The 72,089-nt window shown below is 33.6% G+C and overlaps 2 protein-coding genes across 2 annotated transcripts; both read right to left on the reverse strand.

The window, feature by feature from the left end:
- Nucleotides 1–16,639: 16,639 nt before the first annotated feature.
- Nucleotides 16,640–20,927, reverse strand: LOC129807958 (uncharacterized). The gene is made up of 3 exons (XM_055857578.1): nucleotides 20,788–20,927; nucleotides 17,857–18,012; nucleotides 16,640–17,789 (listed from the first exon to the last, which is right to left on the reverse strand). Exons 1-3 carry the CDS (start codon nucleotides 20,843–20,845, stop codon nucleotides 17,464–17,466), a joined length of 540 nt encoding a protein of 179 aa, XP_055713553.1. The 5' UTR covers nucleotides 20,846–20,927; the 3' UTR covers nucleotides 16,640–17,463.
- Nucleotides 20,928–21,811: 884 nt separating this feature from the next.
- On the reverse strand, nucleotides 21,812–56,425 carry LOC129806701 (uncharacterized). The gene is made up of 3 exons (XM_055855472.1): nucleotides 56,422–56,425; nucleotides 48,018–50,609; nucleotides 21,812–21,993 (listed from the first exon to the last, which is right to left on the reverse strand). Exons 1-3 carry the CDS (start codon nucleotides 56,423–56,425, stop codon nucleotides 21,812–21,814), a joined length of 2,778 nt encoding a protein of 925 aa, XP_055711447.1.
- Between the last annotated feature and the right edge of the window lie 15,664 nt (nucleotides 56,426–72,089).

The raw sequence follows: 72,089 nt of genomic DNA on the forward strand, positions 1-72,089 counted from the left end.
GCATCATTCAATGTCGGATTAACATTTTGAAAGTCCTGCGGTTTTATAGTTGTTTCCTCATAAGTTTATAACGAATTAGTGAATGAAGTAGGAAAAGCAGAAATTAAATACTTTTCCTGAAAATAATAATGTTTATTTTTCTTAGTGTAATGGCTTTCCAATATTTAGCTGGAATATATTCTAGCATTAAAAAAGTTTTCTTTCAATATGAAGTACATTACCATTAGGGCCTTGACAGATCTGAGGATTAGCCGAGAGACGGCTTAGTGTAATTATACTCGACATAATTGTTAAACTTCATTTTCATCATTTTCCACTAAGTCGTATCTCGGCTTAAGTCGTAAGTGTGTCTAGGGCATTATAAAGTGAATGAATATCGCAAAAATTTGCATTCGACACTTTGTGATTGAAGTGATGAAACTTAATAAACTCTATGCAGTCATAGTGCTTGTACGTAAAAATACGTTTTAGCGTACAGTTCTATGAGAAAGAATCTGTTTGCAGTAAAGAAAATTCTGAGCGTTTAATATTTATGAGTGAGTTTATGAGAAGAGAATATTCTGGGCACAACATTTTCATTTATACATGATTAAAAGAGGTAAAAAAATTATCTTATAATAGGATTAATTTTCTCTTTCAGGTTAATAGGTTATTCATATTTCAAAATAGAGGATGGTCAGCAAAAAAATTTTGCTGCAACCACGACGATGGTACCAATAAAACCTATTGAATTGCAAACGTAAATTAGCAAAATCTATCTGAAAATTGCCAAAGGGAATAGGCAATAATTTCCATTTTCATTCCATTGAATCGAAAATTAGACGTTAATTAAATTTTCTACCCTTTTCGAGCTAAAATTTATCTCAATCCTGGATGTACCCGGTTGCATTGCGTAACCCAAATAAAATTATGTTTTCAGAGAGTTATACTCTCACAAATTGCTTTCACCGTGAACATAAAATTCTTTTCCCAGGTTGTGATTTTATCACAGTAAAAAAAATTAAATACAATTTTTGTTCTGCACTATGTAAAAAATATATTCCCCAATTTGGGCTACACGGATGACATGTTAATTACAATTAAATTTGTACTAAATTTATTACATAGAAAAAGGGTGGTTTATTGAAAAAATATAAAGAGATAATACTTTATAGTCGCTAGTTTGTAGTAAAGCTCTGCAAATTCATTTAGCAATAAAATTATTTAGAGGTCAAATATTAAAACCAAATAGAATTGTTTCATATATAGATTAATAAAAAAAAACTCTTAAAAACCTAAGATTGCAAAAAAATGAAAAGCAAAAAAAATTAAATTTTAAATATATTAGTAGGGTAACGTATGGTATTTCTGGACAAGGTGATTTTTGGGATATAATATGGGTATTTTTGGACACATCAAACATTCTATAAATATTTTTTTCTTATTATTTTTATGTTCTATATTAAATATTAAGCTTTGTACGTATCAGAGAAATACAAAACTTCTGAAATTTTATTTAATTTAAAGCGTGCATTACGCGTGAATTGGGAGTGTCACATTCCAATTTTTACAAAACCTTCAGTGTGGTCAATTTTGCAGATGTCACCACAAACAGTGCAGAGTTTTTTTCGATATAAGGCACTTCACAAGTGAAATTTAAAGAAAATGTTTATGAAAGAGTTAAGTTTAGACCTTCTACTTAAAGGTAAATAATCAGGCTCAGTCAAATTTATTTGCATAATAGCCACTTTTGCTTGTCTTGAAATACCTAACTGTCCCGAAATATGCCATTTTTACTGTTTTACATTTTTTGCTATTTCGAATATAAAATTATCCATTTTTCAACATTTTTCGATAAGAATCTTATTTTGAATAGAATAAGGAACATAAATATTTGTATCAACAACGAAAAAAAAATTTGAGAAGCCATTAAGCTGTTTGAAACTTGAAAGTGCTCAAAAGCGTCCCGAAATACCACACATTACACTATTTTGAATATTTTTTACATATTTTGGATTTTTACAATAAACTACTTCATTTTAAAAGGCTTTAATAAATATATACTTCTACTTGCATATTAATAATTCTTTTATATTTATTATGAAATACAAAATGATAAAAATCCTACAATTTGGTTTCTTTATATTGATATTAACTAATAAAATAGGACATGAGCAAGCAAAAATGGGTCAAAATCCCCCCACCAAAACAAGGGAAAGAGATTTTTGGATTAAGAAAAATCCTTCATAATTAGTTTAGAATATAAGCTTTAAACACAATTTCTTCTTTTATGTATAACAATGAGTTTTCCAGACATTTATTTCCTTTAATATGTGTATTCAAACTTTTACTGTTTGTACATATAATTGAAAAAAAGAGGTGGCAAGTCATCCCAGGCTTTGCGGAATACTTGAATTCGTGTTTAGATGTTATACCTCATAAGTATTTTGGCATGATTTATCGTTTATCGGTTCACAGCCGATTTAAACTTATTCATAAATTTTGTAAAAGATCGCAAAGGAGTAATGAATGAAATTAATTTTCAAAAAAAATTAATTAGCGGTTATAAACCGGTTCAAAAAAAGTTCACAACCGATTGGAACTGGTTTAGATTTATCAAAAATTCCAAGACCTTTCCAACGACCCGACACGTGATATCATTCGGTTGAGAAATATGCTTTCTATAGTCTTTTTAAACCTTTGACCTTGAAAAACTGTTATCAGGACTGATTGGCTCCGTTCAGTAATAACCTTTCGAATTCGAAGACAAGACAAACCTATTGGAAAATCTACCGAAAGCCTAAAGTGTAAGTTCATATACCTGTCGCTTTAGCGCTAATTGTTCTGCCATTTCGAATTTCGGTATTCTTCACACTTCAATCGTCAACAATAATGTTCTCTCTGATATACCTTCGAATTGGTAAAGAAAAAACCTCAACCGGAGAGAGTTCTTAAATCGGGAAGGATTACTGAACGAGAGGATTCAATGGTATTTCCAAAAATTCTCCAAAGGTCCTAAATCTCTATCTTTAACAGTTTGGCATCCAGGCGTGGTAACAGCCGGACGGACAGACGGACAAACAGCGTTATGTAAGAAAACACTCGAAACTTCAGATTTTCAAAATTCCACCAAAATACGTCCTTTTAGGGTGCGAGGAATCGAAATATAACTCAAAATCGAGGAATTATATATGTATACAGCTCTCTCTCTGTGAAGTTCGAGCAGTAAAAATAGGAGTAATTTCAAATATGTATTTTGTTCATTGGATTCAGGAGCATTTTATTAGATATTGGAAGATGCGTTTGACTCTGTATATTAAATAATTCGGATTAAGACTTTGTACACAAAAATTTTAACATAAAATTCTCATTTATAAGTACTTTATTAAAAGACTGTCAAAGACTTGGTTTTACAAGGCAGCGATTTTGCTTCTTCTGTAGAACAATTAAGCCATATAAGTAAGCCTTAGATCTGAAGTCCGTACTAATGTCATTTCAATCTTTTCGAAACAGTGTTTCAGAATACTGAAGATGGCCGACCAGATGGGATAACAGGAACAGCTGATTATTTGCAGAATCGAAGTTATATACACTGTTTGTTCTGTGAATACGACAGCGATTAGAACTTAGTTTGAATCGGTGCTGGGCAAATCCTGAAAATTAAAATTTTGAATGAATCGAAATTCCGAAAAACCAAAATCTCGAATAGACCTAAATCCCGAATAGTTAAGATTCCGAATGGGCCAATATCTCGAAAGGGTCAAAAACCCGAAAGGCCAAAATTCTGAAAGCCAAAATCCCGAATGGTCACAATCCTGAAAAGCACGAAATTAAGAGAATATTCAAACAAGTTTTTACATGACTGGCATATACAACCTGAGAAAGAGCTTTTCCACCGTTTTGCTCTGGAGGTTGGTCACCAACGCTAAGACGGCGGTGGACACTGAAAACTACACAGGATCTCAGTAAAACGAAATTGTACTTCGAAAGCATTGTTGATGATGTATAGTATAATTATTATAACCGTTAAATTTTAAATTTTGAATAGAGTAGTTTTTAATACGCGAGAGGCGCTAGAATTCAACTAATCGAGTATCCCAAGAGTGTGAGCACATTTTGTAAAAGTTGAGAAATAAATTCTACTAAAATGAATAAATTTATCTGTCTATTATGTGGAATAATTTCTAAAACACAGCAAATTTTCCTTTACCTCCAGCAAGAACGGACGCAATCGTGATAGTAACTATGGTACTTTTAAGAAGTTGGAATGTTGGCCTTCGGGATATTGATCCTTTCAGAATTCTGATGCTAAAGATTTTAGCGTTCAGGCTTTTGGCTTTTTAGGATTTTGGCCCATTAGAGATTTCGACCCTATATCAGGATTTTGGCCCATTCGGGATTTAGGCGTTCGGGATTTTGGGTTTCTGGACATCTTTGTCATAAACGTTTGATAAATTATAACTTCACCTTTGTGAAACTGTTCCCCTATCTCCTACTTATCTTTTCTTACTCTGGAACTATCATTAAACATCTTTAATTTTTATGAAATAATGCCCGTGAATAGGAGGATTGTCACCTTCTGAAAGAAATGGAAAGAATTCTAGTTAAGCTGGGGAATTCCTCGAAGAGAATCGAGAATATCCAATTGTAAGATATCCTTGGAGAAAAGTCTACAATGTTGAATGGGAAACGGACAATAGTTCTTCAGACTAGAAATTGTCGTCTTTGTCAGTGCTTTTCATTTCTGTTTCTGTCGCCCTTTATTTCATTCTTATATTTTATGTATTTTCCAATACTGCTAAGAAGTATTTGTTGGAGAAAAATATCTTGAAATTGATTGGCATAACAATTTCATCTTCACACCACCTTTTCTTGATATCAACCTGCTCCAGTCGATGGTGCAATCCAACTTTTGCCATTTGAACTATGTGGTAAAATTGACTGGTGAGCTTGAACTCCTCCTGGGAGTCTGAGAGGGTAGATGCTGTGGTATCAAACCCCTCGATAGAGCCCTCTGGGTATTTTTCTCCAACTTGTGTTTATTGACCTGTAAACACTACATTTTCATTTTATTTCACAGGTGAATAAATTCATGGGGTAAATACCTTGTGCTGAATGCTTTCATAGTTTAGCGTTTGACTATGTATATAAAAAAATAAAAGCGCAATAAAGGACAATCTAACAAAAGGCAAATTGAATAATCTGATTTACCCTTGTAAATAATACCTTAACTGAAAATAATTTTATATATTCTCAGCACAAATTGAAATTTCTCATCATACATAGCACTTTGGTAATACTCTGTTCTGTACTGAGGGTGTTAGATTTAGACGGATTTACCTTGTGGTGTATTCATATCACGAATTTCCGACCAAGTCTTTCCTCTTCCTGGTGACATTCCAGAATTGGATCTTTGATTGATTAGAGAGACATGACACACACAACTGTGAAAATTAATGGATTTCGTGGTGCTGAGATTAACTTGAGACACTAATTAATTGCTATTTCGTCCTCTCAGATTGCCTTCAATGGCTTCCAATTCTAGAACAATGTGGAGAAATTCGTTCTGTTTCATGAGATTTACTCAATGGCTCCATACACCTCTTGGTCCGTGCAAACGTGTTGAACTAGAAATATTGGATTGTGCAATGTGTTTAGGATTTTGCAATAATAAGCACACAATGACTTTGTTTGCCATCAAGGTACACTCTTTATTTGGTCTTGTGTACACTCGTGTGTTCTTATGGCAATAACTGAGCTCTAATCTAGCTGTAGCAATTTTATGCTTTCTTATTTGTTCTCATTTGAGAATTAAAGAAATTGATTTTTAGTAAGGGGGACGCACAAGTGATACTCTTCAAATATCAAGTGATTTACAACAATCTTACAAATGAAATCTTTTATTAAAAATATAAAGCGTGTAAATGAAGCAATTTCTCCAAGGCTTGACATGAGGTCAGTTGAAGAACGCTTTTGGTTTTTTTGTGTTGTTTAAAGAGAATTTAATCTGCTTATTGATATTGATTTTTGACTGAATAATTGCAAGAAGATTGAAAGTTGACACTCACCTCAAGAATCCAAATGCGACTTACGCTGAAATCGCGAATGTGGCCGGGAAGTGCCGCTCCACCGACCGGATGTTTATAACTCGATTCATGGAAATCAAGACTAATGCTCAAAAGGCAGAAAGTGACCGAAAACCTAGGATTAAGGACAAGAGGACGGAAAAGAAAGTCCTAGAGCTTTGTGTTGGAAGTGTTGGGTGATTTGATAACCAAGAAACGCTCACACTGTTCCCTATCAGACCAAAAAAGATCCTCAAAGTGCTAAAACAATGGTCGTGGAAGCTCAACGATCATCTTTTCAAAAAAGGATTCCAAAGTTGTGTTTTGATTGATGACGGAAGGTGATTTCAGTAATTTCAATCAACTTTCTGGTCAGGAATTTTACACAGCAAAACTACGTATGGTTCTGGCTGGCAAATTCCACACACTGAGAAAAAAAAGAGGATGCGATTAACTTTTTTCCTTATAACTTTAACACTTTTTAGGTGAAAAAATATATCAACATTTTTTTATGTTAATTTTACACCTTTTTAAGTGAAAAATTAACACGAAAAAGGGTAACTTTAACCCTAATACACCTAAAAAGCCTAATATTTACACCGATTTCGGATCAATACTGCAGGGTAAAATTAACATTTCCGGAACGTTATTTTAACATTTTCGGATTTCTCTCAGCGCATGAATTCCCGAATCCCCGAGGAAGTACATGGTGTAGTGTAGATGGTCATATGTTCTTGAGAGCGTTGCAGCACTGAATTTTTTACAACGGACGAGATGAACTGGAATGAACGGGTGATTCCAAAAGCGACTTCTGCCTCTCTATCAAGACTATGACACTCTCCACTCTTTTGGCCTGATCCGGCATCATAAAATTATGCAAGAACCACCCTGGGATGGCTCAGAAAGAACAATGTGCAATATTTGGAAAAGATGTACAACTCGCCTTGCACCCTGGAAGTCCGCCTGATTGTAAAACATTGAGGAATTTTGAAGAACAACAATAACGTTGTCACAACGTTGCATAGAGGAACTTAGGCTTTCCCACAAGGGGAGTTCGGGACATTCATTATTATTTTTTCTTATACATAGATGAAACACTAATAAAACTAAATTGTCCCTCTATATTCAAGTTCCCATCCATTCGCTGCGTAAAAAAAGAAAGTTGTTAGTGGTAATTTTACTACACCGAGAAAAATGTGGATGGTAAAATTTACCATCCTCCATACAAAATTCTAATGGCCGGATAGTAAAAAAGTCACCCAGCAAACGCGATATTAAATTGGACTGTCAAAAATTGTAGAATCTATTGCATGGATAGTAAATTCTAATAGCCGGATGGTAAATTCTAATATCCCCGGATATTAGATTTTACTAGCCGGATGGTAAATTTTACTGGCAGGATAGTAAATTTTACTAGCCGGATATTAGAATGAAAAATGTCGGAAAAATTTATTTTTCCTTACTTTCATTGATTTTTGGCCATTGTTTGAGGGCTTGGGGGGCCCTTCCTGGATGACATTCTCTGTATTTCAAGCCATTTTGATGCGTGAAAATCTTTTTCCAACATTGACGACTCAGCCGAGATTTGAACACTCGACCTTTGTTATGACAGTCCAGCATCTTCCAGCTGCGCCACGAATTGCTATAATGTATTCAAAGCATATCGGGAACCGTTGCATCGGCACCCACGATATTCCAAAATGACATTCTAACAGCAGGATGGCAAATTTTATTGGCTTGGATAGTAATTTCAATCCAAATTACTATCCTCCGTTAAAATTTACTGTCTTCCAGTTAAATTTTAACATCAAATATGCGGCCAGTAAAATTTACTTCCCAGATATTAGAATCTAAGAGAGGTCAATGTAAAATCTAAAGGAGGATAGTAGATTTTACCATCCGGCTGTTAGAATTTACTATCCATAGGATAGTAAATTTTAAAATGTCAAGATGGTAGATTCTAAAGGAAAGTATCTATGGAGGATGGTATTTTCTACTATCTTTTGAGGCAGTAGAATTTAAAGACACGATTTGTAGAAAATACCATCCAAATTTTTCTCGGTGTATTTTTCCATTGTTTTAACACTTTAAAATATGTAGATAATTGTAAATATTCCTTTAACGATCCAATTTCTAGAGCTCCTAACCAAGTTCAAAACTGATGCATAAGAAAGTAGAGGAATCAGTGACAAAAATCCTAAAGAAAAGACCAATCAATAAGTAAGATAGAGACCTTGCAATTCAAATTGAAAAATTCGTTACGATTTAAATAAAAATTTCCTCCAACAGCCCCTGAGGAAGACACGATAAGTGTCAAAAGCTCTGGAAAAATTGTGTGTTTGATTCATAGGATTTGATCAACAAATTCCGACGCTCACCGAAAGGACAGACTGTCCTGAAAAACCTAGCTCAGTATATATAGATGAGGTTATCAGTGCAATGTCCCAAGAAATCAAGTGCAGTGGAGCTCACTGGATGCAATCTAAACACCTTAACGCTAGAAAAACTCCCGGTGATCTATAAATAGGATTCGATCCCGGGGCACTTGCATAATAGAGCGAATGCTCTGCTATTTGAACCCTTGAGTTAAAATTGGAAGAAAGCCGTCCGAAACCGTGGAGACAGACTTGTCAAGTAAAGGGACTATAATGAAGCAACCAAGAAAAATAAAATCTTCGAAAAACTCAAACAAATTATGAGTAAAGTAAAGTACCCTCACTCGACCGGTTCCTCGACTCGACCGGTTCCTCGACTCGACCGGTAAAGTTATTTTTTCAATTTATTTATATTTGCTATAATATTTTGCGTATGATCTAACATTAACAGGTCAATCATTTCATGAATAATAGAAATCAGTGATAAATTCATAGAAATTGACGAAATTGACCATCGAACATTCAAAAATTGACCCACCGGTCGAATCGAGGAACCCGGTCGAGTGAGAGCACTTTACTTTATATAATCTCTTGATCTTTTCACCCTTGAAATTTCCACCTTCCGAAAATCACTTTTCTCAATATATCTCCGACTTTTAGTGGATTTCTGAGAGATCATGTAGAGGAAAGTGGTCTGCCTTTGAATGCGGCAGCCTTTGAAGATATATTTTCTCTCTTATTTCCCAAAGCAAAAATTCTATTTGGTTAATCGAGTTTATAGAAAACAGTTAGTTGTATTGACGATAGTTTAGGGATTAAGGGTTTTGCTTTGGAAAATAAAAAGAAAAATTGAAATATTCAAAGGCTGCCGCATTCAAAGGCAGGACACTTTCCCCTAACGCTGTTTGGCTGTCTGCCAATTTGATGCGACCGGTTGTTATCAGACCTAGTGGCCAAACGGTTAGAGATCGATTTGGAATTTTCGGGGGACCCCCCAATAAGTCGACCAAAGAATTGAGATTGCTCAAAAACGCGTCGTGTGATTTCTTCATTTTTGGATTATGTTTTAGAAGTTTTAGGCGGACGTTTCGTCCAAGATTTTCCAAGGTCAAAGGTTAAAGGTTGTGGTGACCGTATTTCTAAACAGAATGGAGTCATGCTTGGGTTTCTTGGAAAAGTATCGGAAATTCTAATACTAATAAGTTTGCACTGATTCCAATCAAGCCGACCCGTTTGTAAACCGATATCTATTTTACGGTGGACTCTCGTTCAATCGGATCTTTTTCAATCGGGCGCAAAATTTTGTTGACAATTTCCACGTTCTATTTTAAAGCAAATTTGTTCAAATTCACTGTAATTACCCTTGTTTTATCGTGATTCTTCATATTTGAGCGATTTTTGTGGAATTTACAGTGATTTTGATGCCCAAATCTCTCGATAACTTAGATGACATTTTGCCCTATATGCCCGATTGAGAGAGAGTCTACTGTATTTTCGAAAATCAAACAATTGGTAAACCGATAAATGATGCGAATGTTACTTTTAAGTCATGGCATCTAAATCGCGAGTTCGAGCTTTGCAAAGTATGGGACCCTTTTCCACCCGTTTTAGTTTAATAATTAATTATTGATTAATTAATTAATAATTAAATAAAGATAATATTTTCTTAGCAATGACATTTTTAGAAATGAAAGATTGAACTGTACTGATAGTTCCTGCTGTAACGCATTATTAGGAAAACACTTATGATTGTCCCTTCGCAGTTTAATGGCAAAGTATCCATTTTATTACCTTTTTTCTTGCTTCCAGGGATACGATATCTGAAAGCAAACCTCTAGAAACTAATTTTCCTAGATAATAGTGGAAGTAATTGCTGTGTAATTTGATAAGTCTTGTGATTGTATAGTACACTGGTAAAAATAAAAGGGTCAAATTGACCCTTTTCCAAAGGATGGATCATATTTGACTCTTTGAAAGGGTCACCAGGTACCCTTCGAAAGGGTCACGGTTTTGACATCTATTTAATTCCGGAATAAACGAATAAAAAAACAATGAAAAAGTGATCTTTGGTGTTCGCTCAGATGAGAGAAATATGATATCAGTAATAAGTTTACAATAAAACATGATTATTCGTGATAAATGTGCATACTAAATTTCAAGAGATACAAAAGTGAACCTTTCAAAGGGTCAAATACGATCCATCCTTTTGAAAAGGGTCAATTTGACCCTTTTATTTTTACCAGTGTAGTGTGTTGCTAAATTTTCCACATAATGCACATTTTTTGTCCTGTGGAACTTCTATTCTTGTAAATGATATCATATAACCATTAGAGATGCTCCTCATTCTTTTCACCTTTATTTCCATTGACATTTTTCCCACTTTAGCACGTATTGTTACGTGCTATTGCAGCGTTATACCAAAAATTTTGAACTATCACGAATGCAATTCTCAATATTTTGTGCGAAACATAATAGCTGAAACGAGAACAAAGTGGTTACATAGAATTTATACCTTTTATGCCTTTTACAGTGCAACCGAAAGCAATTTAAAGTTTTCACTATGTAGAGTTATTGGAATATGCCATAGAGGAGGCTGAAGTAAAAGAATAACACCAACAATTTACTTATCCGAATTTTCCGAGCAGAAATTGACAGTATTTGTCGTATTTTTAACAGACAAGTATTTCACTGATTCAATTTAGTTTGGAGGATATAACTCGTCGATTTTGGAAGACCCTAATAGAAAGCTATCCATCCAAGAAATATATTTCATTGGTGAATTAAGTGACAAGATCTCAATTACTCTTTCTCAAGTGTTCAACCACTTTTCAAATGCAATTTTCCCAACTTCTTTCCCACAAACATTCACCATTCACAATTCATTCAGCTCTACCAAATATAATACAATTTCAAAGGAGTACCGTAGAATGGAAGATTTTATAAAATCAATTTTCACCCTTCAAAATGTTTTCCTTAGTCCATCTTTTATACCCAGACTATAGTGCCAACTCTGAAAGTACGCAGAGAATGCAGCAATAATGTTTTCCGTCCTCCCGAAGAATAAACTTCTCAAGAGAAAACACGAAGAATTTCAGTATAACTCTTGTAAGTTTAGAGTACATTTATTTTGTTGGATAAATTAATAGACTCCCTCTCCTTAACCCAAAAGATATGCCAAGGTGAATATTAATAATGCAGGTTTGTTTACTGAGTTTAAACTTCAGACAAAGTCATAACTTTTAAGCCATTATAAATTAAATTGTCAATCATATTCCACTTTTTTCATTTTTGTTCCAAACAAAGTATAGATTACGATTTTTATAATCCTTAAATAAAAAAAAGTAACAAACCGATTCGGGAAAGTTTGGATTTTTCGCAATAAAGGTCTTGGGATATATGGGAAGTCTAAGATTCTGTTCAATTATGAATCGGTAATGATCCGATTTTTAATTTCTATAATGGAAACTGGGACAGTAGTATACATGGGGTAGCTGTAAACACTAATTTTTAAATTTGCGCTATGTGGACTTATATCAGCTATTTCTTCTGTCGACAAATATCTATTGAGAATCTATGAATTCATGGTTTTATCCTCCAAAGTCTAATATCTAATTCAAAAAATCTTAATGTTTACAACTATTCCATGTTTACTACTGCCCCAGTTTCCTCTAATATTACTCCATTGGTATACATGAAGATTTGTCTATGGATCGGCTTAAATCTTTAGGAGTTCCGCTGAATCCAGGCTATTTAATTGGGCTCATTATGCACTCCCCGTTACTCCATTCTATCTTAACTCCCAAGACAGTCCTCCGGATTTATATCTCGGCTTCTAAGGTATACACACAGTGGCATTTCTATATTGCACCAGACCAGCCTTGGTTGGATCAGTTGCAGTGAATGTGTATTTGTGTCGACAGATCTCTATGCTCAACTCTTTTCTGTAGCAACTTCTCTTGTTTATGCGGTTCATTGCAGTTCATTGTCAATGCCCTAGGAATGACTTTTTTATCCATTCACTGGACTAATTCGATACGGCTGCTGGAAAATCTGCAACTGCCGAGTTTCGAACCCGAGACCTCACAGTCATAAGAGACACTACTCTACCAACTGATCCACTGAGGCTCGGTCTACATGAAAAAAAACTAAGCGGTGGAAAAAAGCTTTGCTGTGTGTTCGAAATCATGAGTTTCATTCTTTCCACAGCTGTTGAAATATTTACCAATTATATTATACAATAGAAACATTTTTAGAAATTTTTCTAATAACTTTGAAACACTGGGCTTATACTTTTTTGTTCTAAAACTATGAGGAAATCTCAAAATTCCATTTTAAATACTTCTGATTTCAAATTACCCTTGTATTATTATATAAAAAAAAAGAAAAACAGTGTGATTGTGGGTATAAGCCGACGTTAATTGCAATAAACAATAGGGAAAACCGCAAGTCGTCGCGAAAACACAATCCCTCAGGGAAATACATAAACTATCTCCAGAGCTTTCGGTTCGGTGTCTAAGCCTTCATCAGTGGCTGGAGCAAAAAGAGGGAGCCGTTTTTATTTGGATCTTTAAATAAATAACAATTTTTTTAATAAATCACTCAAGTCTCGCAATCTTTCTCTGAGACTCGTTCAGAGTTTTGGTCAGGAGTACACCAGGGCATAAAAGGGAATGGGGGCACTCTTCTGCATTTTACAAATTTTTGTATTACTTGGCACAATTTTTGGATCTTCTTCTTCGTCTCGGGTCTGGCTGGGAATTTCTCTTTGTTAGCACTGGGCAGTCCAGAGGTGAAGAAACGGTTTTTCTGAAATACCATCAAATTCCATCCGTTTCATTTGCTCCAATTAAGGCTGCGTATATTGTGGAGAGCTTTTCAATATCTTGTCCCTTGTTAACTACTCTCCCAATGTTTTTGTTTATATGCAGCATCTCCAAAAATAATCTTTTTGAATAATGTTTATGCTTGTCTACGATCTTGGTGTCGTCGAGACGGAATTTGTGATCTGTGTTCGCTATGTGTGTTATTATTTGAATATCCAAATAAAAACGGCTCCTTCTTTTTGCTGCAGCCACTGATGAAGGCTTGGAGACCGAGCCGAAAGCTCTGAAGATAGTTGATGTGTTTCTATGAGTGATTATCTCTTTCCGACGACTTCCGGTTCTCCTTATTGTTGATAAGAAAAACAGGGGTGATATGATAACTTATTTTCGATACTATCGACTGTCGATTCTGAAAAATTTTAAGTAATAGCAGGACTTCCTGTAACTAATATTGATATTTATAAACAGTCACATTCTTTTAAGAATGTCACAATGAAAGGCCCAACAGTGCATAAAAAGTCGACATTCACTTACTCTAACAGACATAGATTTATCGATACTATCGATTCGATAGTGTCAAAAAGTTATCATTCCACCCAAGGTTTGTTTTTGAAATTCACATAAAATATTTTAATATAGAGAGCATGTTGGCATACAAATTTCGTCCATTTAAAATAAATTTTTAAATTCTAGAAAATTCTTTAAATTAACCTTTAAAGGTCAAATTATAATTTTGCAATGAAGGCCCTCAATACTTAGAGCATTTATATATTTTTATGATTTTGAAGTTCAAAAAATCATAACTAATTCCAAAGCTAGTAAGACAGTTTCAAGTTTTCAAATAAGAAGTAGTTTTAGAAAAAATCGTAATCTGGGTTATCGTACTTACCAAAATGAGATCGGGAAAATTTTTAATTTGATTGATTTTATGTAAATTATAAAAATTTTGCTTTATCTGTTATTCTAAATTCGCTCATTTTGTGTTTTATTTGATTTGCTGCTCTTCTGTGAATGATATGTTGTGATTACCAATTTTCTTTTGAAAAAATGAATTCTTTCTGTATTCGAAATTTGAAGCTTAAATTTGATTAAAACAACGTTCTTTTGATATATCATGAGTTATATGATATATATATTCAATGATATATCAATGATATATCATTGAATTCTCTTCTGTAGTCATAATAAGCTAAAATAAATAGGATAAATGGCAGAGAAAAATCAATGTATATGCAAATTAACTTTCTGTACTTATTTGAGAGTTTTTGTATAAGTTCCTGGAAATATTGGAAAATGTTGAGTGATTATTTGCCTTCTTTGTGTTACATCGCTTCCAACCAAATGATTTCCCATTATCATCAACACAAAATGCTCTTCCACTTATAGATTGAAAAAGAGCCCCATTTCCAACGTCCCTCGACTTCATCATACTTCATGCCCCCACTCCCCCGCTCCCAAGAAAAGAATTCTCAATCAATGGCAAAAGTACTTATGTAGGAATTTTTTGCAGATGGAGCGAGATTTATTCCTTAAAAATTCATCATATCAACGCATTGGATGAAACTTTCAATAAATATATATTTGGAAAACAGCTAGAGAATACAAAGTTGTTGGCATTTGATGGAACTCAAAATGACGTCATTGGCCCCATTTAAATGTTAATTGAATCGGTCTTGTCACTTTTGCTGCTAAACCCTCCCCTTTTTTGTCTTACGCATTATTTATCATCTTTTGCCCGATGAATAAATAACATGAAAGAATTTTTCGTCTTATAAAATTTGCATAATTTATCACTTCATGCCGCTCATGCCGCTCAACATTTTCATGCCATGTCAAATGTTATTATTTCTGTTGATCATACTGCAAAAATAAAAATTGTGAGCAATTTTTTTTTTGCCATTTCTCTCAAATTTTTTTCTCGTTGGTGGTGAAAATTGTCAATCTAGATGCGAACGTGATAGAATTCAATAAAGAAAAACTTTTCAACGTGTCGACCGAGCTTGAAGATATATGTGAATGATGAATATTATGTTTTGTGGGATTTGTGGGGGTGAAAAGCACGTTTTGTGTTGTGCATAAATAACAAATGGGATGAATATTGACACATCTCTGGTTTAGGTTTATCGTTTATCTTTGTTTTTTTTTCTTATCATAATCAAAAGACCACTTTAAAATTATATTTATACCACGAAGAAGGTTAAAATTACTTATTTTAGCTATAAATTTTGTATTTTTCAGCTTATTAACAAAAAAAAGAAAAGAAATAGCAAAGCGCATTCCTAGCTTTGTGAAATGCTCGAACTCACGAGATAGAGCTCTCCGTGAATTAGTTTTTCGCATGATCTTTTGGTGGTTAATTGGTCTACTAGAGATCGAATTAATTCATAACGCACAACAGCATTTTAAAATCTAAAATTAGAAAAGAAATGATCATTTTAGAATGTTCAGGTATGAGTTACAAGGGTTACAAGCATACGGATAAACAAAAAAATGTTAGGGAAATGTTGGTAAGGTTCGCACAGAGTGAACCTTCAAACAACGCAAATTTTCTCTTTGTTTGCAAAGAGGTAGTTCGTCATTTCTTAGCCATAAGATAGTGCATTATTAAGCTCATGAAACGAGATGAGAAATGGTAGGCCAGTTCTTTGCAAACAAAGAGAAAATTCGCATCGCTTAAAGGTTCACTCTGTGCGAACCATGCCTACATTCCCCTAACATGAGAAAAAGATAAGTCATTCTCGGACATTCAACCCATTTATTACTGATTTCAAGACCAGTTAAACTTTGACTTTCATAAATTCAAGATGGCGATTTTTTAGGTCATAGGTAAGTCCGGACGAAATGTTCACCTGAACCACCTCTAAAACATATTATAATTGAAATTAGAAGACATTTATTTTATTTAGGTAAATTTTACTTTAGCTTATTAACTTTAAATGAGATTTAAAATACTTTAATGGATCGAAAATAGTTCACTTTTTAAAGTAAGGGGCTTATTGGGTTTCTATACAAATTTACAGTCAGTAAAAAAATTCAAATTTAACCAAATCTGTTGAAAAATAGATCATATAGGATAAAGTGATATAATTTGGAATTAGTGTTACAAGTTGGACAATTCCCCGGTACAAGTTGGACATAGCTTTTTTCTTGAGAAATACAGTACAAAATCTGTTTTTAAGCACAAGGAACCAAATTATAAAACTAAAGCATTAAAAATATACAAATAAAAATGAAGTACTAAATTTATCAAGACAAAAAGCCCTGGTCAAATTGTACCATTCTCCAACTTGTACCACTTTACCCTAAAGGAGTAAAAACTTTTTCTTTCCTTCAAAAATTCAAGACGGAGATTTTTTTAGGTCATGTGTTTATTACGAGCTGTAAAAAAAGACTGAAATGTATATGAACTTATGCAATCATTTATTATATTGACGACTCAGAATATAAGTCGAAAAACTTGATTTTTTACAAAATCCATTTTATTCGCTTTTTGGATACTTCTTTATTCCCTCTACCTTTCCTGTGGATATTGTACTAGAAAGATAATTCTTTTCAAAGTTATAGAGATTTTAAATCTGAAAAATCCTGTACTCTGCGTGTTAAATCTCAGTCTCAGATTCAAATCACTCTCCTGTAAAATTTGCCCACTGGGAGTTATTCGTTTCGTATTCAGAGTGATCGATATTTTCTTTAGGTTTCTATTATAAATCTTGTAATAACATTTGATAATAAATTATTTATGTACAGAGAATCGTCAATCAGAGCAAGTGACACTCAAATCATTCAGTTTTTTTCCCAGTGAAGATAGGAAGAATTCCTTCCTTCATCCAGAATCGAACTACCCCGAGAGTAAGCGATTGCAGTGCATAATGCAATTGGTTAAGGTCGTGTAGCAAGTCAAGCAGAGCATGTGACCTCTAATAACTCTGTTGGTAGAGCACTCGTCTCACTCGTCTAGTTAACGAGAGGTCTCCAGTTCGATGTACGATTCTCTGTACACAAATTCAATTAACATTGAACTAAAGTTCGTAAAATTCTCACAATAAATTATTTATTTAATATATTTTTACAGTTTTAAATACGAATGTCTGTACATAATTGAATAAGTAAAGCATTAAAGATCTTGCAAAGCCTGGCAATTCTTTTCCAAAAAACTTTATATAGCAAGTTTAAAATTAATTAGAAGAGAAGCATTCACTTTAATTAAAAAATAATTTTTAATCAATTGATGGAAATAAAAATTATTAAGGCTGAAATATACGCAAAGATAGTTCCAAAAAATTTGTTGCTGCTATTGGGCGGAGGAGGGGAAGCAGTAGCTATAGTTGTAGTTGTAGGTGTAGTAATAGTAGCTGTAGTTGTAGTAGTAATATCAGTAGTAGTAAGCATTTCATCACCTATATCACCATTGCATAAATTTGTATCACAAATCGAACAGTGTTGTAATTTCATTCCGGGTACATTTGAAATATTTATGCAAAGTTCAGCTGTATTGTTTACATTCTTTACAACGGAGCACCCTCTTGTAGTAAATAGTTTTCCGTTTACTAAAACAGATCAATCCATATATTTTTGAAAATTTTATTAGTTCTGTAGTAGAAATTTTAAACTCACAGCTTCCAGAGGCTTTTGCACAAATGGTATAACGTCCGCACTCGAGTGCCTGGATCTTCGTGGTATCTATTGGTGCTGCACATGCGGGATTATTATCCTCAGCAATAATTGAAGAATCATCATGATGATAACATGAGTAACATCTTGTACATGAAGCTGAAATTAAAATTTTTGAAAGTAAATTTTAGTGCAGTGCGATATATAGTAAACTCTAGCTTATTGGTTCATTTGAGATCCAAAATTCTACCCGGATTAAGAAATTGATACCGTCAAATGGTTTGAAACCTATCCATTTTTTTTATTTATTTAAGAAGTTTGTGGAGTGATATTTCTTTTGCCTTAAGCGAATAAAGATCCTTACAGCATATGCGCATGTGCAAAAAAAAGTCACAAGATTAGAAGACTTTGGCTTTAACGAAAACATCCCAAACATAAACAAACATTTCAACGATATTTTAAAATATAGGGGAGTCTGGGGCAAAGAGTCACAAATTGAAAATTTGAAAATTCAATATCTTCCAAGATAAAAGAGATAGCGGCTTAAATTTCTTTCCATAGATGGCCTCCATAGACGTTCTTCAAAGTCGTAAGTTTCTTAGAATTCGAACAAGGATTTCAGAAAATAAAAAATATCGAAATTTTTAGCCCTATTTTTAAAATGTTTTCTTTACAACAGATATCAATTTTGACCTATCAATTTTCCAAAATTGATGCACTGGTAAATATTTCCTAAATGATTTGAATTCTTTGAATATGAAACCACTATCTATTTTAGAATTTTACAAAGATTCTTTACTCCAGAAATCCTTTTATAAAAAATGACCACTTGGGGTAAAAAGTAACAAAAGGTATGGAGCAAAAAGTAACGAAGACCGAAGCAATTTCTGATGTCTCACAGCGAGAAGAAACGTCATTTCCGCGTCTTGCCGCTTTTTGTTTGCAATGGTCAAACGATTAGCAGTCTCTTGTGTGTTTTCTTCTAAAATAGCTCGAAAAGCGCTTTTCTCGTTCAGATAGAGAAAACTGTGTTTTAAGAAGGTGTAGAGAAATAAATTTCCTATGAAAATATGTCACCTAGTTTTTTTTTTTTGAATTTATATGAAAGCCCGTAATAAAGCAAATCAAAATGTGATAATATCCCATACCTGGTACTATTTGCCCCAGAATTTTTGAGAATGATCACAAAATTACCTTTTAGAAAACAGCTCGATAAATGTATTTCCTTACAAAATAGAGGAAAATGATTTTTACAAAGTTGTAGAGCAGTAAATTTCCTATAAAACTGCACTAATTAGAAATTTCTGGGGCACTAGGGTAGCTTGTAAAAAAATAAAATATCCGTTTTGTGACTTTTTGCCCCAGCCTCCCTTAACCAATATAAGTAACGCCCGGATTATTTCGACGGCTCAGAATATAAAACGAATAAGTCGGGAATGGCCAACTTTACAGGAGAGCAATTTCAAGTTGCGATTTTAAATGCTGAGTATAGGATTCTTAAGATTTGAAATAGCTATAATTTTGGGAATAATTAACTTTCCGGTATAATATTCATAAGAAAGGTAGAGGGCGTCAAGGAGTACCCGAAAAGCGAAAAGAACGAATTTTGCAAAACTTATTCGACTTATATTCTGACAAGTCTATTTTATATCACCCAGAAAAAGTTTTATTAAATTTTGATCAATGAATATGAAATAAATATTTTTTATCAATTAGGTCTTACAATTTTGCTGAATAAATAAGAAATACTATTAAAAAGTGATATTGAAAATGTGTTCTTTACAAAAAATAATTTTTACCATTTTACTGAATTCAATATGCTAATGGTTAATTTATTTTAAGCAAAAATAAAATTTATAAGTGGTATAGGCTCTTCACAAAAGGCCAAAAACATGTTAATGACGATACTCGTGCTGGACATCATAAACCTCATAATCCGATTAAAAAGTTGAAGGAGTAAGGAAAATTATTATGGAAAACTATTGAATAACTATATTAAAGAAGTTTTTGAGGCTAACGGCAATAGGGGAAACTGGGGCATCACCAAACACGGGGTAGCACCAAATACTGCATTTTTTAATCGGATGTTCGACTTCAAAGGACAAGACTTATTGAAATTTATAGGCATTATAGGGATGCTTGTCCACTGAACAAATGATCGAGATAGCCCAAGTAGTTTAGAAATAATAATCAGTGTTTGGTGCTACCCCGTGTTTGGTGGTGACCCAGTTTCCCACATTGATTGAATTATGCCATACAATTTTTTGGAGGTTTTGGATTTGAAACTTCTAATAGCGAAGTTTGTTCCGAAAGTTCGTTTACATATCCTTGTTCAATAGTGATTTTTTTAATAAAAAATCATGCCGCAATCATGCCTTAGTCGCCGTTTTTATCGAAATTGGCATGCAGGGACTTTTTCCTGTCACCAAAAGTGAAAAATTACTTAAGACTTTGACATTTGATCACTTCTTAGGAGAGAATGATCCCGTCTTCAAAAGAGCTTAAAGACGTATCAAAAGTGCATATCAGGAGAATTTCGAGGATTGATAAAAGCTCAAGTACAAATTACGTGAGCCTTTGCTTTGAGAGGATTACTTTTGAAGAAAACAAAATATATTTTGATGAATAAATAAATATTTTTCCAGAAAAATAAAAATTCACCTCATTTTTTGAACACACCTCGTATTGTATTGCACCACTTAAAGAGTATACACTTCAAATTTTGATTTTAAATAAATATTAAATAATAATATTAGTGATTCATTTTGGATTTAAAAATTATTTTATGGCATCACGGATATACATATTTATCAAATTCCAGAAAATAGCAAATTGTTGATTTTTAATTCTTTTACACAGCACTTTTCAATTCATTTTAAACGAGTTTGTGTTTTCTTTGCACATTTGTCTTTAAATTGAGTATAGCAAATTTACCTTGATAAATAGCAAAACCTAAAAGAATAGTTGATAAAAGCACATTTTTCATTCCCATTTTTTTTTAAATAAACTTTTATATTGAGAGAAAAAGTTTAATCAATTTCGTTTGCAGACTGAAAATGAACTGATTGAAATAGCAAGATTCAAACTTATATTGCTCGCGATTGAGTGTAGGAAAAAATCTTTTGACGTATCCCTCTCAAAGATAAGTCTTTGTTATTAGAAATATATTGTATAGTTTAAGTACGTGTATATTTAACAAGCGCCGGCATTACTATATCAATGTGAGATATCATTTAATTAATTTATCTAATCCTGACTAATTGATCGTAAAATTCTTCAAGAAGTAGTGACACTATATAACTAACTTGTAGTGACATATTATTGCCAAATAGAAAATTAAAATGTTTTCAAATTATTTATTATTTTACTTACTAAATCAGTTTTTACTTAACAAATTTAGCTTTACTTATCAAAAAAGTTTTTCCCTTTATGATTATGCGTATGTAAATTCAATATGGGTAGGTTAACAAAATATCATTAGATTTCGAATTTGGTCGTGATATATATATCACGACCAAATTCGTCACAATTTTTATGACATTTTGCTCCCATTTTGCCGGAATGTGAGGGAGTCTACTGTATTAAGGTTAGTTCAACGCTTGGTGTATAAATTTTTAAAAGGTAGTAAATTAGATAATGCGTTAGATAATCAAGAGTCTCGCAAAACTTCCTCTATTGTGTCATTCTTTTGTATGTTTGCCTTGTGTTAGATTCGGTTTAAAACAATTAATCAATCGTAGATATCAAAGAACTTATTTTTGTTAAAAATTAAATTTTCATGTTCATTTGATTAATATACCAAAATAACCGGTTTACATTTGTTTTATTTTTTTATGCAAAATCTATTCAAATAACTTAAACTTTACAAGATTATCAAGTTAACTTCTTTAATCCATTATGTTCAGGGACGACACTAGATTGCTCATAGCTGAGACTATCACCACTGAATCAGTATAGCTCAATCAATTTCTACATCATCGTCATGATAAGGATTTCCAGGCTTTTTCTCCAATTTGTCGACAATCAGTTGCAGATTCCTCGAATCATTCAACAGGAAGGGAACGGTCTCCTGAGCTTCTCCCTTCAGACATTTTTCGTGCTGTATCAAAGCCTCTTCCCGAGTGAGCTCACACGCTGCTGCTGTGAATCCAGTTGAAGAAAATTTACCATTCCTAGTAGCTTTCATCGAGAGTTTTTATATCCCGTCAAATAATATCTGCAGATATCTTTAAGATTTCTGTAGAGAAAATCTACACCTCTACAGAATATCTGCAGATAATTCTGTAGATATTCTTACGAATTTTATTTGGGCTTGGGACAAAATTCGTCAGAATATTTCGGCAGATTTTCTGACGAATCTCTGACGAATTTCTGTAGATATTCTGCCGATTTTCTGTAGATTTTTTCTACATTCCAGACTTTCCAGACAAGATGTGTCAGAAGAGATGGAAAAATTTTTCACTGAAGTTTGCAAAATTCAATAGAGTTATTTTTTGTGATATCACGGTGTTTATATAAAATAAAGAATTCTGCGACGCCGTGTTACAAGTAGAGAAAAGTGAAGTGAAAACTTTAAGCAGAGTATCGACCTAAATTTCGTGTTTTTGTATCATTCTATGGGCGATTTTTAAAAAATTAGTATTTTTGCTCGCATCTTTTTACTTATTTAAAATGTTTAATCGGTAATGCTTGTTAAGCAGAGCATACCATTTTCTTTATAACTCCTACAGTTTCTACATAAATCAACAATATTTTTGTGAAGTAATGGACACTATGCCGATTTTCTCGGCAGAAATTCTACCGAAAATCTGTAGATTTTCTGCAGAAATTCTGCCGAAAATCTACAGATTTTCTAGCAGAAATTCAGCAGAAAATCTACAGATTTTCTCTGAATACACTGGAATATACCGTTAAAATTCAAAAAACCTCAGAGTAAAATCGGCAGGTATAATAATGATTTGACGGGATATTTCGTCATATGTTTGAACATGAACATGAGGGAAGCTGCAGAATGAGTTTTTAGAACATCACGTGTTATCAGAATCTAATGGCTCAAGTTTTAAAGCTTATCGACTTCCCATATCCTCAAGTGCTTTCTTCATTTCTACCTGAATCAATTCTAGCTTCATTCGGGTCTCAGAGATCTCTAAATCCAATAAAGACTTCTCTGCCTCACGGAAATCCTTCACTTCAATCTTCCTCTTGTGTGGAGATTGTTCAAATTCATATCTATTGGGTGACATTCCATTGGTCACTCGATCACTTTTCCTTGGCTTTTTGAATATCCTGTTCAGTCCAATCCGGCTCGAAGGACCACAAAATGTAAATTAATTTTAAAAAAGTACTTAAAAGTTGATTTTTTTGTTCAATTAAATTTTCACTGACTAAGTTACATAAATTTGCACAACTTACAATTGTTTCAACAACGCCTACTGCGTTTTCTTGTAAATTCAAATTTCTTTTAACAGAGGTTATAATTTCTATCGAATAGTTCTCCAGCGAGCATTAGGTGTAAAAAAGCAGCGTTTTCAGCATAATTTTGCTGAATCGATCAAGAATATACCAACTGATTAGCAATTCTTGAACAAAAAGTGTTAACCAACATGTGGAAGTGACACACAGTGGACATGGCACTACCTCGCGAATGTCGTTTCAAGGTTAGCAGAATTCAGCTGAAGATACATATCTTTTCAACTAAATTAATATCGATTAGCATTTAATGCTCATTTGGGTCACACTAATTTATTTTCAAATTGCAAATAACGTTACAGTAGAGGAAGTTATGAGAACAAGGACGATGTTTCCTCTCCTGAAGCGTAGAAATCTAGACTGTCGTACTATGTCTTCGAATTTGCGTCTCTATTTCTTTTCCAGTTGCAAAAGCTGGCTTGATAAGGGAGCAAAGATTCCCTTTTTTCTCTCTGCGAGAAGGTAAGTTGATGATGGCGTTACTTGTTAATTATCTGGTTGAAGTCCAACCGTGATATTTACGGACTCTTTCTATGGGTGGTAGCTGTTGATGTCCGGATGACTTGTTAGATATCACGGTAAGCTTTTCCATAGCCTTGATTGAAGGAGGATCTACCTGAAGAACTAACGAAAAAAGTTATATTTTTTCACTTGAGAGAAATCCGAAAAAGTTAAAATAACATTCAGAAAATGTAAATTTTACTCTATGGTATTGATCCGATCCGAAATCGGTGTAATTATTGTCCTTTTATGTGTATTAAAATTTAAGGATACCCTTTTCATGTTAATTTTATCCCCAAAAACGGATAGTTATCACGAAAAAAAGTTTTTTTTTGTGTAAAAGGGACATAGCACCACCTCAATAAATAAGTTAATGGACTTCTATAGGTCCTCTTGAAGACCCCAATACACAATTTAATTAAAAAAAAGTTTTAGTAAATGCTGTTATGTACTATAACCATTTTAAATATGTAAAGTTAATTGGGTATTGATAGCAAATATACATATCTACTCAAAATATATTTTGCAAAGACTCTTTGGCCTTTGCACAAATTCGCTTTATATTCATTATCAATGAGAACTGAAGTGAAGTTTTCCATGATGACCGTGGGAAGCAAAAGAGGAATAATTGGTGCATTTTGGTTCGTATAATGGAGGATTTTTCCAAATGGAACAGAGCCAATTATCAAATTGATTTTCCAACTTAAGTGTAAAATCTCTGAGTTCTTTTGCCAAATGAAAGACGGCAGATAAGTATGGCAAATTGAATTTATGGATAAACTGGGTGAACATGTATAGTGATGGCACTCAGAGAATTTTAAGAGAACGCAAAATAAAAGAATAACAATTGGATTTTCAAGTAAATTGTAATGTTCAATGTAACTGTCTGCATAAATTCGAATTTATTCCCATTTGCGAAAATTTATTACCCATAGGGCATCATTAATACACCATTCAGCAAGTGCAAGCGCGGTCCAGCACAAGGAAAACTTTGTTGGTCGACATCCACAAACCCTCTCATTGGAGACAAAGACACCCCTCACACCTTCACCCGGACCTTTTTTCCCCAGCCCCAGCATTCCTGATCATTTAGAATTCATGAAGTGTTGCTGAAGTACAAGAGGAAAAGCGATTTCCTATCCCTTTTCAGCAGAAAATGCATTTGGTACATTGTGCAAAAGTGCTGGCGAATGACTATAGAGGAAAAAAAAGTCCCTGAATCATCAAGTTGGAGCCATTGTATTAGAGAGGAAACTCAAAATAATTTGATTTATGCAAAAATATTGTGTGGGAGAAAAAGTGAGGAAACTACCCTGGAAAAGCGTTACGAAAACGTTTCCAGCTTCAGCTTAACAATAAAAACGTGATTTTCGCAATTTGGCCTCCATCTATCCGCACTATACCAATTTCCTCTCGAGCTGGTTTTAGCTGCTGTTATTTTTTTTCTTCAACCCTTCATCGATTTCTTTTACACCCCAAACACTCATTTATTCACACTTTATGTAGGCGAACAGTCATACAATTTTTTTTCTTACTTTCACGTCGATTCTCACATGGGGAGGAAACTTGATGGGAAGAGGAAGTGAAAGCAAAAGCAACAAAATAAGAAATCTCGATCGAAAATGATTTCCGAACAATAAAATTCGCGGGAGGAATACGAATTTGATTATTTGGCAATTTTCGTATCACGTTCATCCATGAATGATGAATTATATAGGAGAATTGCGGAACATTATGGGAATGGCCACTATTAAGGTAAAATCCTCAAATGTTCTGAAAATCTATTATTTGCACTGATATTTGCACTGAAAAATATTTATTTTAAGTTGCCAAAATGGTAAATAAATTATTAACTGCTTTTGTTAAGAATATTATTAACATTTCTGGTTTAATTACTTAGTTACGAGTTATAGAAAAAACCTAACATTACTTAAAGTTACCACATAATACATTTTTGCGTTAAAGTTAAAAAAATAGCAATGATGGATATGATACTGAGAAAATAAAAGAGTTCAAAATTTCTAATTTCCTTTATAATAAGTTACAAAAGTTAAAAATTTTAAAGATACTTGTATTGCATACCGTGCGCGCGACTTTACAAAGTTACCTAAGTCAATTTCTATTCAAATTTTGCCAAACGAAAATCATCTCGGCTGAAATGTATTCGTAAATCGAAAACTTTTAAGCTAGTGCTTTCTGGTTTGTGCAGTGATGAAATCAGACTGCTTAAGGTAGATGTGATTTTTTAATTGCCACTTCGGTGCATTTTGAGCATTTCCCTTTCAAATTCCCTTGTTTTAAAGTAGATCTTCTCACATTTCACCTTTAATTGCTGGCTGGTCATTTTCGAAATCAATTATGTTCAAAATGTTTTCTGTAAAACCTGTTGGAGGTGCCAGAGGTAAGCTGAGGATTACAATAGGTGTGAATCACACCGTGTGATTATGAGAGAATCACACCTAACCAAACACTTAACTACCTGTCAGAATGCAGTGCAAAATGGTTTTTCAAGTGTCAGAAAACATAGGGTAAGGGCTCATAATTTTGGACAGTTTTTTATTTTGGATACTTTGAAGATAAAATTAGACATTAAAAATAAATTGATTAAAATGATGGATTTTTATTCCAATATTTGATGAATAATGAATTCTATCTAAATATTTGTTCTTTTTGGAATATTTTAACACTAAATACGTTGAACTTGGAATATGATTTGAGTTAAAATTGCTTTGTTGAAAATTCAGTGTCGGCAATTGCTTATGAGAAATATGACAGAACTTTGTCTTTACTTCAGTCTTACTTAGCTGTGGTAAAATACTAACAATGTTTCTTCGCTGTTTTTCAGTGATATTATTGAATATTCATTGAACATTGTGTTGGTTCACGTTAATGGTGATTTGTACATTTGACCTGAAGTGAGATTTGCCCTGTAAATTAGATTTTTTGTGTGAAAAATGGGAAATTTTCTAACACATTCACCAATGAGGTGAAACTCCTTATTTTGGGCAGGTGTTTTTCTCACGAAATTTCGTGAAGTTTTGGCTTTTGTGATGACTAGGTTGGACAAATGCCTGGAGAAACAAAGGAGCGTCATTGGTACGAAAGAGATGTAGTGAGAAAAGCCTTGAATGGCCTCCGGAAAGACCAGGGAATGTGCGACTCCGCGCGTACTTGGAGCACCGAAGTCAACCCACTTTAATAAATGCTATGGAAAGTTTCCGAGCTTCTTGTGACACTCTATGGTTCCTTTCCATGAACAGGAAGAGGACTTGGTAAGATTGGTTCATGAAATGAAAAACAATGGGCATCCTGTTGAGGCGGATTAGCTGTCCAAATTTACAGCCAAGTTGTCCAAATTAATAAACAAGTTGTCCAAAATAAGAGCCAAATTCACCTCTACATATCAATTCATTTTCAAACGTATTAAGACTAATTTTAATAAAAATAAAGACAATAAATCCTGCCAAGTTTCTAAACAACCCTTCTGAAAAGAGAGTAACAAAAAAAGTCAATTAGTATTGAAAATATCGCACTTCAAACTTGCAACATCGATGCTTATAAGCAGACTGTCCAAAATTATGAGCCCTTACCCTATATGAGAAAAATAACGTAAAATTTATTTGAAAACAAGTATATGAAAGTTCCATCTAGGTAGTGATCCGTAAATTTTTGTGCCCAGTGTAACGTTTCCGTGGAAAATGAGGTCTACATAGGTGGGCAAAATGTTGTACGAAGCTGAGCAAACTAGGGCAGCTTCGTAATAATCGCCACTAAATTTTCATTCTCCTCAAGAGAAAAATTTTCATTTTTCACCGATCCGATCTACCATGTTCAATCGGCAAAGTGAAGATCATCCTTGCAAAAATAAAAAAAAACCTACGAGTAGAAGTCAGAAAAGTCCTCCACCCCCTGAGGTCTAACCCAGGAAGCAAAATAACTGCCTTATAGAATAAAGACTTTGATATGTATTTCAATGCACCTTTAAAAGGGTTATAATTGGAATTTGGTGTAGAAATTCCTATAGAAGCTCTTAACCCCCTTAAGAATGTGCTACCAATATTGTTAGAATTTTCAGTAACAGAATCATGCACTCTATAAGAAGATCATAAGAACTTTGATTGTATAACGCCCTTTATAAAAAAACTAAAAATCTTTAAAAAAAATCTAGCTAGTTTAAAAATCTAGCTCCAACTTTACAAATCTTTAGTCGCTTTAGACAAATCTTTTTATTTTATAAATTAGTCACATTTCCTGAAGTTTGAAAAATTTAATTATTCATTTGCAAATATTTTAAAGTGACTAAATATTGTAAATATTACTCAATCTAGTATAGGGTAAAGTGGTACAAGTTGTACAATGGTACAAGTTGGACAGGGCTTTTTGTCTTGATAAATTTAGTGCTTCATTTTTATTTGTATATTTTTAATGCTTTAGTTTTATAATTTGGTTCCTTGTGCTTAAAAACAAACTTTGTACTGTATTTATCAAGAAAAAAGCCATGTCCAACTTGTACCGGCGAATTGTCCAACTTGTAACACTATGTTCAACTTATATCACTTTACCCTAATAACAATCTCATGTTATATTTTTTATAGTTTTAAATTTTTCAAATATTAAAAGGATTATTTTAGTAGAAGGATTTCCAGAATACTCAATTCTCAGGCATCTATTTAATATTTTTTTTAAGGATTTAGTAAATTGTTTAGATATAATGGCAAGGATTAATTTGCAGATTCTCATGAGGATTCTGGTAATCCTAAAAAGCACCCAATATAATATATTTAAAATGAATTTGAAGATATATTCGTCGTCTTTTGCACAATATGCTACATATATATTATTAACAATTTCTTATAGTTAGATAAAATGTTCTTGTACAGAAAAATATGGTATTCAAAGTGAATCTTTTTTTATTAACTACATTATAAAACTTACCAAGGTTTTTTTTTTGAAAAACCTTGGTAAGTGGTGCAAATGCAGAGCTTCAAACGTATAATGCATTTTCAGATTAAGAAAGCATTTTCCATTGAGAAAAGAAAGCTTAAGGGAAAGCATCTCTCACTTAACCAACATTTCATCTTTTATCTCCTCTTCTACGCATTATTCATGGGGAATTTGTGATCTTTGTGCAGTGAAATATAATTAAATCGCAAGAGAAGGAAAAACAAGATCTAGGAAGAGAAAAAATAGTCCTATTAGATATTCCCTTCAGACAGTTGGCATAAAGTTTTTGCTTTGTGGATCTCCTCTTGTATCATCAGTGAGAGAAGAACCAGAATGTTATATATCTGCCCAATGATATCAACTTACTTCTCAAGTTTCCCATCTGAAATTATGCACACAGCCTCATGTAATGATGTTACCACTAACTCAACATTGTGCTATTAAGTGTATGCTCCGGGAAATGATATAAATTTTCTCGGAGTAGGAAAATATGTAGTGGAAGAAACTGTCTTCTTGGATATCTTGGGGAAAGGAAAAAATCTCATTTTTGGTTGGAGAAAAAATTGATATCTTGACATAACTTTTTCTCTTCCTACCCCCCTCTCACCGAAGCGCAATGTATAAAACAGAGAGGGTGTAAGATGGAAAATAACGAAGCACTGTCAGCGCAAACAGAATTTTCATCCAACGCGAAAACGCCAAGAGAAAATTTGCTTTTCAATAACTATGCAATTCATCTCACGTCCTTTCATAAAGCCAAGGCAAACAAATTAACCATACAGCTGAAAAGATACACAATGTGGATTTATTGGTAGGATTTTCTCTATACATTTGTATTAAAATGCTGTAAAATGGTAAAATTTATTCCAGAAAATTCCGATTTTCCCAAGAGAAAATTCGTCATAATACAAAATTCCACCAAGAATCATAAATTAACTGAAGACATAATACATTTACGTAAAATATTTCTCAAAGGTACATTTTATATAATTTCCTTGTATTAATTTGCATTTGATATTTATCATGGGGAAATATACTATATGAAAATGTTTGTTTGATAATTTACAGTCTCCAAATGGAATACATATCAAATTTATGTATAGAGTCAAGAGGATGAGATGGAGTTGTAGTATAGAGTGGCTTGTGCCTTAAATAAATATATACTTAGAATATTGTGATTCATTATACCTTTTGCATCATTTCGCACTGAGGAAAATGTATATCTACAAATATTAAAGTTATTCACACTTATATCGTTTCTTCCATCACCCAGTGTTGTAACTACTATAATAACTTTTTCGAAGACGAAAATATTTTTCACACATTGTTAGCGCGGGATTAGAAAATAATTAACTGAAGAAATTCATAATTGGATTTATAATAGTATAATATATAATTTTGGAGTTGCTTCTTAATTTATTGTCTACAGAAGTTATACTAATATGCAATTCAGTGGATTTATAACAATTTGTGCGAAGAAATTCTTTCTATATTGGGACTATCAGAAAGGCGGGTGTTGGGGTGGTATGCTAGTTAAAGAGTCTTTCCTAAGCTTTGTTCCCATGACGAATTTCAGCTTTCTACCTCCTCTCATAAAGGAATTATAAGGTAAAATGCTCTCATTTTGTATGGAGGCTACCAGAAGGGCTGATAGAAGAGGGTTCGGTATGTATGATTAAAAAGTTTTCTTTAAGCCTTGTTCGCATGCCGTATTTCAGCTTTGTACCTCTTCTCAGAAAGAAGTCGTAAGGTAAAATGCTCTCATTTTGTATGGGGGCTACCAGAACAGAGGGTCGGGAGAGGGGGTGGTATGCATGAATAAAAAGTTTAAGTAATACACTGACTCTATACCGAATCTCATCAAAATCGCTTTTGTCATTCTTGAGTAATTTCGTTGTCAAAACAGAGAATTTTTCGAAAGGATAAAGGCTTTTTTACAAGGACTCCCAGCGTTTATCATCCTGGGTTCAAGAAATTTTTTAATCTTATATCAGTACCTACAAAATGCGCCTACTCTCGTTTGTGGCAATTCCGGGGCCAGCGCCCATATAGTTTTGACCATTCTCCTTTCATCTTTAGTTATTCACCTTCTCTTTTGAGAGGAATTGGCTAAGACCTTAATGTCACTAAATGCGGAACATAAACCTTATGTCCATGTATCACAGTCCAATATTCTAAACATAACGTAGACATTAAAATAAAAAAGAAATTTAAAAAGGAAAGTTTTTCAAGTCTTTGGCGTTTACAAATCGTATAATTCCTAACCACGGACGGAAAGATTAAAGCTATGAGTGAGCCTTCCTTTGAGCGAGGGATCAAGATGTATTGCTGATGTCTTTTGCCTATTAGAGCCATTGTCTCAGTTGCCTCCTTGCCGAGGTGTCCTAATTTTTTAATTTTTTATATCTCAATTTTCTTTTTTTTTTATAAAAATTTTCAAAACCATATATTTAAACGGCGCGAATAAGATATACCAATACCCTCAATACCTCTAAAACCTTGTATACCAAAAGGAGATGGCAAAGCATTCCGGCTTTACGGAATGCTTGAACTCACGAGATAGAACTATCTGTCAATTATCTTTTCATAAAGGATTTTAGGTCCATAAGGGTTTAGGAGAAAGCGCGCTACTTTTGCATGAGTTAAGCTTTGAAGGACTTACATTTTTTCAAAATGTTTTCAATGAATTTGACCCATTATAAAATAGAATTTTAATAACAAGTCCAATACTTCAAATGGCCCGAAAAGAGACATGTGTCAAATTCTTTTAGAATATAGGAAGACATTGATTTCTCCGAAGCTTAAATCGTCCGAACATAGAACGCATTCCCCTGCTACTGAATAAAAAGATTCATAAATTAAAAAAAAAAACATTCAGAAATCGAAATTGCTTAAAGTCACATGCGCTTTTTAGAACGTTTTGATAGTAGTAACTAAGCTTAGGGGAGACTGGGGCAAACAGTCACAAAACGGATATTTTATTCTTTTACAAAGTACTCGAACGCCCCAGAAATTTATAATTAGCGCAGTTTTCTAGGAAATTTACCGCTCTACAACTTTGTGAAAGTCATTTTCCTCTATTTTGTAAGGAAATACGTTTATCGAGCCGTTTTCTAAAAGGTAATTTTGTGACCATACTCAAAAATGCTGGGGCAAATAGTACCAGGTATGGGATATTATCACATTTTGATTCGCTTTATTACGGGATTCCGTAAATTAAAAAAAAAAAATCCTAGATAACATCTTATAGGAAATTTATTCCTCTACTCCTTTGTAAATCACCATTTTTTCTAACTGAACGATAAAAACGATTTTCAAGCTATTTTAGAAAAAAAACACAAAAGACTGCAAATCGTTTGACCAATGCAAACAACAAGCGGCGACACATGGCATTGACGTTCTTTTTGCCGTGAGACATCATAAATTGTTTCGGTTTTTCTTACTTTTTGCTCCATACCTTTTGTTACTTTTTACCCCAAGTTGTCGTTTTTAATAAAAAGATTTCTTGAGAGAAGAATCTTTGTAAAATTCTAAAATAGATAGCGGCTTATTCAGAGAATCCAAGTCATTTAGGAAATAATCAACAGTGCATAAATTTTGAATAATGTAGGTAATAATTGATATATTATGCAAGGAAAATATTTTAAAAATAGGGCTAAAAATTTTGACATTTTTTATTTTCTAAATTCCTTGCTCGAATTCGATGAAACATTACAATATCGAAAGACGTTTATGGAAGCTATTTGTGGTAAAAATTTTAAGCCGCTATCTTATTTATCTTCGAAGATATTGAATTTTGAAATTTTCGATTTCTGACTTTTTGCCCCAGTCTCCCCTACAGAAAACAAAAAAGAATTAATATTTAAAGATAAATCATTTATTGGTACTTTACCTTACCTTACCGTTTCATTTATCGATTGAAACTGATACAATCGAGTTCAGAATTTCAAGGCCTTTCCAAAAAACCCAAATCTGAGGGGCAATTCACGAAATTAACCAGTCAAAATTTTGACTGGTTACTGCATGTTTTCTGTGAAGCGAATTTCGCCAACCCGGTAAAAGGTGCGTCTCCTCGCTAAAAATGGAGGGTGTACAAGGTTTTGGGTCTTGTACCTGCTGGAACTTCTGGGTGTACCCAGACAATTTCACCCGCCAGCTCGGGACCGGCGGGTACGATTTTTTTTACCAAAATCTTACGAAAAAGTTATTTATTTGCATTATTTCATTTAAGTAAAGATACCCAGACACAACAATAATAATAAAATATTGTATTTTAAAATTTTATAAACGTTAAATACTTCATGCGTTCTGAAAAATAGATTTTGGGAAAGTTCAGTGATTAAAGGAATTACTATTTACGGATTTTTTAGGTCTTATATTGTTTATTTTTAAATTTTACATACAATATTTCACCAAGCTAAGACTTCTACAATGATATTAAAAAAATTGTGATATCAAATTATCCTTCTCAAGACCACCACGAGTCAATAAATACACGCATCAAATATATTATATTTGCAACGTTTGAAGTACCATTTACCACGTTTAAGTACAAAATGAATAAAATTTTTATTATCAGAATAAATACAATTTTTCTGATGCTACTCCTGACTCTCGAGAAGTAATTGGTCTTTACAAACTTACAACATTTATCATAATTCTTAGAAAATATATGTGACGACATCTTTAATACCCAAATAATTTTTTAACATTCTAATATTTAAAGTTTAAATTGTATTTAGAATATAAAACAAACTCAACGTTATTTTGGAAAAATGGATTAAAATATAAACATTTATATTTGCACTAAACCAATATTGCTTTATTTATTTTATTTGATATGAAGGATGTGAAGCAATATAAGTAACACCATTCAATCTTCAACAAAATACACCAAAATATAAATTATATTGGTATTTGAATTAGAATCAGAATGCTTCTTCAAGTTCTTAAAATATTATAACGACTCCCAATTTTAAATACGCGCCATAAATTACCTGACAATTGCGTTTTGCCTACTTTTCGGCGAATAAAAACAGACTGAAAAATGCATTAATTAGGGTTATTTCACTTTTCGCCACACCAAATGTGTCTCCGCCATATTCGCCATCCAGTCAATTTTGACTGGTTATTTCGTGAATTGCCCCTCTGATCAAACTGGTTAACAAATAAGCCCACCAGAATGATTGAAATTTGACCTTCCAAAAGTCAAAAAAAAAATTTATTCATAGTTATATATATATATATATATATATATATATATATATATATATACTAGATAATATTTGTTTGGGGGGCGTTCAAGAATACAAGCTGTTGTCTCATATAGTTTAACCTCTAGCCCAGTAACGTTAACAAAGCGAATTCGTATTTTTTGTTACACTTTTAGAATTCACGCAATAAAATATAAGCTCTAATGTTAGTCAATGAATCTGTTTACATTCAAATAAGTTTTCTTAAACAATAGTTTTTCATTTCTAAATATATAAAAAAATATAAATATATAAATAAATATATCTTGCGATTTGTGACTTTTATAATGAAAATTCTACTTTCACATTATTAATTTATTACATTTATGCTAATCGAAAATAACACTTTTTTAATAACTCTAAACTCAATAACAACTTACAAGTTATAACTAATAAGTCTTTATTTTCCTTATACCTTCTATCTTTTAATAATACTTTATTAAATATTCAATTGGAACCTTATGCCTCAGGATCACGTTTCCCAAAATTCAAGCTCTTTAATTTAATGGAATACTAAAATTTTTTGAAATATTTCCTGACTAATTTCAAAAGCTAAAACGGTATATTTTTTCTGATTATCAACAAAGAATTAATACCAGTTTCATTTCCTTTGTGAAAGAGCAACGTTTAAACAATATTTTATGAAAATTTCTTAAAATAAGTAAATTATTTTAATCTGAAAATAATTGCATTATAAATTATATTCATTATAAAGTATACTTTATTGCTAAATAGACCACTTCAGAGCTTATTGTTATCACTTTGTTTAGCAATATAATGGCAAAGTGGAATCTATTGCGACTTGCAACTGTCCATTAAAGTGGGAAACATCCCGACTTTGTATTTAAAATCTATTCAGGAGTAAATTGAATTGTTGGGCCAATTAGTACCTTCTAATAGAACAGAATTACTTGAAAATTGACCCAGAAATTGAAAGGACATGAAGCAATATAACAAATTTCCCTTGATTACATTCATTTTATATTGAAATTTCATGAGACATTCCTTCTGTAGGAAAATTAAATTATACACACAACATGCAATTTAATTTCATGCTATAAATAGGACATGAGACATATATTTAATTCCTTTAGTGTGCAAAATACATTTTGAGCTGGCGCAAATTTTCTGTAGGCAAAAGTTCAAAACAACATGGAATATCAAAAATTGCAGAAGTTTAACATTAAATCTCAATCAACAGTCAAGACACGTAGAAATTTTCTGTTTTTATACATTTTTTTTAAATATTATATTTCTCATATCTTGAATTCAAAAGTCTAACTTTAAAATAAAAAAAAATACCCTGAAGCAATTGAGCAAACTCATCTGTATTTCCATGAATGTTTTATTAAATGTAAAGCGTGAAAGCGATTTTATGCAGCCAATGAAAATCTACATGTGGATAGGGTGACACTTTGAGCGATGTTCTGGGAAGAGCAATTGAGCCAATATACATATTTTCATATCATATGTCTGAAATGAATCTGTGAACGACAAATATTTGCGTAGAAAAATAAAATGTCACATATAATTTTGCTGTTAAAATTTTCAATATGTCCATCAGTTATTTTAATCCTATTTAAACCAACATTTATGCTGTATTTTATGTGACAGTTTGAGGTAACGATGGGTAACATTCATTAGTTTTATGGACTGATATTTCAGTAACAGCTCTTCAATAACCTTTTCAATTATCATATTACTCTTTTTTGTTTTACTTTTTTTTTTTAATAAAAAATAACAATTATTTGAAAAGGCAAAACAGTCTGAAAAAAAGAGTACAATTATGATAATTTTTCTATGTGTATTAGGTGTCACAGTAACCCTTATAAAAAGAAATTTTTACTAAAAAGTTGTTAAATTAAAATGAAAAAGGGTGGCAAAGCGTCACAGGCTTTGCGAAGTACTCGAACTCGTGACTTAGATGCTGTACCTCTAAAATACTTCCGCACCATTTATCGTTTACCGATTCTCTATTGATTCATAAATCACTCAAAATATCCTACAAAATAGTTTTAAGACTAATAAAATTTATTTCCGAATAAAATTTACTCACCGATTCATAACAGCTTCATTTATTATTGGTTCACAACCGATATGAACCAATTAATAAATCACTGAAAACATTGCCCAAAATTGCTTAGGAGTAATGCAATTGATTTTAGGATAAGAATATTAGTTATTGGGTATAAATCGATTCATTATCGATTCATAACCAAATAGAATTAAATCAGGATTGTCAGGAATTCTAAGTCCATTCCAACGAGCCTAAACATAATAACTCTTCGGATAAGAAATGCAACGATATTTTCGTATAAGAACGAAATGGCCGCATAAGTACAAATATATCCAAAATTAAAAAAAAAAAATCGCATGTCGCCACGTTTTCGAGCAATGCAAAAAAACATGGTTTTGGATGAAAAGAGAAGGGGTGGGAGTGGGAAGGGGGTAAGTGAGGGACATATTAATGGTCCCGGGGTGGACTTATGGAGAGATGCCCCGAAGGACTCAAGTCTCTATCTCTGACCGTTTGGCCTCTAGGCTTGGTAACGGCCGATCGTACAGTACAGAACAGATGCACAGTTGGACAGACGGACAGCATTACGTCAAAAAACTCGAAACTTCAGATTTATAGAATTCTACTAAAATATGACTATGAGGGATTATATACTGCTCTCTCTGTGGAATTCAAGTAGTAAAAAGATAATATATTGTGACACCTTAAAAATGTTACTATTATAACGAGAGAAAGTTAATTCTACCCTGTTTGTTTATCGATGATATTATCGAATTTGAGCTTTCTGCTATCTTCAAATGCAGTTAGATAAGCCATTAATACCAAAACAATTATCAAACTCTGAAATGTTTGTACTAATTTTACATAATTAGTAAAATATGATATAAATAAAAAAAAAACTATTCTTGTTTTTAATAATTGACACGTGCCTATTTTCAGACTACTAACTACCGCATAACTAAGAGAACGACATTTGGTTATGAATTATGTTATTAGATATTTATTAATCGTATCGAGACACTTTAGATAGATAGATAGGAAAGTAGATAAATTTATTTATCAATCATGCTTACGAAGTACATTTTCGTTTTATTGAGATCCCGAATAGTTTTCAGCGCCCTCCGCCGCCTTAGCGTTCGTGACTAACCTCCGGAGCAAAACGATGGAAAAGCTCTATCTCAGGTTTATTTAGTTTATTTCAGGTTTTTATTTAGTATTACAATGTAATAATTACAATGCACCACGTTGTGGAATTTATTACCTGTGTTAATATAGACGATAAGAATACAGATCTTCTAGGGAACAATTGGGCTCTTAGGCCCGGCACAATACCTGAAGGAGAACAATAGTGACTATACAGATATCGTGTGGGAATCCCCGGAAGACTCTGGTCCTACCTGTACAATAGAAGTGAGGTTAATATCTGGATCGTATGACAAAATTCCAGTTCTTCGTTCACTCCTATTATATCACTTGTTTATTTACGATAATAAACTCCACAGAATATTTATTTATAAGAATTTGACTTTTTAATTCATTAAATGATACGATGGTAGAGATTTAAAAGGATTTAACTTGTCTTCTTGGTCGCGTGGCTTCTTCTCGTGTCTTGACTTGAATGAATGAATATGTGTGTGTGTGTGTTTTTTGGGAATAGTGACGTTGTTTCTACTTCTCACCTTCGCCGTGGCGCTGATGTATCCCTCACTCGCTACAAACCTCACAAGGCATTCAGATATTTGCATCGGGCGGTACTCGTACCCACAGCTGTGAGAGTTGAGTCAGAGATCTCACCGCCCAAGAGCCAACGATCTTACTATTGCGCCACTGAGATCCGCATTTGATTATGACGACATCGTTTTAGAGACTATGACTCTACTTTAACGACTTCAACGGATTGACTACATTTTTATTAATTTTACAGAAATAAAATGAGTAAATTTAGTGTCGAAATGTCGACGTCAGAACGACCATTAGTTCTGTATCAGTTCTCTCTGATCTGAACGTGCGATCTCTGAATAGTGATCCCTGTGTTTCCAAATAGCAATAGAATTCATAGTGTAGCAATATAATTTTTCCTGCCTGTAGGAAAAATTTCAGTTCGAAACCTAATGAGTAGGACATTCAGCCTGAAAACGATGTCAAGAACTAAAGAACGAAAATCAGGAAAGGTAATTTAATCCATCCACTTATCTGGTTCACTTTATTAGATTGAAATTTTACGATGTAAACTAACATTTACGTCGCGTTGTGAGAATTAGGTTTTTCTACTTGGGTATGTACAATGAACACTTCCTCACCCTCTTCTAGGGTAAATGTCCTAATTCAAAACCATTTGTACACGCTTTCACTTTGACAGAAGATTCAACACATTAAGTACATATTTTTTTCTAAAGAGAATTACATGAATTTGCTCCTTGACTCTTCTAGAATGTTACTGTTTCGTCAAAATTCTTTAAATATAATTTGAAAACTTCTTAAATACAAGAAAAATGCGCGAGCGTAAAATGCTTCTATTGGAAACATATTAATCCAAATGGAGACAAGCGAAAGTTTGTAATTGGAGACAAAGAGTGTAAGTAAAACCGCGACGAAAGGCTTCCAAAACCCTGTTCAGTTGCTCCTGAGTGCAGGATTTGTTCTTATTCCTGGTCTTTTTTCCTTTCCCATCTAAAACAATAAAAAAAAATCTCTCCAAAAAAATCATATTTCCGGGGTTTCCTATTGAAGCATTTGCAGACACTTCAGAAAAACCCTTTTTGTTCACGAAATAGATAATTATTTCATTTGAAAACTTCACGTACCGTTAACAATAAAGATTAGCACTTAATTTAACTAAAATTAGCCAGAAATATGACATAAATGTTAAACAAAACGAATAAACAACAGTCACCTTATTCTGTTTTTCAATGGAAAACATGGTCGATCTATGAAAAATTCTATAGTGAAAAGGTACACTTTTAATTTTTCTGAGAAATTAACAAATTAAAATTTGTGAATATGAATGGATTTTCGCTTTATTTGGAGCAAAATTAACTAAATAATGAAACTGTGGTATAGAAAATATATAAATATAGTAATTTAGTACTGTATTTATCGTGAAAACAATGATGTTTCCATTTGGAGTAGCGAAAAATTTCCATTTGGAGCAGGTTTTTAATTAGCTTAATTTACTCTATAGTCACGAAAAAATATTTATGGAACTTTAGCAGAAGTATCAAATTCATTTTTTTTTTCTGTCAAAAAATGCTTTTAAAAGTGCAATTATATATGACTGCTTATTTTAATCTAACTTAAACCTCATACAAAGTTTTTTTTAATAATAACTAGACTGTAACATAAAATCTAATAGAAAATTATATATAATTACCTTGCTCCAGATGTTTTCTATTTCACGACAATGCAATGTGCTTTATAATCCAATCATGCAGTAAAATTTGTTCTCTTAAGTTTGTTCTTGGTGCATAAACTTTAGATGAAGAATTAATTGCAGAAAAAAAATTCCGCACTAATGTTGCACCGTGAAGTGATTTTAAATTAATATTCCTTTAAGTGCAAGCACCTGTGCTCCTTCTCATGATCTTGGTGTCCAAACACTTGGAGTATGGTCTTAATTGTTTTCCACTACGAATTAAAATTTCATGTTCGAGAAATTGGGTTTCCCAACACTTGTTAAACTTCTATACACTCCTCAAAGTTCTATACACTTCTAAGTGTGTTTTGTCCCAAATTGTTCTCTAAAATAATCTGAATTCTAAATGCTTTAGAAGTGGATTATATATTTTTTCACTAATACCTCATTAATTTCCAATGCAAACGCTAGAATTTCTATACTTAAGTTCTAGCTAGATTGTGCTATCAATTAGAATGGTGTGAGATTTATCATTTAGTATACCCTAATCTGACACAAATAACAAATTATTTCTCGTTGTTTATTTATTCTTGGTCCGACGATATGAAGAATGGTTTGGTAAGCGGAGTAAATGTACGAAGTATAAATCGTGAATAATCCCGGATGGATTTTGCAAATGCAAACATATTGAATTTCTCTATGGTGGTTGGTAAAATATTAAGTGAGGCTCTCAACAACCTCACCTATTGTTGCCATCACGAAATATAATTTCTTCCAATTGGGATAAAACTTACAGAAAGTAGCTCTTGAAAGTTCATGAGCTGAGACAAGACAGAATGAAATTAAAAAAAATATATATATTTGAAAAACCGTGAAACTTATACGACCCCTATGGTAATGGATCAATTCACTCTTAATTTTTAATTAGTATTAATATGAAATTTACTGCTCTATAATTTTGTTGAATACTGTTTTGCTCTATTTCAAAAACCCTCTTTTCCATATTTATATTTTCAATCCATATCTAAAAGGTGAGTTTGTAAAATTCTCGAAAATTCTGGTTTTCAGGCATGAATTAATTTGTGATATTTTGACTTATTTCAAAGCGAGTTTTGCTTCATTTCGGCAAATTAGTGGGAAAATAACAAATAAAAGTTGATTAATTGATGGAAATAAATAAACACTTAGGGTAACTGAACCAAATTTCGGCAAGCTTACAATTTCGACCACTTATTTTTCCTCAAATTTCCATGAATTTCTTGTTTTTGCATACTCTAGACATTATACAATGCTATATAAACAAAAAATGTAGCTTCTACGAACGAGGATGATGTGAACGACTTTGGAAGAATTCCAGAAGGGCCAGGAACTACGAGAATCAAGGTGACCAAAATATTACCAAAAGCTATGTCTATATTTTTAGTTATTTTAAAATGTATAAGGAATGATTTTTTAGAGATAACAAGCACGATAAACTATCTACAATATTTCTAGCAACATTTGTTAAAATCAAGTAGTAAAAAAATCAATTTGTATTAAAAAATATTATAGGGTAAAGTGATACAAGTTGGACATGGTTTTTTTCTTGAAAATGTGTTTTTAAGCACAAGGAACCAAATTATGAAACTAAAGTATTAAAAATATACAAATAAAAATGAAGTACTAAATTTATCAAGAAAAAAAGCCCTGTCCAACTTGTACCACTTTCCCCTCTTTACCCTATTTCAAACTTAAGACTTTTGCACTTGCATGTAACTATGCTGAAATTTGGTAGAGTTACCCTTTTTTTAGAATTACATTCCCTTCTGTTGGAACCTAAATAGTTACCGAAAACCAATGTTTAAAAAATATATAATATCTTTTACAGCATCTTAAAGACCATTTCAGACCGACTTAAAATCTCACCAACTGTAGCTACTTCAGACTTAACCCTAGTCTTGATCATATTTTGCATTATCCCTTGCGAATACTCAGCTATAGTGTTTTATTGTATGAGAACTGCATTGCTATGAGCAACGAAATCAATGATTAAAATTTATAAGGATCTCTTTGGAGAGTTGCAAATTCAACGAGCCTTTTTGGTAGAAGAGGTCGTCTATATTTCCCAGAAAATGTGGTTAATTGCACTAGCTAGAATAATTTCCTTATAGATTTATTTCATGAATTTGGTCTTAATTTAAGCTTTTATAATGAAGAAGACTATTCAACATTAATGCGTTTAATTGAAAATTCTTCACTATCTCAAATTGTTGGAGTGATTACATTTAATTTAGTGAAAATTACACAAAGTTTTCCGAAGACATTCGCCATTTAATTGAATTTTAAATTGTTTTCAAATATTCAGGGAAATTTGCTTAGTTGCTCTTCTAGTATTTCTGGCTCATGAAACTGATGTAGAGTATCTGTAAGAGAGATGTTAAAGTGTCCTAGCTTTGTGGAATGCTCGAACTCATAAGATAGAGGCTTCCGTGAATTATTTTTTAGAATGATTTTTTAGTGCATAACTACCAATAAATTTGATACACAAATAAAAAAATCACTTCAAAATTAAAATTAATTAAGAAATCCCTTTATTAGAATATTTTTAACATGAGTAGGGAAATTATGCCAACTTTCGGCCAGCTTTAATTTTGGAACACTTTGAGTGTAACTTCGGCCAAGCAACTAATTTAATTAAAATTATTTAATTTTGTTTGATTTAATCTTCGAATAGTCAATGACATTGTTCTCTCCTAAATATTTATTCTTTTTACAGACTGTATTTGTATAAAAATTGTTAAATTTTGGGTATAATTTATTTATTTATTTATTTAAATTTAAATTTCTTTATCACTAAACCTACCGAACGTTTTTGGTCGTTTTTCAGTTAAATTACAAACTATGGTAGAGTGGGATATTCAACGAATTTGTCTTGCAAAAGAGCAAAAATTTAAATTTAAACACTGAAAAATATATTAGGGGAAGTGTGCTAAATTTCGGCCAGCTTCTAATTTCTGCCACTTTGAGAGTAATTTCGGCCATGGAAATAAATTAATTAAAATTATGTATGTTATCTTCGAATAGTAAATGAATTCATTTTGCTTTTAAATATTTATTCATTTTAGGATGTATTAACACAAAGACCGTTAAATTTCAGTTATAATTTTAATTTAAATTGCGTTGTAAAATCTCAGTAGAAAGAGTCTTACAAAAAATGTGACAGATCGATCGTGTTTCTAGCAGTCTTGTGATTTGTGGTGAAGTGCAGAAGGTTTTCCTTCGCTGTTTTTCATGAAAATTGATTAGTTTTCTTTAAATATTATTTCTGTTTATGTTAATAGTGAATCAATCTTTAAATTTCGGGTAAAATTTCCCAGCTGGATCCTGTATTTCGCGTGAAAAGTATATACTTTGTGAGCGTCTCTCCGGTAAGGTAGTGTTGCCTATTCTGGCAACATCTTTTGCTTTCCTAAATTTCTTATTCATTTTATTTTATTTTTTTTTAATTTTCTGAGTTCTACAATGTCCAGAGAAAAAAACCATCGCTTCTATGAAAAAGATGATATGGAAAAGGCGTTAGAAGAGTTCAGGAAGCGCAAATTGCTACGGGAATCTGCGCGTAAATTTGAGATGCAACTCTTCAGGTCTTCAGGACAAATTACACGGAAGATCTCAGGGCTTGTGTTACAAAAGATAACCAGATAAAAGGTGACCGGAATTTCATTCAAAGTGGCCGGAAAACTACCCAAAGCAATGCCCATGGAAGTGATTTAAAGAAAACTAAAATGATAAACTAGTTTTCAAGGTTCTACACAACCCTCCCGAAAAGTAAGTAACAATAAATATCAATATGAATTAAAAATATTGCATTTCAAACTTAGGACTTCAGTGCTTATTTGCAACTATGCCGAAATTTGGAACCCTTACCCTAAAACTTAGACATAATTTTCCATACGAGAGCTGCGCATATGCTCCCACTCAAATCTTGTTTACTTACCAATTTTAATTTCTTTTATTTATCAAGATTGTTTCTTTTTACTCATTGAATTTGCTTGGTGTATTACTAATTTTAATTTTTTACTTACAAATTTTGATTCTGCCAGATAGATAATACTAAATTTGTATAAGTTGTATTGCAGTGTTGTCGTTTCAGAGAAACTTTAATGTCTAATCCCCCTTCAGTTTTCTTAAAATATGGAATAATGAGTGCGAGAGTTGCATATAAAACATATAAAAATGTCCCAGAGCAAAGAGAACTTTTCGTGGAAATATGTAAATTTTGCACATCAATTTGGAACTTTATGTGTTCATGTGATAGAAATATCATTGGTAACATAAAAATTTTTGTCTATGTCTGCACTACTGAATATTTTTAGCACAAAATGGAAACCCATTTCAATTTGCAAAGTAAACTTTGCAGTATTGAATAATATTTTTTCTGCCCTAACTTTAGCAAATAAAATGCAATAAAATATTTAAAAAAAAATGGATGTAGAACCGTCATCCCCATCATCAGAAAATTGATTTGATATTAAATTAGAGCTCTTCTATATCCAAACATAATGTTACAATAAAGTATATCAACATTACTGGTGAGATTAAGACTCAATCATCGCTTAAAATTATGATGATAATAAAATTTTTTATTAGACATTGTCGTCATTACTAATAAAAATGCTCAATAAAATCATGGACATCAATGCAGATTGCAGAGAACTTTAACTCATGTCATAATAATGCTGCAGAGGTTAATGAATAATCAATATAACTAAATTGTACTTCATAGTAAATGTCAGTTATTTTTGATAAAGTTTGTTTAAGTAATATATCAAATAAAATTCCATGTTTAAATATGTTGATAACATTTTTCACTTATTAGAAATCTCAAGAGCAAATTCACGAAAGCGCCTTATAATTCTAAAATCCTTTCTGTGTTATAAACTAATTTTCCTGCAAAATATTACAAAATTTATTGTAAATTGATGGAGAGTGTTACATTAGAAAAGGCAAGCCTGTATGAATTGAAATAAAATTAGTTGGTGAATTTATGAATTTTATAAATCATCTTCAATAAAATAACCATCTTAGGAAGTTTAATGGTAATGTCCTTAAAGACTTTTCCTCAACTTTTCTCCAACATCTTACAGAATGTCTCCCCTCTGGAGAATTGAGGGTCTAATGGTCAGAGAAAAGAGGCTCTACTTTATTCATCATGGGGAGTCCAAATTCATTCACTAGAGGGTGAAACTCATTTTATTTTGAGACTATTTATCACGCACAAACCTTACCAAGTCCATTTGTATTTTCCTCCCAAGACAGATGAAGATAAATTTTATAACATAGCAATATGTTTCCATAAGGACTTGGCTCCTCCATCTATTTCACCCCCCTTTTTTGTTATTATGATGTAAACTATTTTATACACTGAGAACAATTCGTAAATAAATTGCACACACAATGGAATTTAAGTTTAAAATATAAATTTTTATATCACTTAATTCAAAATTCAATTCTACTTGAAGGCGACGAACGTAAGTTGTTTTGGTGTATGAAAATACCTCAATATACCTCATTGGAGTAAGTATGCATTCCTTTTAATTGTCTAAGGGTTCCGGTAAAGTCTAAAATTATTCCAATTGCTAAAAAAATCGATCCCAATTTCAAAGATACCCCACTTCCCCCTAGTGAAATTTTCTTTCACTTTTATTTATTATTCATTCATTTTAAAACGTTTATCCCTATTTGGACCGAAGACTTATGCCCAAAATAGACACAGGCTGATCCTCGAGAATACTCAGCTCGTAAAATTTGGCGGTAAAGGATCAGCGCAAACTATCATACACTGAGGATTTAGGATCAAGGATTAGCGTTTTCAGCGTAAATTTCTATTAAATCTCCACACTTTGATTGCTGAAAGGCTTCTTAAGGTGTCTACACATTGGAGCTGATTTCATCAAGAATTATTTCAAGAATTTTTTAAAGAAAAATTCATATTTTTGAAGGAATTCTTGAAGAAAAATGCCTCCACATTGGGTATTTTATTTTCCATCAAAAATTTTTTTTGACAGATTGCCATCATTTCCAAGTCTCTTGCTCTTCTGACTGTTTTTCACGAAAATTTGTTGTTTCACTGCTGGAAAAAGTGAGAAAAATGTTTGGTGAAGTTCCTTGGGATAGTATTTAGTGAATTTGTGAAGAAAATCTTCTAAATATGCAAGGGAATAGTGTTTTTCTGGAGATGTCGTTCCTGGTGGAATCCAACCCAGCCTTTGAAGGAACATTTCCTGTGATTTTCCTCCAGAAATTGCCGGAAGTTAATCCATCTGTGTATTCTTGAGGTGTTCTACAGTACAGTGGCCTCGTACTCCATGGATTGGAAGATGGATGGAAAGGAGAAAATTTACGGGCACTTTGGAATCTCTATATGCCTTGGTTACCAATTAAAACAAGAGCTAACCAGAGCCACCGAGGAGATCTCAGTGCAAACGAGAGCTGTCCGGAGCTACCAGAAGCCATCACTTGAACCCCCAGAAGAACATCAGAATGATCTTTTATATCATTCACTTTCTCAACCACTAGAAACTATGTGGGATTGCTTCCTTTCGAGAACACCAGAACTGGATAGCTACAGGCCTTCGATTCCTCCGTGGGACTCCCAGTTTGAGTAGTAGTGTATGAAAAGGTTATGAGAAATAAAAAAAATCTAAAGTAAAATCCTTAAAAAAAAGTTTTTTATTGAATCAATAGATAACAAAATCCAAAAAATATATATATATTATTTTTTATAATTCAATTTTCTAAAAAGAATTACAATGAACACCAAAGAAAAGCTTTGTAGAGTTGAATGTGATCCACTGTTGATGCAGGAAATTTGATAATTTCAACCACTCCAGTACTTTCTCCGTGTTGCTTCCATGTCCTCCTATATTTATTTTGAACTCCTCAAGCGATCTGCCACTGCTCTTTGATTTTCAGTTCTAAAGTTTTTGCCAAGAGCTGATAAATAGAATCCTGAATCTTTTGATCAGCCGGAGCACTTACGTCCATGCTCCTGATGGGTTGGATTCCACCAGGAACGACATCTCTAGAAAAACACTATTCCCTTGCATATTTAGAAGATTTTCTTCACAAATTCACTAAATACTATCCCAAGAAACTTCAACAAACGTTTTTCTCACTTTTTCCAGCAGAAAATAACATTTTCGTGAAAAACAATCTTGAATCGTGATGGTTTCCGTCAAGAATTCTGTCAAGAATAACTTTGATGAATTTTATTCCAATGTGTAGCGGGTAATTTCTTTCAAAAATTCTTGATGGAAATTACCTTCAATTGGATATGATTTTTGAAGAAATTTGTCTACACATTAGACAAATTTTCTTCAAAAATCCATCTTTTTGTCAAAAATTCTCACCAATGTGTAGGCAATTCTCTTGAAGAACACTTCTTGAAGCTCATTTTTGATAGAAATTTCTTATAATGTGTAGACACCTTTAAGTGCAACATCAATGGATTTTTTTGAGATCAGCCTGATCCTCCAAATTATGGGCTGATCCGCGAGTGTATCGACATCAATCCTCATTTTTCGAGCTGATCCCTAAGCCGATCCCTGTGTCTATTTTGGGCTTTAGGACAGCCAGATTAGCAGTCTACCCCACACCTGCCGATCCTCCTCCACTTCAAGAAGATGTTCGCGGTCGATCCGAAAGTTCTCCAAGGTAAGATCCTGAATTTAATTCAGATGTCTTATCCTAGGTTTGCACCGAAGTCGACAAGGGGTTATTCATAAGCAATTAGAGTAACTTGAGTTCCTGATTCCCTGAAAAAATATATGATTTCCCTGAAAAATATATGAGTTATCTGGGTTTCCTGAAAAAAATATATGAGTTCCCTGAAAACTTAATGGGATCCACGGGTTCCCTGAGAGTTCCCAAAAAATATATGAGTTTTCCGGATTCCCTGAAAAATGTATGGGTTCCCTGGGTTTTCCATGTGTTCCCTGGCCTGACTGGATCGAGGTCCCCGAAATGAATTACTCTTTGGAAGGCGACGCCTCTTTACAAAGGCATTCATATCTTTTTGTAGAAATAGGGTCGAAAGAACACCTATCGACACTTTAATAAATCGTATCGTGACCTATTGGCACCCTATTTTGTATCATTCGGGATTTGAAATTCAAACCTATATCCTTATAAGAAAAGGGAAGATTAATGAAAAAAAACGTCATTGTACTTGCATTTTTTTTAGATACAATAATTAAATTTTAATATTTTGACGAAATTGTCAATAGGTGTTCCCTACCGAACAAGTGTTCCTTTGACCCTAATTCAATTTTATCCGAAATTAAATTTATTACTTCAGAGAAAGTTTTTAAAAAATATAGAGTTGAACTATGAATCGGTTAAAATTGATTGCAAATCGACCAAATATTAAGAATATAACGAAGAGGAAGACCTTGGACTATGAGCAGGATTTTTCCCAAAACTAGAACGACTGAATAACTTTCCTCTTGGAAACGAATAATGCGGAACCAATTTTGGGAGTACAGATCACGTTGAAAGTTCATGGAGAAGAAGAAAAAGCGATACATAAATGTTAAAATGATTTTATTATTTCTGTTGACAAAGGGGTGAAGGGGGAATCAAAACGCACCTGAGAATGGATTGGATGTGGTCAGCACGACGCCCTTGAAGCCCTGGATGTCTTCAGAGGCTGCACACGCACCTGAGAATGGATTGGATGTGGTCAGCACGACGCCCTTGAAGCCCTGGATGTCTTCAGAGGCTGCACACGCACCTGAGAATGGATTGGATGTGGTCAGCACGACGCCCTTGAAGCCCTGGATGTCTTCAGAGGCTGCACACGCACCTGAGAATGGATTGGATGTGGTCAGCACGACGCTCTTGAAGCCCTGGATGTCTTCAGAGGCTGCACACGCACCTGAGAATGGATTGGATGTGGTCAGCACGACGCCCTTGAAGCCCTGGATGTCTTCAGAGGCTGCACACGCACCTGAGAATGGATTGGATGTGGTCAGCACGACGCTCTTGAAGCCCTGGATGTCTTCAGAGGCTGCACACGCACCTGAGAATGGATTGGATGTGGTCAGCACGACGCCCTTGAAGCCCTGGATGTCTTCAGAGGCTGCACACGCACCTGAGAATGGATTGGATGTGGTCAGCACGACGCTCTTGAAGCCCTGGATGTCTTCAGAGGCTGCACACGCACCTGAGAATGGATTGGATGTGGTCAGCACGACGCCCTTGAAGCCCTGGATGTCTTCAGAGGCTGCACACGCACCTGAGAATGGATTGGATGTGGTCAGCACGACGCCCTTGAAGCCCTGGATGTCTTCAGAGGCTGCACACGCACCTGAGAATGGATTGGATGTGGTCAGCACGACGCCCTTGAAGCCCTGGATGTCTTCAGAGGCTGCACACGCACCTGAGAATGGATTGGATGTGGTCAGCACGACGCTCTTGAAGCCCTGGATGTCTTCAGAGGCTGCACACGCACCTGAGAATGGATTGGATGTGGTCAGCACGACGCCCTTGAAGCCCTGGATGTCTTCAGAGGCTGCACACGCACCTGAGAATGGATTGGATGTGGTCAGCACGACGCTCTTGAAGCCCTGGATGTCTTCAGAGGCTGCACACGCACCTGAGAATGGATTGGATGTGGTCAGCACGACGCCCTTGAAGCCCTGGATGTCTTCAGAGGCTGCACACGCACCTGAGAATGGATTGGATGTGGTCAGCACGACGCCCTTGAAGCCCTGGATGTCTTCAGAGGCTGCACACGCACCTGAGAATGGATTGGATGTGGTCAGCACGACGCTCTTGAAGCCCTGGATGTCTTCAGAGGCTGCACACGCACCTGAGAATGGATTGGATGTGGTCAGCACGACGCCCTTGAAGCCCTGGATGTCTTCAGAGGCTGCACACGCACCTGAGAATGGATTGGATGTGGTCAGCACGACGCTCTTGAAGCCCTGGATGTCTTCAGAGGCTGCACACGCACCTGAGAATGGATTGGATGTGGTCAGCACGACGCCCTTGAAGCCCTGGATGTCTTCAGAGGCTGCACACGCACCTGAGAATGGATTGGATGTGGTCAGCACGACGCTCTTGAAGCCCTGGATGTCTTCAGAGGCTGCACACGCACCTGAGAATGGATTGGATGTGGTCAGCACGACGCCCTTGAAGCCCTGGATGTCTTCAGAGGCTGCACACGCACCTGAGAATGGATTGGATGTGGTCAGCACGACGCCCTTGAAGCCCTGGATGTCTTCAGAGGCTGCACACGCACCTGAGAATGGATTGGATGTAGTCAGCACGACGCCCTTGAAGCCCTGGATGTCTTCAGAGGCTGCACACGCACCTGAGAATGGATTGGATGTGGTCAGCACGACGCCCTTGAAGCCCTGGATGTCTTCAGAGGCTGCACACGCACCTGAGAATGGATTGGATGTGGTCAGCACGACGCTCTTGAAGCCCTGGATGTCTTCAGAGGCTGCACACGCACCTGAGAATGGATTGGATGTGGTCAGCACGACGCTCTTGAAGCCCTGGATGTCTTCAGAGGCTGCACACGCACCTGAGAATGGATTGGATGTGGTCAGCACGACGCCCTTGAAGCCCTGGATGTCTTCAGAGGCTGCACACGCACCTGAGAATGGATTGGATGTGGTCAGCACGACGCTCTTGAAGCCCTGGATGTCTTCAGAGGCTGCACACGCACCTGAGAATGGATTGGATGTGGTCAGCACGACGCTCTTGAAGCCCTGGATGTCTTCAGAGGCTGCACACGCACCTGAGAATGGATTGGATGTGGTCAGCACGACGCTCTTGAAGCCCTGGATGTCTTCAGAGGCTGCACACGCACCTGAGAATGGATTGGATGTGGTCAGCACGACGCCCTTGAAGCCCTGGATGTCTTCAGAGGCTGCACACGCACCTGAGAATGGATTGGATGTGGTCAGCACGACGCCCTTGAAGCCCTGGATGTCTTCAGAGGCTGCACACGCACCTGAGAATGGATTGGATGTGGTCAGCACGACGCTCTTGAAGCCCTGGATGTCTTCAGAGGCTGCACACGCACCTGAGAATGGATTGGATGTGGTCAGCACGACGCCCTTGAAGCCCTGGATGTCTTCAGAGGCTGCACACGCACCTGAGAATGGATTGGATGTGGTCAGCACGACGCCCTTGAAGCCCTGGATGTCTTCAGAGGCTGCACACGCACCTGAGAATGGATTGGATGTGTTATAACCCCTCAAGCCAATTATCCGGCTGGAAGCGATCGCGATTTTTGTGGTCACTAAGAACCCCCGGAAGCAGATTGAGGTTATGAACGTCCACGTGCTGGTGTGGTGTGGGCACAATTCTTCAGATTCGCACTTTTCCCAAATGACAATATCGCGCAAAGGAGATAAAAACACTGTTCTCAGATTTGATTCACTTGAATTTTAATCAAATTTATAACTTTTTTTTTTAACAATGATGTCTGAATAAATTGATATATTGCAGAGAAAAGAGAGCGAGTTTTATCAGTCCGCGCCTTTTATATCTTTTCCAAGTCCCGCTATCCTAACCATTTCCACTGGAAGTCTTCTCGGGTTGCCATACGTACACTGAGAGTTTTGAATTCAAAAAACATCGCCAACCCGGCTGACTGCGTGGCATCAACAATTTCTTTTGTTCAAAAATTATTCGGAAGTATTAAAAATTTACTTATTTCTGCTTTTATTATCCTATAATCAACTTATTACGACTATTTAAATAAGATTTTGATAAAATCCCTTATGCTTTTAAATAAAGGAATAAATGTAATGTTTAATGAAAATAAAATTGAATAATATATACATGACCTTAATTTCGGTGTTTTAGAAAGGCTGATACCAAAGAGGATAATGATCAGGGGAAACTGGGGCACTACCGAACATGGGGTAGCACCGAACACTAATTTTATTTTTAAACTACTTGAACTATCTCAATCATTTCTTCAGTGGACAAGCATCCCTATAATGCTTTTAAACTCCATTAGGTCTTGTCCTCTGAAGTCTAATATCTGATTAAAAAATCGCAGTGTTCGGTGCTACCCCGTGTTCGTTGATTCCTCAGTTTCTCATACAATATGTATGTCTATGTAAATTATCAAAATGATAATTCGTCCTATAATATTACATTATTTAATTCGGAGAGAGGTGTGAAGAATCCAAGAAAAAAACATAGAATTATTCTTATCGTTTTTTCGTAGTACTGTAGAGACAGTAAATGCGGGTAGCTTTGACCACTTGCTATTCGTGAGCTTTTCTCTAATTTTAGTACTAAACAATGGTCTTTATCGTTCCAATATACCATATCCGATCAGTGAAGATCATCCTTAAGTTCTAGAATTAATAAAAAGGGATACAGTCACCCTCGGAAGCCAAAGCCACCCACATCTACAGCAATTACTATAGAGCACACAAAGATAATGTTTTCAGAACTGAGAATAACCTCAACGTTATATAATGATGTAATTAAGGTAAAGTGCCCTTTAGTCGGGTGCTTCCTCAATTCGGCCAGTGGGGTTATTTATTCACTTAGGTTTGCTGTAATATGATCTAACCAGTCTAACATTACAATGCCAATTATATTATACATATCAGTGAAAGTTTCATAGTAAATGACTATATAATGTTAAAAATGTTTTAAATAATTCCACAGGTCGAGTTAAGGAACCAGCCGACTCGAGGGTGGTTCCTTAACTCGACCCTACCCTAAGTGAAAAATCATATGCAAAGTTTATTATCTATAAGAGTGAACGAGTTTATTGGATATAGATTTCATTTACTCTCACTGAAATACCAAAAATATGTTTTCAAAATAAATCTTACTGTGCATTGGGGAATTTTACGAAACGAATCAAAATACTAATTTTGATATGTGTAGATCCCATTTGACCAGGTAAACGTGAATTAAAGCTCAGAACCAGAAGGTATCACAATTCTAAATAGCGAGCAGTTTTATTGCTTTTAGAGAGCCTAATAGGTTATTCATCTTTAATAATCCAATCATAAGTTTTTTTTTAACAAATCGTGATTGATAAGAAATTAGAGTAGTTAATCCATATGGCTAAGTCTTAGGTCTGAAGCCCGTATTACCTAATAATTCAATTTTTAGATGAATTGTTCCTATGCGTTATTTTGCACTAAAAACCAATTGAATTGATAGATCTTCACTTATTTATTAATAAAAACTAATACTTGGCCCAGGAAAACCTATTTAAATATGCGAAAATAGCATAAATGTGGTGGCTCAATTAAATTTAAATTCAGAAAATTAAAATGTTAAAATTGCTCATTAATTTCAATTTTATTGCAATTAAACAAGTATCCTTTTGAACCAAATTGTTCTTATTAAATTTATTTACTCGTAATTAATTATTATACGTGGCCAAAAAATAAGATAAGTACAGTAATTTATTGATAAACTTGTACGCGAGTGGAGCATCAGTATCGGAAGTAATTTGCTAATTTCCTCCAAAACCATTATTGTGCCAAAAAATCTCCTGTTTATATGCTTCACACAGATTTTCAACAAGATGTATGAGAGTCGCATCATCAGGCCTTTCCCTACAAATCTTTCTTCTGGCTTTGGGTATCCTTCTGAATAACAGATAAGTGACTTATAAGGCATTTTAAGTACTATCACACATTTTCAGTAGGTACTATCACACATTTTCCGGAGTCATTCACAATTAAAAATCTCGCGGCACTATTTAATATTGAGCAAATTTCGTGCAAAATGTGTCCTGGCTGTGAGAATTTTTAAGTAAATTCTAGAAATCTTATAATGCTCAGGTGGCTCAATTGAATTTAAATTTAAATTGTGAAAATCCTAGTGTGATAGTACCGTTACATTTATTTTCCTAAATATATTTCTGATTAACTAAGTTAAAGTGTAAAGGATTGTACAGAAAGATACTCCTGCCTTGACAACTTCAATAAACATTTTCAGATTAATATCATACATTCCAGCTGCTTTTAGTCCTAATGCTTTTTGTGACATATACATCATCATTAGTAATATTTTTTGCTCATCTAAATCTAACTCGTACCAATTTGTGAGATACAATTCTGTAGACAGTCTCTGTGTTTTTGAAAACATGAGTTCCCCAAAAATGCATACACTTCCAAACTGTCCAAATATTGCCAAAAAATATGGAATAAAAGCAATATATTCTTTACTGAGAATTAGAAAAAATATGCAAAAGACAAATACTACACTAGTTGCAATTTGAATTGCAATTGTAAAGTAAAATAATTTACAAAATATACTAAATTTATCGAGAATATTGCAATGGAATTTATGAAGTTGGATTAGCACTCGTTCTTTGTCACTAAAGTCAAACTTCTTAATATGCTGTATGATGTCTCGAAAGATATTCAAGACAGCTATAAGATAGAATCCAATACTAATAAGAACAGCATCAGGAATTGTGAGGATTATAATTGATATTTCCAGACAGAGAAACTGATGGATGTGCTGGTAGAATGGGCTGGCTTTTGAGCTTAGAGAGACTCCAGGGACAGCAAGTACCATTGAGTCAAAGTAAATAAAATAAAATATAATCCCGGCAGCGGTCATTAGACTTACTGGAAATAGAATTCTAGTTAATAGTCGAATTATTGTTCTTGTTTATTTAATTTATAAACCTTACTTAAGAATTGTTTTAATTTCGCCAAGACTCTTCTTTAGGTACTTTGTATAAACTTTTGGAGAATCTACAATCAAATCAAATTCACAAACTTGGTGAGCTTCCTCAATAAACAAAAAGAGGACTTTCAACTGATTTGGTTGAGTAAGAATTGATAAAGTTTTTGTCAAAAGTTGCAGATATCCTGCAGCGATCGTAACTCTTAAAAGAAATACCATCAGAGTCTGTTCAAAGTACACTAAAGTGTAAATTGCAGATATTAAACAGTATATTTCAAAAATCACAAGGATACATTTTTCGTAACCTCGGACAACTTTCCACGGTATAAAGGATAAGTTTAGGATGGACATAAGACGTTTGATGAACTTTTTAAATTTTTGATATTCAGGATAGCACTCGATATATTGAACCATCTTGCACTGTTCACAAATGAAGAATATTTTCACGAAATACATCACTTTATAGTTCGCTTTATGTTACATTAATAAGTCATTTTATTCCTATTTCTGTCATTGCACTGAATGTTTTAAGTACTGTGTTATAATGGAATAAGTACCTTTGCTCTATTGATACAAAAGTGTTTACAGGTGGGTTGTACACATACATTAAATATTGATCAGGATTCAATGGAAAAATATAATAATATGGGAAGTGCTCATAATTTGGGACAGATTGTAATTTTGAACACTTTGAAGGTAAAGTTGAAAACTTTATTGGTATTTAGTTTATAGAATTTTTTAGAATTAATGAATACACAGAAAAAAAATATTTCGTAAAATTATTCGTAAATTTTTGTAAAATCGTACTGATGACTTACAAAATGCTCGTAAATAATGCCCAGCGCACAATAACTTTTGTTTAGTTAACATGTTTTTGACATTTCAATGAGAGTGAGTGAGATCTAGATCTAGTCATCTCGCTTATTCTCATGGAAAATTTTGAAAACATGTTTACAAACAAAAGTTATTGAGCGTTGATCATAACCCACAAAAAAGTTCGTAAAATTTTATACTTTTTCACAAATATTGTTTATAATTTGTTCATTTGACGAGTATTTTTTGCTCCAGGTGTTCCTGTTTCCAGTAAACAAGGGAAGGACATGGTAAGTTGGGTTCTTAAAATACCAGCTGTCCAAAATTTCAAGCAGGGTGTCCATATCAACAAGCAACGTGTCCAAAATTACAGTCAAATAAATAACTATATTTCTAAACATGATAATAATGATGTAAAACTACTTTTCAATGTTCCAAATAACGTCCCTTGAAAAGAAGTAACAAAAACTAGAATTTGTATTGAAAATATTGCACTTTAAATGTAGGACATTGGTACTTATATCCACCCAGTTCCAAATCATAAGCACTTCCCCTATTTGTTTTAAGTTTGATTAAAAAAGGCTTTTTGAAAAAGGTAGTAAATAGCTTTCATATATCATGTGATTTCTGAACTTCCCTGCATATTGATTAACATTTCGTAACAGTTTGTGAAAAAAAGTAGGGAAACTGTATCAAACTTCGGCATAGTTACATACATGCGCCAAAGCCTTAAGTTTTGAATATAATATTCTTAATACAAATTGAGTTTCTTTGCGTTACTTCTTTTCAAGAAGTGTTGCTTGAAACCTAGTATCATCTTTGTTTTCTCGAAATCATTCCTAATATATTTTAAAATTAATAAAAATATAGACATAGCTTTGGGTAATATTTCGGCCACCTGTATTCTCATAGTTCCTTGCCCTTCCGGAAATCCTTCAAAGTTTTTTTTCACGTCATCTCGTTCGTCGAAGAGACATTTTTTTTGCAATGTATAGTCTTTGGAGTATGAAAAAACTAAAATTTCATGGAAATTTCAGGAACAAAAAATTGGCCGAAATTGCAAGCTGTCCGAAATATGGTTCAGTTACCCTAAGTGTTTATTTATTTCTATCAATCACTAATTCGCCAAAATGAAGAAAATTTTTATTTGGTTTTACAATTACCAAGTATTTAGTAAATTTATCACAAACACTAAATTTTAAAACCAAATTCAAAAATCTATTTTTCTCAGTGTAATGTTTCTTCCTATCTTCACAATACAAAATATAACACAAAGCATAATTCACACATGCAAATTACCTCTGGTATCCGTGTGAATAAAATAAAATGATTCACTAGGAATCCTGTTTTTTTGGCGAATCCTTTCTCTTTTAGCTGGAGGAAATCCCTTCTCATTTTCTACTTTATACAAAATTGAAGTAACGTCTGAAGAGCAACACGGTAGAAAAAGGATGTTTGAACAGACGTCTGTGAATGAAAATGAAAATGAAAAACTTATTGAAGCAATAATATTTCTGCGGAGGTGTGTCCCTATCTCTTACCCATATCCTGTGGAAGGTTGTTGGTTCATTGTGTAAAATTAAAGACATTTACTGAATGATACATGAAACTTTAATGCCATTTTGATGTAAATCTGGAAACATTGTGCCCTTGGGTTTAACTATGTAGTAGGAAATACAAGAACAAGACAACACAGCTAATTCTGAAAATAAACCCTTTTGAAGTAACTTTAAATTCTTAAAATCCCATCCATGTTGTCTTTCCGCATCCAGAAAATTTTGTCATGAAATTTACAACGAGTTCAGGAACACCTTCTTGAAGGAGAGAGCAAAAGAAGTCAAAGTTTTGTAAACTGAAAGTCTGCGATTTCATTGACTTTCACACTTGTCTCGTTTATACACTTAAGATAAACCAGATTTATTTTAAAATCACAAACAATTTAAGAAAAATTCAATTGAAACAGCAAAGTCAATTTAATTCAATTTCAATTCTATTTCAATTTAATTTTAAGCACATAAAACGTAAAAAAGATAGGGAACGATGGGGCAGGTACAGGCAGCAGAAGTTTTTGTTTTTGTTTAAAGACTGACTTGTCAAAAGCTTAATACATATGAAGCTAATTAAAGTAAGCCAGGTTCACTTGGGTATTAGCTGCTCGTATGTTTTTATAGTACCAAAATTTTAAATTTATAAAATTGTACATGCCTGAAACTACTCCACTCCACTCTTTAGTTCAACTCAGTCAGTGCGAATCAACTTTTAAAATTAAAAAATAATTGTTGTCAGAACATTTCATTTTATTTCTATTAATTTATTTTAGAGCTAGAGAGAGAGGGAAATGTCATTCAATCGTTTTTCAATTTGATACCAGCCTGTCGTTCAAATGGTAAAAAATATTGCTTTACGTTTTTAGGTGACCCTATCCACAGGTGAGCAATACGTACAAAATTATTTTACATTTTCACATTTCGACTTGTCAGAATATAAATCGAAAATTCGTTTTTTTTTTTGCAAAATTTGTTTTTTCGCTTTTCGGATACTCCTTGACACCCTCTACCTTCCCTGTGAATATTATACCGAAAAGTTAATTATTCCCAAAGTTATATCCTATCACCATGTAAATCTGAACTTGATATTGCTCTCCTGTAAAGTTGGCCATTCGCGACTTATTCGTTTTATATTCTGAGCCGTCGATTTTATGTTTTTATGAAATTTCATAAAATTTTACAATTCTTAATTATTTAGAAAATTAATAGAGCAGCGAGAAATAAAATGAAATATTCTGACTACCATTATTTTTCAATTTTAAAATTAATCCGCACTGATTGAGTTAAACTAAAGAGTGGAGTGAAGTAGTTTCAGGCATGTAATAATTTTCTAAATTTAAAAGTTTGTGATTATAAAAAAGTAGAATTAATTTAATGATAGATATCATCATCATCATTTTCAACCGCTTAAGGCCTCGAGTCAGTCAGTAGATAGAGTAGTAGCTCTATGACTGCGAGGTCTTGGGTTCAAAGCTGAGCAGCAGCAGAAAAAGATTTCTCATGCCATATCGGCTTTGAATTCGTCCAGTGAATGAATGAATAGTTATGTCAATGGTGCATATTGGCAAAAAAAAGTGAACCGCCTAAACAATAGAGGCTGGTACGAAAACGAGTTTCGACATGAAAGTTGTACTTCAGTCGATACAAATATTCGCTGTCACTGATCCCAAACACACACCGCGAAGGGATGCTGTGATATAGTATAGAACAGGAATGGGGAAGCATAAGGGGCCCAATTAGTGGCCTGTATGCATCGGAATATCCGAAATGGAGAACTGACCCCTGGCAAAATCTTATCTTATCTTATCTTCAACCGCTTATCTCTATTGGAGTTGCAGGCTCACGAAATCAAGGTTATCAGCCCACGCCTGTTAATCTTTCGCCACTTCCGGAAATATTCGGGGTCGATCAAAAAGCGGTCCAAGGCAAGATTCTGAATTTGGTTCAGCCACCTTGTCCTAGGTCTGCCTCGAGGTCGACGCCTCCTCACAATGGCTTGCATAGCTTTTTTGGGGAATCTTTCTTCATTCATGCGTTGAACATGTCCATACCATCGAATTTGTGATCTCTCAACCCGAAGAAGCAACTCCTCGACTCCTAGTTCCTCACGAACGGCTATGTTTCTCACTCGATCTCGACGAGTGATTCCCTTAACCGCCCGGAGATACTTCATCTCGATAACTTGTACTCGTGATCTTATACCTTCACTGAGAAAAAAGGGGGTGCGATTAACTTTTTTTCCTCGTAACTTTAACACTTTTTAGATGTAAAAATACATCAACATTTTTTAATGTTAATTTTACACCTTTTTAAGGGTAACATTAACATGAAAAAGGGTTAATTTGACCCCTAATACACCTAAAAATGGTAATATTTACACAGATTTCGGATCAATAATGCAAGGTAAAATTAACATTTACGGAATGTTATATTAACTTTCTCGGATTTCTCTCAGTGTTCGCTCATTACCCAAATTAATGTTAGATATTTCAGCATAAAATATTCAGAAATTCAACTCAGAGAGCGAAAGAACACAAAAGTCTAGGAAAGTTTCGTTTTGAGGAAGTTTTTTTTTAAATTATTTTATCATAGCATTGCTTTTGTAAAACGAGTGTTTCAGCCCATCCCCTTTCTAATGAGTAAGAAAAAATCTTGAAAGATAAAATTGCCCCTTCCCAAAATTTCCCCACTCTCCCCTAATTCAATCTGAGTACACTTCCAGTTCAATCTGAGATTACTTTAGCGTATAAACGTAGTCAATGTGTAGAAGGATCCTGAGAAAAGTTCAGAAGAAGGCTGCATCGTGAAGAATTGCTGGTTCGTGTGAATTTCACATTGCTCCCTTTGGCTTTGTTTTATTTAGAAGTGGAAAAAGCTTCCCCCATAAGCTCTCTTGAGGGTGCACGAAGAGCAGCTTTAGCAAAAAGAATCAAACAAATGAATTGTTCAACTTTGTGAGACAAACAACGAGAATATAGGGTACGAATGTGCCATTTCGAGATACAATCCAGTTTTTACTGGGAGTTTCTAAACTTTCTCTTAAAAATTGTTGCTTTGCACAGAAAGCTTTGGTCTTTAGACCAAAGTCCACCTTCTCTTGTTTGCACTTTCCTGGGTGGTTTTTGTGGTAAATAGTATACATCCTGTCAGTCTTTCCTGTGCCATTTAAAATTAAGTTATTTCCTCTTACATTTGTATTGCACACTATCACTGAAATGAACACTATCTATCACAATATATTATAGGTTCATAGGAATATATTGCAAGTTAACATGCTTTAGCCACAAGTCTTGAGAAGGGTAGATGATGGACACTCCTCAGTTTGCGGTTAGTCGTGATGATTCGAGTGCCAAAAGCAACCCAAAACATATGGACTGTACGTGCTTCAGGAACTATTCAAAGTGATGAAGTTGGACGGTACAGAGATAAAGAGGGTTTCATTGGGGGTAACAGGAAAGAAATCTTTGTGGGTTATTCACCACTTCCACCTCATGTGCAGAGGAGTGTGAATCAAAAATGTGAGTATGCTCCATTAATTTGACGGCGTACCCTCGAATCATGAGATAATAATGATGTACGATGCTGAAACTTAACATTGTGGAAAGTGGATTGGTACGAGCAGCATCTCAATTGAGCGTCTTAATTTGATAAGCTTCCTCATGCTCTTCCATGAATTTCTATATGTTTTTACCCTCAAAAACTGACGCTTTTATGCTCACCCGATTTTGGTTTTGTAATGAACTATTTTATATGCTTGGGTTTTATGCCAAATTCCTATTTCTTACCTATATTCGTTATATTGAACATGGTGAGAAGTACGAATTAGGTCTTTTTATGGGTCATGAAAATTAAAACTGTTGAAAGTGTAATTGTACAGTTGGTCTACCGCAACATTGTAGGTTCTTCGTACGTTTTATCGTTCCTAGAGAGAGATTGATAAGATATATCGATACAGCCATATTTAATTTTTGAAGCCTCGACACGATTAATAATAATAAGGGGCATTAATTGTAATAAATTAAAAAAAAATAACTGCTCTCTATTTGAGATCGATCAGTAAAATATCGACTTGTGGTTTTCCCTATATGGACCTATACAGATTTAAATTTCATGAGATGTAAAAAACCGATCAAGCGTCTTAGATCAAGTTCATTTATAAGGTAATTTTCAACCGCTTATTCCTACCGGAGTCGAGGACCCAACACATGCAGATTAGCAGCCCACGCTTATCGATCCTCCGCCACTTCAGAAAGATGTTCGGGGTTGATCTCAATGCGCTCCAAGGCAAGATTCTGAAGCAAAAGAGATGGCGTACACAAAGGCTTGTTTTTACGCTACACATTTATTCGCTAATGGAATTGGTGGTTATAGCGTTAGTTCAGAAGTAGAATAAACAGGAACCGAAATACTTGTTACAATGTAATCATATCGACGATTCAGAATATAAGTCGAACAAATCGATTTTTTACAAAAATCGTTTTATTCGCTTTTTGGATAATTCTTTATACCCTCTACATTCCCTGTGAATATTATACTTGAAAGATAATTATTTTCAAAATTATAGAGATTTTAACCTTTTAAGGACAATTGGGTCACCTGTGACCCATAGAGAAAATAATTTTTCCAGACTACCTGAAGTTATTTCTTTCTAACGTTTGTACATAATCACTAAGTAGAAAGATGTAGGAATCTAGGATATTTTTTACAAATCTCCAGCTATTTGCTATATACAAAATATTTGAGCTCAAAAATAACGAATTTTCAAATTTTTACGTTGGTACTTGAATTTTAATATTTTTCATATTTCTAATTTGTTTTAAGCAAAAACCTCTTATGACTAGAAACTATATTAAATACATAATATTTCTCAACAAAGTAAAAATTATAGTTTATTGGTATTTTCAGGAAAGCTCCATAATTTTCATGGGTCATATATGACCCAATCGTCCCTAAAGGTAAAAAAAACACCGAAGCTGTCACTAGTGTATTTTCCAAGATTTGAGGTTAGAATGTTTCATGTTTTTGTTTATGTGTGGGCAAAATAGTCAATTATTCGTGTAATATTGTGTGATAATATCAATTAGCTGAGTTTTAAGGTAATATTTTGATAATTTATAAGATACTTCTGCGTATATGTTGTAAATTCATAACTTTTTAATCTTGTAGATGACTTCAAAAATGGAAAAAAAAATTCATGATCAATGAACCCGAAATCATCCACATATTATGCCCGGAAGATAGCGATGATGCCGACAATCTTGTCCTGAACGAAAGCAACATAATATATTTGGAACAAGACATGGATGAAGTGGACTTTGAAGTCTTCATCGAAAACGCATCAATTCCGGAAGAACTCCCAGATCCACAGCAATGTACAACTGTACGTCTTAAATTCCCAAAGACAAAAACATTGTACCTACCCATTACCATCAAACATGTTTCGAAGAAAACTACGGTGCACATGGTGCTATAAAAAAAAGGATTATAAGACCAATTGTATTTGTGAGACACGCGACATTTATCTCTGTGTTACCGTACCAGTATTCGAAAATTGTTTCGATGAATATCATAAAAATTAAAAATGAATTAAACAATAATACATTCTTTCATAAAAAATTATTGTTTTTGTGTACAAGTCTTCAAGATTCTTTGAGACCAAAAATTCAATGAGATTTTTTTAAATTAATTTTTGATCGTTTTAATTTTTAATCGTACTCTAAATTTTTTTTATTATTACAAATACATTCAAGTTATTTATCTTTCAAAAATAACAGAGCAAACGAGTAAAAAACTCGTCTAGAAAATTTTGTGCTTTTTTACCTTTATAGACAATTGGCTCATATATGACCCACAGTTTTCCAGGACTCCTAGGGATGGGAAATTTTTTTAACCCTAAATCTCTTATTTAGGCTAAAATATCGAGGGAAATTTGATGTCATTGAATTTCGCTCAGCGGAAAGCTTATCGTCCTTAAAGGGTTAAATCTCAAATATCCTATATTTAGAATCTAAAATTCATAAGATTCAAATCTTCTAGTGTTCGTTAGGGGTAACTTATATTCCTCAATTGAACAAACTCAAATTTTCTCCAAAGCTTTCGACCCTTGGTATAGGTCTTTTTCTGATCCACTTCATTCTGACCCACTGAGGAAGACTCATAAGGGTCGAAAGCTTTAGAAAAATTTGAGTTTATTCAATTGAGAAAAAGAAGCTGACTGTAACAAACACCGGAAGATCTGAGTCCAACATAATCGATCAGATAGCCTACAGGATCAAATATTCAGAGGATAGTAAATTCTAAAAATTCCAGATAGTAGAATATGAAGGAGAACATCAATATAGTGGATGGTATTTTCTACTATTTTTTTAATCTTTGACCCAGGTCTTCTGGAAGCTTAAAACAACATACTTTTCGTTCCATGTTTTCGTAGATAATCCTATATTAATACAAATGAGATTGTAATAAAAAATTTTAATTTTCAATTGTAGAATCACGAGTTCATACTTCTACAACATTCTGTGATTCTTTCTGGCTGAAAGTTTGTTCCAAAGTGCATCTGTATAATAAAATCATTTAAATTTAAATAGTCATTTTAAAGTAGAACAAAATCTTTGAGATTTTATTGTATCATCTTGTTTCTATTCCAAGACGGACATACAAATTGTATAAGACAATGGAAGGTTCTTGTTAAATTTGTATATTTTAAATGAAATTAACAATCCAAGCAAATAAAGATATCTATAGTTATTTTCCCAAAAACGTTTTATTTATTTTGTCCTCTGGAGGACAATTTAAATTGCGTTTGATGTTTGCCAATTAAAATGAAGACGAACTTCTTTTGATCACGTTATTGAAATATATTTGCTTCGAGATGTTTACAATATACATTTAACACAAGATTTATTTATTTATGTATTTATTTGTAATTTAAATAAATATATCTAATTTCAAATAATATTATATTAAATTACCTGGGGTTTTCTTGGCAAACAAATCTTGAGGCAGTGAATTTCTGAATACTTATTGTGAGGAAGAATATCCAACTGGTGCAAATAATAATAATCTGAAATGTTTGCTGACAATTTAGAAAATTTTATTCATGGAAGGATCATTTAAATCATACAAAAACAGTATTTTACAGATAATTGAATATGAAGTTGAATCCCGTAGTTTCACATAATGTCGGATGGTGTATGTAATAAAATTCATAAAAGAAAAACTTTTGAATAATACTCCGCATTCTGTTGATATGCAATGCTTACATTCAATTATATCCCAGAGCAAATGCTATGTGCATTGTGCACAAATCTAGCTAGAAATGTGATACAGCTTTTGACTGTCATTGGGACAACAAACAATGCTATATTGTGGAGCTACTCTTCCGTCTATATCTACGTCAATTGTCAGAACATCCGCCAGTATCAAAAAGTGTGATATTCCATGAACGTTCAACGAACCAAATTGTTAGTCATAATTCAACAACTAGTTGGAATAAATGATAAAACTTTAATTAACTTCTTCACTTTTATTATGCATATGAAACTTGCAAATGCGATAAAACTTCCTGTTGGGGGAAATGAATTAAATTAAATCCTCATCTCTTGCATCCCTATTGTGTTCGGGTATGGTGCGTATTTTGATGATGAGGGTGGAAAACGAGAGAAATTGCATCACTCTTCAAATAAGATAGAGCAAAAACTCCACTAATTGGCTGAATGGGGGTACAATTGTGTCATTGTGGGTGGTTCAATGAACAAAGAAAAGCAGATTTTTGAAAATGGCTGTGGGAAAATTCTCGTGAAGAAAAAAAAGGAAAAGAAAAATGCTCAACAAAAGATCTTTGATAGAGAGAATGAAAATGGGGAATTACTCATTTTTTCTTCATATTCCAAGGAGGTCATTACACTCAATTGATTACATTATGCGGGATCTGGAGAAAGCATCTGGAAATTGCTAATCAAACAGAATCAATAGAGATATTTGCTCTATCTAACTTTCCCTTCATGAGGTTGATTCGTTGGAAATGATTGCCCATGAACTCTTCAGATCCAATTCTGACATGAACACTTAAAGTATATTGATGATTTATCGATTTTCCGCTTTGAAAATCCAAACCGAGTGGCAAAGAGCTTGGGCAAAACACTCACTTTATACAGCAATTTCTGTTTAATCTTCCCGATAAACACTTAATTGTTTGTGAACTATCCAAATTGGAGAGTTCAGCAGACACCGATTGAGATAGATTAACTTTGTCATCTGAGTAGGAATTATTTTTCTTTTTCATCCATGATGTCCTCTTGAACGACCATCAATATATTTCTGTCACAACTTCGAGATGTGAGTTTGTAAACAATTTATATATGAGTATTAAGTGAGATCCTATATCGAAAGTTCGAGATTGTATAGTGTTTCAGGTCAAGAGTGTCATTTAGTGTCAAGCTAACTTTTAGAAGCACTTTCATTATATAAGAGAAAATATTGTTGTTTTTCTAGCGATATTTAATACTCAAAAACCACAAGATTGAGAAAGGACTCTTCAGTCAGGAAATATTTTTTATTTAGGAAATCAATACTTTTTGGAAAAATTTCCCATTGGCTTGAATTATTAAGGGTAAATAATGTATTAGATTCTCAAAATCAATAAAACTGGTTGTAATTTAGGATTTTGAGACCTTCTAGAAATGGACTAAACCTCTAGTCTCTAGTCACTATATTCTGCTATTTCAGGACAAAATTGTCCTTCCGGTGAGCATCGGTGAGGTAGTTCATTCCAAAATTGAAGCACTCAAGGTTCCAGAGCTTTCGACACTATATCATGTCTTCTTCAGTGATTCTTGGTTAGTCTATTATCTTGGATATTGTCACTATCCACAATCCAAATAGTGACAATATTCAAGATAATAGACTAACCAAGAACCACTGAAGAAGACACGATATAGTGTCAAAAGCTCTGGAACCTCGAGTGTTTTAATTCTGAATTAAACCACCTCACTGACGCTCACCGGAAGGACAATTTTGTCCTGAAATAGCAGAATAGAAGTCTCACCGTTGGTTTTACCTAACAGAAAACTAGTCACTATAATTTTTCGTGCCGATTAACAATTTAAATTTGATGATTTCGATTTTAACAACATTTTCCAAATAATTTGTTCTAGGCAAATACGATAAATCTCCAGTTTTGGTGATTTTCTCTAAACTTGTTTTGCATATTATTTATTAAAAGTTTTTCATCTGACAGGATGAAATAGGTAGTAGATGGAAACCTAGGTCAGTCTTGATTTTTCTATTCTTGAATTCTTCTACAACTCTTTGAAGATTCTTGTTCTCTCCATAAGAAATCGAATTGGCCTGACATGCCTGACATCTAAATTCTGCATCAAAATCCAAACTACTCAAATGGTTTGAATAGTGGTGCCAATGTTCCCAATTTGAGATCTACTACCAACAATTAGTTCTATTTCGTCTTCTTTTCAAAATTACTTAGATTGTAGATTGTTAAATATATCTTAGGATGAGATTCAGCCCATCCTAAGATAGCCCATGATAGCCTGTCCGCAATCTCATTTCTCAGGATATCTGCATGTCCTAGGGCCCCAGAATAAAGTAATTCTATTTTGTCCTGACAGTTTCTTACGGTAATTTCTTGCATCCTTTATCAGTAATGGATCAGTAGATCCTTATTTAGTAGATGTCCTTGTTTCAGGTTTTGTATTTATTATACAGAACACACAATTACTTTTCTGTAGGGGAGACTGGGGCAAAAAGTCACAAAAAGGATATTTTATTTTTTTGCAAGCTAATCGATCGCTTCAAAAATTCCTAATTAGCGCAGTTTTTAAGAAATTTACCGCTCTACAACTTTCTGAAAGTAATTTTCCTCTAATTTGTCGAGCTAATTTCTAAAAGGTAATTTTGTGATTATTCTCAAAAATGCTGGGGCAAGTAGTATCAGACAATGGGTATTATCATATTTTGGATTCGCTTCATTACGGGCTTCCGTAAATTTGAAAAAATACCTATAGGGCATATTTTCATAGAAAATTTATTCATCTACGCCTTTGTAAAACACCGTTTTCTCTGCGAGAAAAGTGAGAAAACGAGAAAGGCGCTTTTCAAGTTATTTTAGAAAAACCACACAAAAGACTGCAAATCGTTTGACCAATGCAAAGAACAATCGGCTAGACATGGCAACGACATTTCTTTTCGCCGTGAGACATCAAAAATTGCTTCGCTTTTTTGTTACTTTTTGCTCTATACCTTTTGTTCCTTTTTACCCCAAGTGGCAATTTTTAATAAAAGATTTCTGGAGAAAAGAACTTTTGTGAAATTCTAAAATAGATAACGGATTCGTATTCAAAAAATCCAAATTATTTAGAAAATATTCACCAGTGCGTCAATATTGGAAAATAAGTAAATAATAATTGTTATCTTCTGCAAGGAAAATATTTCAAAAATAGGGCTAAAAATTTCGATATTTTTTATTTTCTATATTCCTTGTTCGAATTCTAAAAAACTTACAATATTGAAGAAGGTCTATGGAGGCTATCTAGAAAAAAATTTGATCCGCTATTTTTTTTTCCTTCAAGATATTGAATTTTGAATTTCTCGATTTGTTACTTTTTGCCCCAGTCTCCCCTAGTAAATTCAATTTTAACCCAAAGTAAAGTAAGTCAGTTTTATTTATTAAGGCGTTGCGTGATTCAAGAAGACTAAACAAATGTATTTTCTATAATTCTATATTTTATTTTTCTATTATATTTTAAAAAGATTTTATTTGAAAATAAAAAAAAACAGACATTGAGACCTGGTTTTTGGACATTTAAAAAACATTTTTTGGTGGACAAAATTTCTCGGTTTTGATTCATCTGAAATTCAAACACCAAATAATTCCTGTTACCTGTTGAGTCAAACTAGTTCATGAAATATTTGATTTTTGGATTTCGCATGAAAAAATTCTTAGAAATCTTGTCCACTGAAAAGTATGTCTTTTTTTTCAAAATGATATCCAAAATAAATTCCGAGAGGCTGAATTTTTAAAATTTTTTAATCAAAATTTCAAAAAGATAGTTTAAATATTGTATTTTTACATGCCTAAGATTTTAGGTTAAATAAATTTTTTTATGTTGAAAAAAAAATAGAGAAAATATGCTGCTTCTTTTTGTCAATTTTGACCCACGTAAATCCTTAATTCATTTCATTTCTTTGAAAAATATGCTTACAAAATCAAAGCGGTTCTGAATGTGTCTTTATAAAAATAAATTTCTGAAGCTCTTTTCATAGAAACAAAATTTTGGAAATATAGAAAAAATTAAAGAGAAAAACAGGAAAAATAAAATAGACCAAGAGGTAAAGTGCAGACCCATGCCCTATGAATTCCCAGAATATGAGACAAAACGAGAAAAAACAGGGTTTTACCACTACACTGAGAGTTGAAAACTTTGGGAAAAATCATAACTTTATAAACTACTCCCTTCTGTCTTTCATCTTTACCGGTTTTTATAGATATATTCAAACTAATTAAGTCCAGGACATTTCCGATACAAAACTTTATATTTTCAAAATTCCTGCTACTTTCCTACTATCGACTAGAAAAAAAGACGTAACGCTAATCTATTTAAACTGTATCAAGGTCCTGATTTCCCCTGAGTTTCACGGGTTCTGCATGCATTTATCGTGGAAAAGCATAACCGGGTTCCCCTACCAGGTTAGATCTAGTTCCTTAAGATTAGTTACCCCAAGAAAATGCTCTCGGTTATAAGATATGGAATAAAATAATTTGATGTGTGTATATTAAATATGTAATTAAACCTCACTAATTTGAATATAATATACCATTAAGATTTTTTTAATAATATATTTGATGATGATGAAATCATTTTATGAATAATGAATGCATTTCACAAAATGAATTTACTGTAAAAATGATTAATTATACCAGACACATTCATCTACATTAGTTCAAAATGTTCAAAATTTTCACAAATCTGTTTAATAGCTTTCAAATACGGGACATAATGTTGAAATGTGGCGAGAAATTAAATTAACAGCCCGGGCGTTAGAAATGTTAAACATGACACTAACCAGAATTATAATTCTGTCAGAAAAAGTTCATGACTGTAACAAATTTCGAAGTTAAATTTGTGATGACAGATAATAAAATTTCCTGCATATTAAAACTAATTTTGTGACAAAATTATGCCATTTTGTGCTCCTATTTTCCTCTCATATTGCCTACCCTATCCAACTGTATAGGGCTTGGGTATTCAAGTTATTTGAGAAAGTATTGAGGTTGAACTATACCTCATGTACTTCTCTCACTTTTACTCCATGGGAGAAGGCATTTAGAACTTGCTATACCCAAAAACCAGTGATAAGTCTAGGATAGCTTATGGTAAGTGTGATTCTTTCATTGTAATTCGGGTCTAGACAAATTTGAACGATATAGCTAATGCCAATTTGGTCTAAATAAATTAGTAAACCGTATGGGGTAGTATGTGACAAATTTTCGTGGTAAAATTGGAGAGCAGGACAGTATTAATGGCCGGTGAGCATTGAATAGCAATTGTAAGAAGTTCTATGAAGCTCTGAATAATTCATATGAACCCCATTTTACAATAGTTTTGCCGAATTTACCATATAAAAAAAATTTGTTATGACATTGTCATACTGTTACAGAATTCCCTTTACAGGAATGGCTTTTTCGGATAATCTCGCGATAATTTCAGATAATTTCAATCCATATCTGGAAAGCCGGACGGATCAGAAAATTGCGGCTGATCACATTCGGAATCAACGATGTTCTAAACGAGTCCCGGTCATAATCCCGAAAGCCAAGATCTCGAAAGCCAAAATCCCGAATGTCAAAATCCCGAATTAGACAAAATCCCGAAAGCCAAAATCCCGTTTCCTTAAAAATGTCATAGCTACTCGCACGATTGCACCCGCACTTGCTGGAAGCAAAGGGAAATTTTCTGTATCTTGAGAAATTATACTGCGCATTATCCTCCATATCATTTCATCCCTTTCAGGATTTCGAACATACGGGATTTTGGTTTTCGGGATTCTGGCGTTCGAAATTTTGGCTGCCTCCGGTTCTAAACATGTACCCTGGAGGGGAATTTTGTAACGCTCTGGCAATCCCATATGACAAATTGGGTTCGAATCTCAGGAGAGCTTTTTCGAAAATGCTATTCTGTAGCCGTGACATTGTCATTCCAGCTCACGTGACATTGTCAGAAGTCACATATTTGAAATTTCTGGCAATTCAAATGACAATGAATTTTGTTAAACAAATCAACCAAGACGTACTGTATTTTCATAAGATCATCAAGTAAAGGGGTTTCTTTAAAAATTGAATAAATTGCATTTTCGAACTTATATGATATGACAAAAAAAGCTCGAATATGACTGTCAGGTTTCGAACTCACGCGTGACAATGTCACGAAAATTACAGAATTTCCCTACTGGTAAATATCAGATTGAATTGAGAAATTCTGCAAAGTCAAAAGATTACAATAGATGTGATTAAGAGTAAATCACAACTAAAAACGTGACAAACGTGTGAAAAAGCTCTCAGGGGGTAGGGAACTTTCTAAACACTATTGGACCATATTCTCTCCGTATACCAGGGAAATGGCGCAAAATACCGCAGTGAGGGGCTAAGGGATATCATGTGCAAATAGTAGTGCTAAGTTGCTGCCATTTGGCCCACATTTCACACCCTCAACCCCTCCAACATCAAATAACCAACACTTACATCAGCATTTTCCTACACATTAACATCCATTTTATCCCACTTTCTTCTCCCCTTTTAATCTAATTGCACTTATCGTTTCACTTCCCCGCACTTTCTCTACCCCCAGTAAATTATCATCTCAGGAGGAGCTAAGCAGAAAAATTATCGTGTGGTGAGACTTGGTGTAAATTCCCATTAATCCCCAAAATTCCCTATCACACAAATTCAAAATCTCCAACAATTTCAGGAAAGAGCTTAGTTAAACTAAAAATATATCTGTGTTTTGATTATGGAAGAATGAAGTAAAATCAATTTAGTAAATTGTTCGGATATATTTACATTGTAATGTAATCCAACCAAAGATATAATATTTCATTCAAAACTTTAGAGGAACTTTGAGAGAGACAAATTCCAGTCTATCCATAAGTTCTTCAAAATTTCATATAGGTATTTGAAAAGTGATTTAGCAATTCAATGACGCTTTGGTCGATACTTACGCTGAATTTTGGCCTGTTAAATCCTTTTATTGAATGCATGGAGTGTCCCATTCGGAAAAAGGTATTCATATAGAATAGTAGGAAAATGTGAGGCTTAAAATTTCAAAGACCTGTGGATTTCAGCGAAACTATAGTTACCACAAACTGTTGAAATGCTTTTGGCTATTACGGTCCCTCAAACACTTTAAATCCTTCAAACGTTCCAATTAGGGCTGAAAGTGTTCAAAAATGTGCAAGGGCACCAGTTTAACCATATATGGTCCAAATTGGCCATTCAAAAGATCTAAAAGGTCAGCTTGGATTCTGTACTGTGTAAGTTTGTGACAATAGACCTGACGAAGAACGAATTTCAAATGTAAGAACGAATTTCAAAACTTACGTAGTACGAAAGTGAAGTTCAGTAAAAATACATATTATTTCGTTTGTTAATTGACTAAGTTGTTTCTTCTTAAACTATATAAGCTTCTGAAGAACAAAACGGAAAGATATAACAACTTAAGGGAAGGCTTTCAGGCTTTGCACACATTCTGGCTTCGAACACTTCATGTTTATAGCATATATCTTTAATAAAACTGACCTAACTAAGAAAATATATTTAATTAGCTAGTCTAAAGTCACACATTTCTTGAAATAAGGTAAGAATCATTAAATAAAAGGACAGATAATCCTAACCGGCTTATGTAGGTGAGATTCTTAACGTGAGCTAACTCGGAGTGCATGCAAATTCGATTTAGAGCTGAAGTTGGGAGACGCCATTCAGTTATCTTGAATAAAATTGTGAAATTATACAAATTTTGTATTTAAACCAAAATATCAAGGATTTGGATGAACTGGCACAAAAGTGATATATGGGTGAAATGTAGACCAGAATGTTCTCTATAATTTTCCCATAGAACATGATCTCATCGATTACTCAGAAGCCAAGATAAGCGAGGTTTTTTGTTTCTTAACTCGTTTTTTCATCCAGAGTGCCCCAAGTAGTCATTTGTTGAACTTCAACTATATCAAAGAATTGTTGTATTTTGTGGGACTTTCCATTTAAAACCATATTTAAAGTGTCTTGGTGGAGTAGAGGCAGTCAAATTGGCATCTGAGTGATTTCAAAGCGTTATTATGGGAAAAATCAATTTTTTCACACTTAAACGGCAAAATCGGAGTGATAGCGTAGTCTGAGTGGAAAATGATGTATGGACGAAATGTAGAGACAAATGTGCTCTACAATTATGTCGAAGTAATCATCAAAATCGGTTCAGCGACAGTCGAGATAATTGAGGTTATGTGATATTGAAATTGGTTTTTCGACTGTGGCGCCCCTGGTGTTGGTCCCACAAAGTTCAAATATTCTAGAAAGTTGTAGCATTTGGTGAGATCTTTCGTTTAAGCCCTCATTCATCAAAATCGGTCACATAGAACCGGAGATATGATTTTTT

This window comes from Phlebotomus papatasi, chromosome 3 (assembly GCF_024763615.1).
Source record: "Phlebotomus papatasi isolate M1 chromosome 3, Ppap_2.1, whole genome shotgun sequence".
NCBI classification, from domain to species: Eukaryota; Metazoa; Arthropoda; class Insecta; order Diptera; family Psychodidae; genus Phlebotomus; species Phlebotomus papatasi.

Bases quoted from the DNA above. Each gene is read 5' to 3' on its own strand.
- LOC129807958 (XM_055857578.1), bottom strand. From the start codon at position 20,845: ATGGGAATGAAAAATGTGCTTTTATCAACTATTCTTTTAGGTTTTGCT. The intron at 18,013-20,787 runs GTAAATTTGCTA...TTTTAATTTCAG, and splicing joins AGGTTTTGCTATTTATCAAG to CTTCATGTACAAGATGTTAC. The intron at 17,790-17,856 runs GTGAGTTTAAAA...GATCTGTTTTAG, and splicing joins TGCAAAAGCCTCTGGAAGCT to TAAACGGAAAACTATTTACT.
- LOC129806701 (XM_055855472.1), bottom strand. The intron at 21,994-48,017 runs GTGCGTTTTGAT...CTGGATTCACAG, and splicing joins CACATCCAATCCATTCTCAG to CAGCAGCGTGTGAGCTCACT.